General features: G+C 36.4%; 1 protein-coding gene across 1 annotated transcript; it reads left to right on the forward strand.

Moving 5' to 3' along the window:
• Window positions 1-6,678: 6,678 nt before the first annotated feature.
• LOC307102083 (solute carrier organic anion transporter family member 1B3-like) lies at window positions 6,679-53,434 on the forward strand (the record flags this gene model as incomplete). The annotated part of the gene is made up of 15 exons (XM_079775526.1): window positions 6,679-6,691; window positions 9,851-9,999; window positions 16,510-16,651; window positions 19,560-19,692; window positions 23,150-23,268; window positions 23,806-23,952; window positions 24,361-24,459; window positions 26,899-27,141; window positions 35,092-35,256; window positions 36,561-36,756; window positions 40,202-40,367; window positions 44,483-44,667; window positions 48,261-48,325; window positions 50,081-50,198; window positions 53,221-53,434. Exons 2-15 carry the CDS (start codon window positions 9,916-9,918, stop codon window positions 53,432-53,434), a joined length of 2,076 nt encoding a protein of 691 aa, XP_079631652.1. The 5' UTR covers window positions 6,679-6,691; window positions 9,851-9,915.
• Between the last annotated feature and the right edge of the window lie 3,219 nt (window positions 53,435-56,653).

The following is a 56,653-nucleotide window of genomic DNA, read 5'->3' on the forward strand; positions in this document are numbered from 1 at the left end:
AAATTTTGTGACACTCTTGGGAAAAAAACGTTCTTCTTCTACTCCATCTCAACCATGGTACATACTTATATCCTGAAGTAATGCTGTCTAATAAAGGTAGACACTAGCTACATGTGGCTACTTAACAATAAATTAAATTAAATAAAAATTTTAATTCTGTGGTAATCTTAGCCACATTTGAAGTACTCAATAGCCACATGTAACTAGTTGCTACCACATTTGAGAATGCACTTATAGAACATTTGCACATTACCTGAAGACGCAACAGAGACAGCCTTGAGTAGAATTTCTATGCCTTGTTGAGCAGCAGAAAAAATGTTCTCATCCTTTCTATTTTAGTCACTCCATTCTTTAGTCACCTTTTTTTTGTATTTGTCATTACCTAGAACAACTCCATAATAATAAGTTTATCTTTACACTTTTTTTCTTCATCTCCTTACTCCCAGTATCCCCTTCCTCCTAACTCATTGAATTTTTGATTTATTGACCCCTTTATTTTCTCCCTATTCATTAATATATTGATTTCCAATAAAAATAAAGTGTAGGGATTATGTAGGTGTTCTGGCAGATACTCTTTATTACCTTAAGGAATTTCCAGTCATAGTTTGCTAAGTGATTTAATGATAAGTAAATGAAGAAATTTATCAAGTGCCTTGTCTGCATCTTTTGAAATGATTATATAAGTTTAAGATTTTTTTTTCTTTTTTATGCTACTGATGGGGTGAATTACTTCATTGACTTTTGAATCTTAAGTCATTCATTAATGATAAGAAATACTCACAGAAAACTAGAAGTAGGAGGGAACTTCTTTAACTGACACCTACAAAAAACCTACAGCTAGCATCATACATAACTGTGAAAGACTGAACACTTTCTCCTCTATAATTGAGAACAAGGAAGGGATGGATGCCTGCTTTCAACCACTTCTATTTTGGGATATGATAGTCTAGAAAGGACACTATTGGTTCTAGTGCAACAAGGCATGGGTGAAGGGAAAAACATTCAAATTGCAAAGGAAGAAGGGCAACTGTCTTTATTTGCATACAAAATGGTATTATACACATTACCTTACATTAAAGCACTAAAAATCCTAAGAAATGTATTTTTTTTAAATCCACTAAAACTACTAAGTGAACTTAGTAAGGTTGCAAGATACAAATTCAATAAAGAAAATTTTGTTTTATTTCTACATACCCAGCATTAAGCAGAAATTAAAATAATATAATTTACAATAGTATAAAAATATGAAATGCATTAAGGATGGTTTCCTACAATGTATTTCCTCTCAAGGAAGGAATAATCAGCTCTGAAAAATACTGTGAGTAGTTCAAGTCAGATGATGACCATTATATGTAGCATTTAGGTAACATGATGCAGGCAAGAGTAGTTTGAGTGGAGATTGGGGGCAAAAACTTGATTGAAGTGTACTCTGGAAAGAATGTGAAGAAAGTAATGGAAAACAATGACAATATATAAGCTTTTTGAGAAGGTTTTGTTTCTTCTGTAAAAATAACACAAGAAATAGCGCAATACCTACAAGGGGAATTAAATCAAAAGAAAGATTTTTGAAAACAGGAAAGCGATAGCATGTTTCTGCGCTAATGGAAACATTTCTTTAGAAAATGAAAATGGATATCCTTGGGAGCACAAGGAGAGGAGGCAATATGGTGTACAAGTGGAGGTTGGCCTTGGCCAGAGCATGGACAGGTCATGAAGGCACACATGTGGCACTGATTCACTAAATAGATAGATGTAGGTGAAAGGAGCTCTTGGAAGTTTTATTCTTTGTTTTCATCAGTGAAATAGTCATAGCTGAAGGTGGGGATAGGAAGGATGACTGAGAGTTTTGAGGAAAGACATGAAGCAAAGAAAATAGTTACTCAGAAAGCAAGATAACTATGATAAGGAAAATGGAACTTGATTTCTAGCTGGCAAAACAAAGGGCCATTTCAACTTCATGATCATAAGTTTTAAGTCAAGATGGTAGAAGGTTTTTCTTCAATTACGTTCATCAGCATGGATAGACAGAAGTGTCTAAGAATTGGATGTAATCAAGGCTGTAGCTTTATCAAACAATTATAATGATTCAAGGGTCACAAATGATTTGAAAAGTGTATCAAAGAAAGTGATTACCATGACAATTAAATTTAATCCAGGTGTGGAGGAAAATGAGGACATAAAATAAAGAACAGTGAAATCCCTGGAATAATCTATCAGTGGATTATAGATCCTGGTCAGTGGAAGCATTGTTGCATCTGTGGTACTACAGAGTATGAGCTGGAAGACAGTGATAATCCAATCCATGAAACTGCTATTATGGAGAACTTATACTTTTGGGGGTGACAGGTCTAGAATATGTCCATTGGAGTGAACAGAAGCGATATCTTTGGAAAAGAAAAGGTTGAAAAACTAAGAAGCCCCAGAGTGATAAGGATTCTCTTCATGGTGGTTGAAATCACCAACAATTATCATAGCAGTACTACTTTGAGAGACTGGCTTTGAGCCAAGAACTAAAACTGTCATGGAATAAGTGACTTAAGGATTGGTAGATAATTCCAACAGAAGGATAAGTGATAGTCTGTTGATATGAATTGCTGGGGTTCTTGTCCCAGCATTACGAAGGGTTCAGCAATCTGGAGAAAGGCTGTGCATAGATTCAATAAGGAGTCCAAAGACGAAAGATAGTTTTGAAAGGCATTGGTGGTCAGAGGAGCTTCAGCTAAAGGAGCTAAAGACTCTCCTTGTCTCAGGACTCCGTGCTTTTTATTAACACAATTTGTCCTAAGGCAAGGTGGAGATAATACACTTCAAAGGGTAGGGTTTCAAAGGGTAGGGTTTATAGAAGCATTGTCAGATTGGGGAATAGCCTACAGCTGTTCAGGTGTTTGGCCAACAGGAGGCAATAACATGTAGATTAAGATGCCTTGAGCTGTCTGGCAGCAAATGATTATCCTATTTAGGTTTGGGAGAGATGTTTTTTAGCCATTCCAACAAATGATTACATATGTGGCTCAGCCCTTGTTGAGCCCCCAAGCTTCATCAACCTTTTGATGAAACTCTTGTAATTATGACATGCTGGAACTGGCTCCCGGCAATGCATGATGGGTTCTGAGGCAAGAGGGTGTGAAAGTGGAAATACAAACTGGAAACCAGTCCAACCGGTGTGGAGCAATGACACAGCATGGAGAATGGTGCAGCCCCATTGATCATGGTAGCAGGAGAGGCAGTGACTCCAGGGAAGGGCCAGGTTTAAGTTAGAGCAACAGGTAAAGCAAAATAAATTCAGATAACAGGCTGAAGGTAAAGGTAATTCTACTGGTGATTAAACATGACTTCCACAAAGATCAAGAGAAGGATCTCAGTCAGTTTAGGATTGATAGAGACAAGAGGGGATGGGCAGAAACACAGATGTGCGGAGTGATATGGGATTAGACAGGAACTGATGAGAGAGATCATGGAATCCCTAACTTCTTGGGTGGTGACTAGCATAAGGAGATGGTCAGAATAAGATGAATTATGATGATGGCGGGGCCTAGTGTCAATGAGTAGGGATATGTGGGTCCCTTCTAGAAGTATACAGTCTCCTGGGGCTTCCTCTTGACCATGCCCAGGGAGGTAAGGTGGGCAGGCAGTGACAGATTTGCTTGAACCTGAGGGCACCCACCTGAGAACCCGGAGTGAAAACTGTTGAAAAAGCACTGGGCACATGTCTTAGATTTTTACTTTGGTTTGATATAAATTAATCACTTTAAATATTCATAGCGCTGTACACAAATTTCATAGAATGACACTCATTAGATATTAGGAATTGAATCTATAATGTCTGTACACACATTATTTAATTCTACCCCAAGCATTGTCTTCCTAGATGAGAATATTGATGAGCAGAAAACTTAAGTAACCTACATAAGTCCATATAGTTAGCATGTATCAGAGACAAATTGGCATCAAAATTTATCAGATTTCAAAGAACATAGCATGTCATCAGAACTGTAATGATTATCTCTGAAGTAAATATTACTGGATTTTTAAAGCAAACTTTGCAATTCTCCTGACCCAGGGATGTTGGCATAATATTGACCTTGAAAGAACTGTTGCAACTCCTTTTCTCCAACCAACTATATTCTTTCACAAGTCGCACAGCACAGTCTCAACACTTACACAGTCACAGCAGAGAAAAGGTCACGAAAAGTGCTCTTTGACCTCTGGAAACACTCCAGAATTTCACCAGATAGCTTTAGTTTAGGGAGTATAAAGGTTCTCTATTAATTTGTCCTATTTACCTTATGGGATGTACCTTGAGGAATAAAAATTTGCAGAGAAAAGCATTAGCATGGGATCACCTAAACTGTATTCCTACTCTGAATGAAAGGAAAATCCACAAGAACAACTGAAAATATTCTCTATCTCTGCTACAGTGGTTCTCAAAATTTGGCCTTGCATAAAAATTAACTGAAGTCTTATTTTTTTAAAAATGAATAAAAAGTATAATCTTTGTTCAACTGAATCAGAATGCCCTGGGTGTGAGCTGGGACCGCCATATAGATTCTGATTCAGCAGAGGACTATTGGGAGCTGGGACCTAATCTCCCAGTTTCCCTTAATTGAGAAATTAAGAATTTCCCAAACTGCCTAGACGGTGTTGCTCAGTGGTTGAGCATCAACCTATGAACCAGGAGGTCACAGTTCGATTCCCGATCAAGGGCACATGCCCAGGTTGCGGGCTCAATCCCCAGGGTAGGGCATGCAGGAGGCAGCCGATCAATGATTCTCTCTCATCATTGATGTTTCTGTATCTCACTCCCTCTCCTTCCCTCTCTAAAATCAATAAAAATATATTTAATTAAAAATAATAATTTCCAAAACCCCTCTCCCTCTCCACACTCTCTGATTCTTCACATGATTCCAAACTTTCAAGAATAAACCAGGATACCACTAATCTATCAAATAACCGATATATAGAACTTATACGTATATTGCTGAGGTTGTTTCAAAAATTGTCCTTCAGAAGTGATAAGGGATAACAATGTGTTCATATAGATACATCCTCACATTGCTACATATTTATGTCTGTGTATATGTGTGTGTATTGTTCTTTATAATAGTCATATATATAATAGCTATTAATGTATTCTCTATATAATAGCTATATGTAATAGTTACGCATATAATATAACAAATATACATATTTTTTCATGTGAGATTTAAATCAGTATATCTCCAGAACAGAACCCAATGTCTGAGGTATCAGAGGGAGTCAAAATTGTCTGACTTAGTGATTAAATGAATGAGGGATGAAACTTAAACCCTCTAAAAGAAAATTTTCAATTGGTTCAAGCTCCCCTCTTCTCTAAAGCCAAGTCAATAGAAGAAATCTATGTAACCTTTCTTTCTTAAGGCTTTGATGTAATCTATCATGAAGTGAAGTTTTGACTTTTATCATTTTTTAAAATTTTGTCACTTGGAAAACCTATCTATACTAATAAAAGGGTAATATGCTAATTAGACCGGGAGACCTTCTGGACAAAGCCATAGTGGCGGGGCTGAGCAGAGGTGGTAAGGGGCGATCAGGCCAGGAGGGGAGGGCAGTTGAAGGTGATCAGGCTGGCGGGGGGGGGGGGCAGTTGGGGCAAGCAGGCCAGCAGGGGGGCAGTTGGGGGCGAGAAGGCTGGCAGAGGGGCAGTTGGGGGTGAGCAGGCTGGCAGGCGGAGTAGTTAGGGGCAATCAGGCAGGCAGACAGGTGATGGTTAGGAGCCAGCAGTCCCGGATTGCGAGAGGGATGTCCGACTGCCAGTTTAGGCCCAATACCTGTGGGATCGGGCCTAAACCAGCAGTTGGACATCCCCTGAGGAGTTCCAGATTGGAGAGGGTGCAGGCCGGGCTGAGGGACACCCTTCCACACACACCCTGTGCATGAATTTCGTGTACCAGGCCAGTAGACTTTTAATAAATTGGTTATTTACTATTTCATATGAGACATCCAGTTTCCATCCACATCATATTAGAAGTTCCCCACAAATATCAAGCAAAAACAGTTTATCCTAACCCTGGCCAGTGGCTGAATTGGTTGGAGCATCATTCCATATACCAAAAGGTTGCTGCTTTGATTCCCAGACAGGGCACATACATAGGTTGTGGGTTTGATCCTCAATCAGGGCACATGTGTGAGGCAATAGATTGATGTTTCTCCCTCTCTCTCTCTCCCTTCCAAAAAAAAGGGTGTGTTTTATCTTTTGAATGCTAAAGTAACCTGTTGACTTTTTTTAAAGGCCTTGAACTGTTTTCTATTTGGAAGGGTTTTATCATCTCTTTCATTTGTATATTTAAAGAAAAAAATCTGCCTAACCAGTGGTCACGGACAACAGGGGGGTGCGGGCATGCGTGGGGAGGGGTTTGGGTTGGGAATGGGGGGATGAGGACAAATATGTGATACCTTAATCAATAAAGAAATTTTAAAAAGAAAGAAACCAGTTTAATTAACTAAACAAAGTTATTCTCAGAAATAAAAAAGAGTCTGGAACAGACTCTTAGAATAGCTAGTTAATTTTCTTCTATCTGCCTAGGACAATGACCTGATGGTTAATCATCATTGCACTGATAAAAAAGAAAAGCCAACTAACTATTTAAAAACAGACTTTAACAACAGTTAAAGGGATGGACTTCTTGCTGCTGCTGTAGGATTCTGAGTTCAGGTAAGAGCCTTTGAGTTTCTCTAATTTCAAAATTTTTTACTATGAGAGAAAATTCCACAAATTTCAAGGACAACATATAGGGTGTCCCAAAAAATGTATACACACACTTCAAATTATAAAGGAAGTGTTTATTAAAATACATTTTATTTTCAAAATTGAGCTATCAGCTGTTAAAGTATGTATACATTTTGGGGAGGACATCCTATATTTTGATGGACATGATAAATATTACACACTTTATTCCTGTGACTGCTACACACTTATGTTCAAAACCCTTAAAACCTATTAAATATCCCATCTGGAAATAGATGAGCCTCTGGTTCTTATACTCTTAAGAATAAAATACCGAAAATCAGATATTCATAATTTAAATATAAAGTTTGAAACTCTGTTCCCATTACTTTCTAGAGGACTGGAATTTCAAGTGTGAAAATGGGACTCAGGTTACCTTCTCAAAATATGTTACAAGTTAATTATTCTGACTAACTCTATGCAATTATGAGACCTAACCCCTATTTCTTTGATTCAATCTTAACTGTATATAATGTAGGGTGGAGAGTGAGTTGACAAACATCAAGAAATGGAAGGTGTCCCAAAGTCACATGCCGACATCTTGTTTCCTCTTTTCTACTCAAGTTTAACTCAAGGTGAAGGAAAAAGAAAGGTTTTCCAGATAATTCTATCTCTTATTAAAAGGGGGAAAAATGTTCAGCACAGTCCCTGATATAAACTAAGGACTCAATAAATGTTAGGTCCTTCTCTGATTCAGGAAGGTGGATACCTAATAAGATGATTGTTATTGTCAAAGTAAGGTAGAGGATGGGGGAAGTCCCTCGTAAAAGGGCTGAGAAGTTAGTCAATGCGGTTTCCCATTTTTTTCTCCTTACTTTCACAGGTACAATGTAGAAGTTGGGCCACTTGCTTGCACGGATTTTCTATGATCCCTCAGATAGTAAAAGCTTTACAGAGATGAGCAGAGGCTGGTGAGAGTCTGCCCTCTGCTCCACCCCAATCAAATTAGGCAGAACTGGGCTGTTCCACTCAGGGAGGAAAGAGTTGCAATGCTATATCTGAATGTCTGTGCTCCTATCTTTTAAACATGCAATTTATTTATATATCATTGTTTGCAACTCTCAGGGGGAAAAAAATATATGTCCACAGAAAAGTACGTTTTTCAGGTTTAAGCCAAGCCCATATTGATTGGCCAAATTTCTAATTGCTCTGTAGTTACTTATTACAACTTAATCAGTCTAAGAAATGAGGGTAAAGTTGCCTGAATTTCCAACTTTTTTTCTGGATATTTTCCCCAATATCTAGGAGAGAAGTATGGACTGAAATGCAGGAAGAGTAATGACTGCTTTACAGGGTATATGCTCCAGGGAGCAACAGTATGGGAGAAGTTATTTCAATGGGGAGGAAGTGGGAACATATCTAAGAGAGGAAACTTGGGCCAGAATTACAATCAAGAGATGAGGAACCCTGAACCTTACAGGTTCAGAGGAAACATATAAAGGGCTGAGAGTTTTTGTTCTAGGGACAGTGGTTTCATGTGGCTGAAGATGCTTGTGGTGGGGTATTTGGAAAATAAGACTAAAAGTAAGGACTAGGTTTAGTTTGTGAAGTATCTCAAATAGAAAGCATAAATTTTATCTTGTATGGTACAAGGATCCTCTGAAAGATTTTGATGACACATATGACATTCATAGGGTATTAAAAAGGCCAAGAGACAGGATAATCATAATTTAATCAATTGCAAAAAGCAAGGCTGAAAGTGGTGAGATAATAGTTTACAAGAATATTGGTTCAGTAACCAAAAATCAACATAGAAACCTAAAGCTAAAGGGTGACTACCCATTTTTCAAATCATTCATAGAGATTTGCAATGATAGAATTAAGCAATGAAACTTTATTCTAATATTTATATCCTGAAAGAAGATACAGGAAGAGGTGTTGATGAAAAAAAAGACATGAAATTTATCAAAAGGCTGCTTATGACTTTGGGGCCACCCAACTATTGATTTTTATCCTCATTCCACTCCACTCAGTAATTGCACAGGAGCACATGGAAAAAGTGGAATAATAACAGATTAACATAGATGTACAGAGGTGTGAGTTTCTGCAGTCATGCCTGTGTTATTCACATATACAAAAGTGAAAATATTTTCACCCTGCCGGTGTGTCTCAGTGTGTGAGCATCCATCCACTTATGAACCAGGAGGTTACTGTCCCAGTCAGGGCACATGCTTGGGTTGTTGGTTTGATCCCCAGTAGGGGGCGTGCAGAAGGCAACTGATCAATGATTCTCATCATTGATGTTTCTATCTCTCTCTCCCTCTCCCTTCCTCTCTAAAATCAAATACATATATTTTTAAGTGGTAATATTTTCAGATAGTGATCATTTCTATATTTATACATTATTCAATAAATATACATTATATATTCATGATGTTTATATATTTATAATGTAGGGAATCAATAATCCTTGTTGAATAAATTAATAAAATATATAGGTGATCCTCATTATTTGTAGATTCTGGGTTTGCAAATTGGCTTACTTACTAAAATTTATTTGTAACCCCCAAATCAATACTGCACAGAGTAACAAAAAAATTGAGTTGTCCAACACATGTGTCCCCAGTTGAGGGGAAAAAAAAAACATATGGTTCTTCCTTCTTGTTTCAGCTCTCATACTGTAATCAGGTATCCTTTTCATAGTCTATTAGTGCCATATTTCTCCACTTTCTGTTGGTGATTCTGCTGTTAGATCAGCTCCCAAGCATAATGCTGAAGTGCTGTTTAGTGTTCCAAATGCAAGAAGGCTCTGATGTGCCTGATGTATGTATGTTACATAAGCTTCATGTGTTTTAAAATGTTTGTTCATCTAACCTAGTATGTAATTCTATATTATCTTATATGTTCGTTGTTTTAATTTATTTCCATAAATTTATCTTTCAACTAAATTATAATCTCCCTAAAGCTAGGACTCTGTGTTTTGTATATGTGTGCCAACATTTACCTAGCCCAGTGCCCAGACATAATAGGCCCTGAATGAATCAGTAGTTTATGGATTGATTGATTGATGGTGACCTTGTAGCTTTTCTGATTTCTGAATTGTATATTGTTAAAGTCAAATAAGTTACACTCTTTCTTCCTGAATAGGTCATTGTTTTGAACAAAACATCGGGGACAATTGAAAATAGTCACATAATACCTGGAGTTCAACGATGGACCCAAATCAAGATTTAAATAAGACAGCAGAGGCACAACCATCAAGGAAAGAAAAAAGTAAATGCTGCGATGGATTCAAGGTGGAATGAGTTTCATGTTTTCAAACTAAAATAAGTGAAAGGGAGATTTTTTTCTTTAAATAAAAGGCTACCAGTCTTTTAAAAAGAGCATTATACTTCAAATTAGTTTTCAACTGAAGCATACATTGAAATATTAAAAGAGTAATCCATATCTTGATTTAAATCAGTTTTAAATCTGAAAAATATATTTTTGGTAATATTTCTGATGGCTAAGAGTTTATTAATGTTAAATATTTAAAGATAATTTGTTATGTTTTCTTTGGTTCTTGATGGGCCAAAAGATATTTGTAAATGTGATTAAAATAAAATTGTTGGATAATGGATATGTAAAAATAGTCTTACAATTGACCTATAACCAGAGAAGATTACTCAGTCTTGTGAATTACTTTGTAGTCTTGACCTTTTAGAGGCTAGCATATTTTATTTTAATAACTTACATATTGTTTAATGGAAAAGAGATCTGCAATAACAATCAAAAGACCTGGCCTAGTTGCTGACTTAGGAAAGCTATTGAATGTGTCCATGTGCAAGTTAGTAAAAGTAATAATCTTGCTTTTGCCACAAAACTGTGAGACACTAAATAATATAGACCATATTAGGGGTTTTCATAGACATGAAAATGTACTCCTTGAAGGTACCAAGACTCGGAGACATTGAAGATTTGCCTCATGTCATCTAACTAGTAAATTGAAAACCCTTGAACCCAAGTCAAAGCCTTTAAACCCCATTAGGGAAGTTGTGAGGAAATAAAAAATCACAGCTGACTTTTTACTCCTAGTTTAATTTTCCTCAGTCAAATTTGTTGTCTTATCAAGCTGAGATGGAGGTGGGCAAAGGAAGGCTGGGGGAAATGGGGAAGAAAAGAGGTGTTGCTTGGGGTGATGGGCACACAATGCAGTGTGAAGATGTTTTGTTGAGTGTACACTTGAGACCTATATGGTTTTATAGACCAAGATCACCCCAATAAATGCAATTTTTTAAAAAGACCACAGAGATCATTCTCAATTCCAGTAATGTTATATAAGGTCTATTTTAACTTTGTCCAGGGAACATGACTTTTGTTTGTTTTTAGAGATTGCTGGTAAAGTCTGTTCTGATGAAATATTTGAATAATATTTAAGCAGAATGGCAGTCACAAGGAAAAAGTATTGGTTAATGCAATTGCATTACATTCTTCTGTCTGGGGGTAATATGCTATGCTAGATTATTTCTGTTTTTAAATATTGAGGGTTACAGTGATTTTATTTGCATATGCATAGCAAGGCAACAACAAACTGGCTGAAGCAAATAAACAGAGTGGTCCCTTGTAGTATTTGGAGAAAAGTTAGCAAGTTAGCTCTAGCCGGTTTGCACAGTGGATAGAGTGTCAGCCTGCTGACTGAAGGGTCCTAGGTTCAATTCCAGTCAAGGGCACATGCCTTGGATGAAGGCTTCCGGCCCTGTTCAGGGTGCATGTGGAAGGCAATCAATTGATGTGTCTCTCTCACATCAATGTTTCTCTCTCTCTGTGTCTCTCCCTTTCCCTTCCACTCTCTCGAAAAATCAACAGAAAGGTATCCTCAGGTGAGGATTTTTTATTTTTAAAGTTAGCAGTGTGTATAAAGTTAATTGCAGGCCAATAATGAAGATCAGAGAAGTAATAGTAACAATAATAGCTAAAATTTATGGAACACTTACTATATGCCAGGCACTATTCTAGTGTTTTACTTAAATTTATTTACTTCTATTTACTTCTTGGATTTCTACCATAATTTCTTACCCCAATTCTGTCAGCCAGATGCTATTATCTCCCTATTACAGATGAAATATATATACAATTTGCTTATTAAATTATTTAGTCACATAGAAGTGATCTGTACATTTTAATGCTATATATAATGTTACTATATGAAGATATCATAATTTATTTCTCTATGGGCATTTAGATTGTTTTCAGGGATTTTATATTATAAATAATGTACATATGAATATTCTCATGCATATCTCCTGGTATACCCATAGTTTTTCTTGCCATTACCTTTGACTGAAATTGCTAGAATATAGAATATGTAAATATTCAATTTTACAAGATAATGCTAAATTGCTATTTAAGTGGTCACAATAATTTACATGTTCATAAGGAATTTATAAGAGAAAATCAGGATACATGTTCTCTCCAGCACTTGGCATCATTAGACTTCTTGATATTTTTCCATGTAAATGATTATTTTCCTAATTTCTTTTCAGATAATTTTGTTGTTAGTGCATAGAAATTTGTATAGAAATGCAACTTTTTCAGTGTTGATTTTGTATTCTACATCTTTACTGAATTCATTTATTAGTTCTTATTTGTGGAGTCTTTAGAGTTTTCTACATATAGCAAACAGGGACAATTTTACTTCTTCACTTATGAACTGTCTACATTTTATTTATTTTTCTTGCCAGAGTTACTCTGGGTAGAACTTCCAGCATTAACCCTGTTGAATAGAAGAGGACAGAATTGGCATACCTGCCTTTTCAGTGTTTTACCATTGAGTATGATGTTAACTATGTGCTTTTCATATATGGTTTATATTATGTGAAGGTACTTTCTTCTGTTCTTAATTTGTTGAATGTTTTTATCACAAAAGGGTGTTGAATTCTGTCCATTGCTTTTCTGCATCTGTTAATATAATCACATGGTTTTGTCTTTCATTTTGTTAATGTGATACACTGATTGATTTTCATATGTTGAACCAAATGTGCATTCCAGGTATAAATTCCACTTGGTCAAAGTGTAGGATCTTCTTAATGTATTATTAGATTCTGTTTGCTAGTATTTTGTTGAAGATTTTTGCATCAATATTCATCTGGGATATTGATCTGTAGGTTTCTTTTTGATCTGTTGATGTCTTTGTCTGGTTTTGATGTGACATGATGGAATGAATTTGGAAGTGTTCCCTCCTCTTTGATTCTTTGGAAGAGTTTGAGAAGGATTAGCATTAATATTCCTTTACATGTTTGATAGAATCTCCAGTAAAGCCATCTAGTCATGGGCTTTCTTTGTTGGAAGTTTCCTTTTTATTACTGCTTCAATCTCCTCACTAGATTTAGATATATTTAGGCTTTTTGTTTCTTCACTAGAGGCACAATGCACGAAATTCATGCAAGGGGCTTGACCCTCGCAGCCTTGACGGCTTGCCTCGGCCCTTGCAGCCCCAGCTTCGTCCAGAATGACATCCGAAAGGTCATTCCGCTCTCTGGTCTAATTAGCATATTATGCTTTTATTATTATTATAGATGATTCAATCTTGGTAAGTTGTATATTTCTAGTAACTTATTCATTTCTTAAGATTAGCCAATTTGTTAGCATGTAATTGCTCATAGTAGTTTCATAATTTATTTTATTTCTGTGACATCATTTGTAATGTTTCCTCTTTCATTTGTAATGTTAGCTATTTGAATCTTCTCTCTTTTTCTTAATCTTGCTTAGGGTTTGTCAATTTTGTTGATCTCTTAAAAAATCTAAGTCTTAGTTTCATTAATTGCTTTATATTCCATTTTTTATTTACCTCTAATCTTTATTATTTCCTTCCTTTTGATAACTTTGGATTTAGTTTATTCTTCTTTTTGAGGTGTAAGGTTAAGTTGTTGATTTGAGATATTTACTTTTAATGTAATCATTTATCACTTTAAACTTTCCCCTTAGTCCTGCTTTTACTATATCCCAGATGGTTTAATATGTTGTATTTTCATTTGTTTTTCAAGTATTTCCTAAATTCCTTTGTGATTTATTCTTTGATCCACAGGTTGTTTAAGAGTATGTTGTTAATTTCCACATATTTGTGGATTTTCCCAACTTCCTCCTGCTATTTTTTTTAATATATTTTATTGATTTTTTACAGAGAGGAAGAGAGAGGGATAGAGAGTTACAAACATCGATCAGCTGCCTCTTGCACACCCCCTACTGGGGATGTGCCCGCAACCAAGGTACATGCCCTTGACCGGAATCGAACCTGGGACCCTTGAGTCCACAGGCCGACACTCTATCCACTGAGCCAAACCGGTTTTGGCTTCCTCCTGCTATTGATTTCTAGTTTTATTCCATTGTGATCAGAAAAGATACATTATATTATTTCAATCCTATTAAATTTTTAAGATGTTTTGTGGTCTAATATGTGGTCTCTCATAGAGAATGTTTCATTTGCACTTGAGAAAAATGTATATTCTGGTGCTTCTTGGTGGAGTGTTCTGTATATACCTAAGACCAATTAGGTCCAATGGCTTATGGTGTTGTTCAAGTCCAATGTTTCCTTATGATTTTTTGTCTGGTTGTTCATATTGAAAGTGAGGTATGAATCTCTTACTCTTATTGTGTTTTCATTTCTACCTTTAGCTCTGTCAATGTTTGCTTCATACATTTGGGTGTTCTGATGTTAGGTGTATGTATATTTATAATTGTTATAACTTCCTAATAAATTAACCCTTTATCATTATATAATGTTCTTCTTTTTCTCTTGTGATGATCTTTGTCTTAAAATATATTTTGTTTGATATAACTACTGCTACCCCTATTCTCTTTAGGTTCTTATTTACATGGAATATATTTTCCCACATGTTCAGGCAGCTCTAACAAAAATACAGTGGCTCAAGCAACAAACACTGATTTCTTATAGTTCTGGAGGCTGAGAAATATATGATCAATGTGTTGGCAATCGTCCACTTTTTTTTCTTTGTTGATTAAGATATTACATATGTGTTCTTATCCCCCCATTGCTCCCCAACCCCCACTCATGCCCTCACCCCCCTGTTGTCTGTGTCCGTTGGTTAGGCTTATATGCATGCATACAAATCCTTTGGTTGATCTCTCCCCCTTACCCCCTCCCTCCCCTACTTTCCCTCTGAGGTTTGACGGTCTGATCGATGTTTCTCTGTCTCTGGATCTGTTTTTGTTCATCAGTTTATGTTGTTCATTATATTCCACAAATGAGTGAGATCATGTGATATTTATCTTTCTCTGACTGGCTTATTTCACTTAGCATAATGCTCTCTAGTTCCATCCATGCTGTTGCAAATGGTAAGAATTCCTTCTTTTTACAGCAGCATAGTATTCCATTGTGTAGATGGTACATTTACACAATGGTCCACTCCTTGATTCATAGATAGGTGTCTTCTCATTGTGTCTTTATATGTTGGAAAAAAGGCATGAAAGCTCTCTACATCTTCTCTCTCTCTCTCTCTCTCTCTATCTATCTATCTATCTATCTCTCTCATTCTCACCTGAGGATATGTTTTTATTAATTTTAGAGAGAGAGGAAGGGAAAGAGAGAGAAACAGAGCATAAGATTAGAAAGGTAAAAAGGAGTATTCGTGGGGAAGGGATATCCAGTGGGAGAGGCCAAGTTATTTAGGGTGCTATAGGCCATTGGAAAGACTAGAAATTACTGTGACTGGGATGGGAGGAAAGGAAATGTTGGCATGATCTAATATTCAGTTAGGAAGACTTTTTCTAGATACTGTGTTGAGAAAAGACTGCAGATAAGAACAGATGCAGAAAGATCTATTAGGAGGCTAATGCAATAATCCATGCTAGTCAGGGTGGTAGCTACCACTGGTAGTGTAGGAGGTAATGAGAAGGGCTTGTCTAAGTCAGCGTGACCTGCTCTAACAGAATACTGTAGACTCAGTGGCTTAAACAACTTAAATTGACTTCTCACAGTTCTAGGGATTGGAACCCAACATGGCTGGGTTCTGGTGAGAACCCACTTTCTGATTTTCAGATGGTTATCTTTTTTTTGGGGGGGGGGGTCTTTGCATGGCAAGGAAAGAGAGAAGCAAACTCTAATAAGGACAATAATCTTATTATGAGGGTTCCACATGATAAAGAGATTATGGTTTCAACATATGAACTGAGTGGGGTATAGAAACATGTAAATCCATAACAAGATTAGATTTTCATACTAGAAGCAAAAGGAACTTATGAGTATGAATATGGACTGTAAGAAGGATGAATCAATAAATTTTGTTAACATGAAATTGAAAATAAAACATCTACAACCTCTGAGATTAAAAATAGCTTTTAGAACATTAAATGTACTGCTTTGTTTTCTTCATTTTAATTTGGATTTCTCCAATAGTAGTGGTGTTTAATAAATGAAAACTTTCCATTGTTTTCACCTGGCTTTCCTGGTAGTGCTATGTTTGAGAACATGTAGCCTTTATCCTCAAAGTTAGCCTATACTATTCATTTTGGGAATAATAGCTTATCATCATAGCCACCTCAGACAACTATCTAGTTTCTTATCAATTAGTTCCTGACATTAATTTAAAAATCTGATGTTGTAATCATGTTAGAAAATGATGCTTTATTAGTATAGTGATGCTAACATTATACTGAAAAAGGTCTAAGAAGTACCAGTCAGTACAGAGGAAAGCTATGTTTTTTATGATAAAATAATGTTTTTAAGTAAAGAGGAAAGGCTATTTTAATTAACATATAAACATGTAGTTCTGTGAGTAAGCATTTTTCCTTTCCCTTCTGCTTTTTCTTAGATGTTCTTGGCAGCCCTCTCATTCACCTTTATTTCTAGGGCACTAAGTGGAGCCATTATGAAAAGTTCCATCACCCAAATAGAAAGGAGATTTGACTTAACATCTTCTGTTGCTGGCTTAATTGATGGAAGCTTTGAAATTGGTAAGTTTTATTTCTCTTTTGATTATTACTTAGTAACCAGATTTGCATATATGCTCTTCACCACTGGTTCTCAATAATGGATAAATTTGCCTCCATTTGGCAACATCTGAAGACATTTTGTGTTGTCATAACTGAGGGGGGAGGGGTTGCTAATGGCATCTTGTAGTAAAAGTCAGGAATGTACTGAACATCCTACAGAGCACAGAGCAGCCCCAACATTGACATCCATCCCAGAATGTCAATAGTACAGAGGTTGAAAAACCCTGATTTATACAATCTCATTACTTACAAACAAATACTTTTCAGGCTTTACCTTCCCTCTCTCAAGATTCCCTAATGCAAAAAAAAAAAAAAAAAAGTTTTTTTCTAATTGGAGAGAGAATTATTATTTTGATTATTTGAGGAGGGAAGAACAGCTTTAGAAGAACCTCTGTTAAGTTTCTACTGTTTAACTGGGTGTAAAATTTGGGGTTAAAAGTCTTTTTTTAGTCCCTTGCTTTGTTGTTTTCATTTTGATTTAGATTTCTCTCATAGTAATGAGGGTTTTATATGATTATTGAACATTATTTTATCTTATTTTATAAATTAGAGCTCATTGCCTCTGCCCCTTTTTCCTTTTTTTCTCACTGTTTAATAACTTAAAAGGACTTTAAAATTATGTCTGTTGTATAGATTACAAATATTTTCTACAATTTGTTGTTTATCTTTTAACTTTAAAATGTCTATAATAATAAAAGCATAATATGCTAATTAGACCGGATGTCCTTCTGGACATCTTTCCAGACGACCTTCAGGATGAAGCCAGAGCTGCAAGGGCCGTGGTGGCTGCCTCAGTGGCGGGGACTGAGGCAGAGCCCCCACCACCCCCACCCCCCAACACACACACACTGGCCGCTGCGGCGGGCAAGGGCTGAGGTAGAGGCGGCCACCGTGGCGGCAGGTGGGGGCCGAGACAGCCACTGCGGTGGCGAGGGCCGAGCCTCTTGAACGAATTTCATGCAACGGGCCTCTAGTATTTAGATACTGAGTAAAAAATAATTGTATGAAGGAAGACACATCTATGTTTTTGTTATGAATTCTGACTTTTCATGATCCAAAGGATATTACACCCTAAATAAATATCCTTCACTCTTTTACCTCCCTGGTTTAGTGATACCATCTAGGATGTTAGTATTAGTCTGTTAATCTATTTAATTAAATAATCTAATTTATTATATGTCTCTTTAAATTCTAATTTACTGTATGTCTCTTTTTATTGCAAAACTGATTCTTAATATTTTTGTTAAACCTTGTAGCTGTTTGACAGCACTTATTTTGACTTGGATATGAGTTTTACTGGTTTCTTTGCTTACCACTGTTTCTTGACTCTTACGACTTCAAATCTCATGTTTATTTTTTTTCTGAAGATTATTTTCATGCAGTTATTTTTTCCAGAAATATTTGAAAACATGACGTTTTCTGACCCCTTGCTTGTTGTAAAATGTATTTATTTTACTATCATAGTCAAGTGATAATTTGTCTGAGTATATAAATAAAAGTTCAAAATCTATTTTTCCTCAGAACATTTAAAAACATTTATCTACTGTTTTATGTACCTAATGTTGTATGATAAATCATTACCAGTATCGTTGTCATGCACCGACAGGTACCTCCTCTTTATTCCTGAATTTCAGAAATTTTACCAGCATACACCCAGGATTATGGCTTTTACATTACTTATGGTGGAGAAATTTTCATCTGAAGGCTTGAGACTTCGTTTACTTCACTGAATTTGTTTTACAATTTTACATTTATTTCTTCCCCTCCATTTTCTTCTGAAGCATATATATGATGAATATTAAATTTTCTGGCTAGTTTTTCTTTACGTTTTTCTTTCTAAAATTCTACCTTTTTATTTTTATGTTCCAACAATATTATTTGATGCTGTCTCTCATCTTATCCTATCAGGCTTCAACAAGTGCATTTTAATGATATTTTACATTTATAATACTTTAGTATTCTCTTATTAATTTTAGCCTTTCAGTTCTTTTATGGATATCCACGTAACTCTAAAATACTAAATACACTTCTTTCAGTTTCTCCTCTTTTTAGTTTTTTTTATTTAACTATTTCCTCACAGGTTACTTTATCTGCCAGTTCATTTTGGTGGCTCTTATTTCCTGCTATTTTTTTTTTTTCATCAAATGTTCAGTAATTCTTGGTTGTTGTCTGTTTGTTATTATACTTGTAGCTCAGATGGATCAGAATTGGTTGTGACTCCCTCCACTTGGAATGCTCTTTTTCCCCTTTTTAATGTAAATAATTTATACTCAGTATTCAATCTCCTGACCCCTCCTCCAGGAAACTTTTCTGAAATGCTTAATTAATATAAGCTTCCCCTTTCTGTGGTCTAACAGCACATCTGTCTATTTGTATGTTTTCATCACTGGTATGTAAGCATCTTGAGGACAGACAGATATCATGGTTCATTTTTATGTATTTCTGGATCCCAACCATGGCAAGTATTTAATTGGATTTTAAAGAATGCTAGAGTGAACAAATAAATGCATGAATAAATACCTTTCCCTCAGGTCAGAAAGCTTTTCTCCATTTTCTCCATTCCAGTGCAATCCAGTTAACTCCAAATTCTGCAATAAAATATTGCTTCACTAATATTGCAAGTAAGTCAAGAGCTTTTTTTTGTATTGAAACCTATTCTACTTATAATTGATACCATAAAACTTTACAGTGAGTGGTTTATTATAAGTGTGTTTCATCTTCTCAATTCAATTGCATGGTCTTTGAGGGATGATACCATGTTCTATGCTCTATGTGTGTTCATTCTGGGGCCTTCCATTCTACTGAGCACAAAATTAGACTCGGTTTTTGCTATAGTGAACATATAAAAATAATGTTGTCCTCTTTCTAGGAAATTTGTTTGTGATTGTATTTGTGAGTTACTTTGGATCCAAACTACACAGACCAAAAATAATTGGAATTGGTTGCTTCATTATGGGCATTGGAAGTATTTTGACTGCTTTACCACATTTCTTCATGGGATAGTAAGTGTTAAACAGCTCTGTGTCATTAATTACCATTTACTTTTAAATTAATGGTAGAATTAATTATTTTTCTTTTAGATAAGCAGTCACCTTTTGAGAGCAATACCCAGTAAATATGTGTAGAAATGGAGTTTATTTTGTATGTAATAGTTAACTCATTGCATTAGATACCCTGGCTTTCACTGAATTTGAAATGTAAATAGCATTGAATAAAGTGTACAGTTTTATCAGAAATAAGTAAGATCTCTATGACTTTTTAGTGTAACATATATGTATGTTCACGCCTTCGCCTACAAGATTTTATATATTCAATAAATTTCACCACTCAACCTACTGCAATATGGGTTTCCCCGGTACCATAGCCATTGAGAGTGTTCTTCCTAAGATGACTGTGTAGTTAAGATTAGAGTCAGGCCTGGCCAGCGTGGCTCAGTGGTTGAGCATCAACCTATGAACCAGGAGATCACGGTTCAATTCTCAGTCAGGGCACATGCCTGGGTTGTGGGCTCAATCCTCAATAAGGGGCATGCAGAAGCAGCTGGCCAATGATTCTCTCTCATCATTGATGTTTCTATCTCTCTCTCCCTCTCTGAAATAAATAAATAAATAATAAAAACCTAGAGTCAGATACTAACGGCAGCAAACCTAAAACAGGGGTGGTTTAAATAAGATAGAGGTTTATTTTTCACACACAAAGTTAATGTAGCTGTCCCAGGGATGGTAACTCCATGCCTCTTTTTATCAGATTGCTCTGCAATGGTCCAAATTGTGGCCAGGCAACAGGACAGAGGAAGGGGAAGAACAAGAAGAAACAGAGTGTACACAGCCTGGGGGTTAGGGAATATTTTCGGAAGCACAGCACTTCCACTGACTTCACATTGGCCAAAACTTATTTACGTTTCACATCCAGATATGAAGACATTAGAAAAAATAGACTTTATTCCAAGTTGGCATGCTACTAGCTAAAAATCCCACCCATCCCAATGGAAAGAGAGAAGAATGGATATTGAGAGACAACGAGCAGTTTCTGCTAAAAACATTAATTACCTACTCATTGCCAAAGCCAACAATCATGCCTTTGGTTCCATATTAATTCCTCCACCACCCCCATATTTGACTTTCGTAAGCACCTTCTTCTTCCTGGTACTTCTCCTTCTGATTTTCACTGTATTATTTTCTCTTGATTTATTTCCTATCTTTGTGGTTTCTTCATCATGCTCACCCTTTTCTTCAGCTGCTGACACCAAACTATCAGTTATCCCCTAAATTCCCTCTTCAATCTCCTTCACTTTTCATTCTAGATGATTCATATGGATTGTACGCATTAAATGCAGCTATCACCTATGCGTGGTGACTTTTCCTTACACTCAAGATCTAAATAATCACCCACCTCATGAGCATCTCCAATTTAACATCCTACAAGCATTTCCCATCCATATATTAAAAACTGAATTCATCCCTGTACCAAAATCAGCTCGGATTTTTCACATTCACTCTTTCCATGATTCATATCTACCAACAAAGAAACTCAAACCAAAGTCAAGGGCTTCATTCATCCTAGACTTTTTCTTTATTTCAACACAAATGACCAGTGGTCATGAAATCTTGCTTATTCTGTCTATCTGGCAAAGTTGTACTATCCTTTCATCCCATTGTCCCAAACCTGCTTGAGGCTTCCCTCCTTTCTGGCCTGGACTTTTTGCTGCCAGTCTATCCTCCATTCTAACTCATATTCTATATTAGAGTATTCATTTTAAAATGCAAATTTAATTATTTTATCCCTGCTTAAAACTCCCAATTTCTACAGAAGTGTTTTTTAAACTTCAGATTCTGAACTACTAGTGGACCAAAAAATTGATTCGGTTAATTATTGAAACCAACAATAGGATAGGATCGAATTGAATAAAATAGAAGAACATACAATGTGAATAGAAACAAATATTGTTGATTGAAACTTTTGGTTGTTAGTGTGTAATGTGCGTGCATATGTACGTATTGTGATCGTGATACAAAATGCATTTCTTACTGTTGGTCACAGTCAAAAATATTGAATACTGCTTCCCTGTGGATTAATATCTATACTCATTTACATATACAGGTTGTTCATTGATTTAGTCCTTATCTATCTTCCTAACTTCATTTTACACTGCTCTCCATGATCCAGTATCACACCCCAGGCCTGCAGTTTCCCGAATAAGCCCTAATAAGTCATACCTCTGCACCTGGTGTTTCTTACTATCTTGAATACTTTATCTAGCTATGAAACTCCTATCTATCTTCAAGATTCATCTCACATGCCATCCTCACTGAGAAGTCTTCTCTAATCCAATCCCCTTGACCTCAAGTAAAGTGTATCATCCCTTTTTTCTTGTGACAGCTCAGGATCCAGTGTATTAAATTTATCATTTGTATCATATATGCTCATATTAGAGAGTGTCAAATTCCCTAAGTATAAAAACTATGATTTATCTCTAGGTTTTTTGTTTGTTTGTTTCTTTGTTTTTTGGAGCTGAGTATTAATACCTGGCATATAGTAGGCTGTCCTTGGAGCTCATGAGGTGCCTCACTGTTTTTGGATATCAGCATGTGTCCCCATTCTAGCTCTATCAACTGTTATTCTTAAGTTCTTCCACGTCAAATGAAAATCAATTAGAACTTTTTAAACTAAGATTGAAGAGTCAGGATTATGATAGTGTGTGTGTGTGTGTGTGTGTGTGTGTGTGTGTGTGTGTGTGTGTTCATGAAAGAAAATATAACAAATTATTGATAGAAAATGTAGGTGAGTTAGTATGTCTTACAGATTGATTTGGAAAAGAACTGTTCCAAAGTTTATTAAATGTTATAAAGTTTACCAGATAGTTTAAATTGTTACTATCTTTGAAGATGATTCAAATGGGATGGAAGATTCAGTAAGAAGGTTGTTGTTTTTTAAGAAAAAGGCATAAAACCAAGATATTTCACACCTTGACCAGTTTATAAACACTCCTGGGATGATAGTAACAGGATAATCCTTGCCTGAGGAGTAGTAAATGCTATTGCTTAGAGAACACCCCCATTTCACTTTCATTCATCACCTAAAATAGAAGTTGGGAAGTTGACAAAAAGAATTCATATTATTTGGAGAAGAGAGTGGTGCAAATAAAGAGGAAATTTTCTCTGTATTTCTGGGAAAAGTAAAAATATTCAGTAGCTAAACAAAAATTTAAATCTAGGCCCTGCCTTGGTAGCTCAATTCGTTGGAGCTTTCTCCTAATATGTCAATGTTTCAGTTTCAATCCCTAGTCAGGGCATATATAAGAGTCAATCAATAAATGCATAGATGCATAGGTGGCTGCAATAGTGAATTGATGTTTCTCTCTCTTTCTCTCTCTCTCTCTGTCTCTCTGTGTGTGTGTCTTCCTCTCTCTCTAAAATCAATAAACATTTTTAAAAGTTAAATCTAGTGATGTTATTACAGTTACAGGTATTCTAAAGAAGCCTATATTAATCCACAAGAGAACTCAACATCAAGCTTAGCAACCTGTTCAATTAATCAAAATGTGTTACTCAAAACATCACCCGAGAAAGAGGGAAAAGGTAAGAATTTAATTGACACTAGTGAATATTAGCATCACTAATAAATACTCTAAAATTTATCAACTTAATTATATCTGTAAAAATGATTAGCAAAATTGATTTAAAACAAATAGGAAAAAACACTTGCATTTTACAATAGTCTTAATATATAATATATAAAAAGCTTTTAGAAAAATAAAAAAGAGTAATATTTTGGTAGGAAATAGGAAAAAATATGTGCATTTAAAATAAAGAGGGAAGTGAATACATATATTAAAATGTAACTTTACTTTTTGTGAAACAAATGGGAAATTATTACACCAAGATTTTTTTACCTATTAAAACACAAATCATAATATATAATTACAAATTATAACACCCATTAAAGGTTTTTCTACCTAATATGAAGAGATTAAAAATAAAAATAAATGAGGTAGAGGAAAAGATACATTTATGTTTTCCTGGGAATGTATAACTCTTTAGAGGTTAATTTTCAATATAGTAAAGAACAAAAATATGAACACCTGATTAAAATAGAACACTCTCTTGCCTACATAGGTTGGGAAAAGGAATCTGACTCATATACATGGGTATATGTCCTAATGGGCAATTTGCTTCGTGGAATTGGGGAAAGCCCCATACAACCCTTGGGGATTTCTTACCTGGATGATTTTGCTAAAGAAGGAGAGACTTCTTTTTACATGGGTAATGTACAGAACAATATTCAATTTTATGATTACTTTCCCTGGGTCTGCCATTGAAATAATAGGGTTTCTTAATTTATTCTTTTTTCACTTTTTAGTAAATGTATTGGGGTGACAGTGCTTAACAAAATTATACAGGTTTCAGGTGCACAATTATATAATGCATCGTCTGTATGTTGTATTGTGTGCTCATCACCCCAAGTCAAGTCTCCTTCTATCACCATTTATCCCCTCAAACTCTCCTCCACCTCTCCTCACCCCCATCCCCTGGCAATCACCATCAACCATTCTTTTATTTATTAAAAGTTTTATTTGGAAAAATGTATTGTATAATATTACTTTTAAAAACATATTGAATAAGAACCATGTATTTCTGGCATCTGATAAAATAGTTTTGTAATATTTTCAGGTACTTTGCTTGCAATAGCAATGATTGGTCCAATCCTTGGCTTTACAGTGGGATCTCTGTTTTCTAAAATGTATGTGGATATCGGATATGTAGATCTGAGTAAGTATAATCAGAACAAGGTAACATGATAATGCTTTCCAAGTACAGGATATCATTCCCAAATAATTTAATTAATTCTTTCAATAGTTCTTTGCTGACAATCAAAAGTTACAGATAGGAAATAAATGTACTAATAACCAGAATAGCCCTAGCTGGTTTGGCTCAGTGGATAGAACGTTGGCCTGCAGACCAAAGGGTCCCGGGTTCGATTCCAGTCAAAGGCACATACCTCAGTTGCAGGCTCCTCCCCGGCCTAGGCCCTGGTTAGGGCTCATTCAGGAGGCAACCAATCAATGTGTTTCTCTCACATCCCTATTTCTCTCTGCCTTCTCCTCTCTCTTCCATTCTCTCTAAAAATCAATGGAAAAATATCCTTGGGTGAGGATAAACAAAAATAAAAATAAAATACCCATTCCTTAAAATAAAAATAACCAGAATAAAAATAAAATTCATCCCCTGTCTACACCTGGCTTTTACCACTAAGTATATAATAAAAATTGTTTTTAACAAACTTGCTTAAGATTAGTTCATCCAAAATAATTGCATTTGCAGATTTCTCAAATATGCCCTTTAATATCACTTCCCTGCATTTATCCTTGGAAAACCTTCTCTCAATTTTCTGTTTGCATAGTTCTTAAAATCTTTTCCAAAATGTGGCTCCTGTTCAGAGAAAACTTACTACACCCTCTTCAGAGAAACCATATGGCCCAAAGTTCAGTGCCCCTAGTAGTCACCAAGAGCATGCCTTGATTGTAGCCTTTATACAATTAGCCACAAACATTAGTGCACTTACCTGTCATCTCTTTTAGAACATATCAGGATGGTCTCTGACTTCACATATAATAGGTAATTAGTGTGTGTGAATAAACAAATCTTATTTTCTATCTCACCAGGACTTGAACAGATCTCCAAGGTGATCAAAGGATTTATTTCCATAATGCAGTAGACATCACAGTAGGCCAACAATAACCACAAACTTGAAAGTGTTTTATAATATAAAGCTAAAGCTAGTATCTGTTGAAATGTTGTACATTTATTTTGGAAATGTAATTAGAGTTTAGGTTCACATTCTGTACATTTCTACTCATATACCTCCACGTACATCATTGTTTTTATCACTAGGAATACAGAAATAAATTGTTAAAGTCTTTAGGATAATCATTTTGTAACCTCTTTTCTATAATCAGAAATCGCTACTCACAATATTTTAGAATTCCTGGTGATTCCATTTCTACCGATGAATGCTTAGATCTTATTACATCTTCTCTTATTCAGCCATGACTATGATGTAAATATATGATAAAGTAGATAGTCAGCCTCAAGCTATTCTTTCATGCAGAAATTTGGATCCAGCCTTAACAAGATATTCTGATTAGTTTTTAAAAAATCCAGATTTTTCTGTAGAATTTTTTAATTTTTAAGACAGTGTGTGAGCTAAAGAAAATACTTTAATAGGTCATGTTTAGTTATATTATGACTTCTTGTTGCTGTATGTAGACCAGTGATAGAACAAAAAAAAATGCTATCAAAATGACATTTCTGACAGATGAATAATTAGCATATAGATGGAGTCACTGCTTTTACCAATTGTTTCCTAAAATCTGTCTGAGTTGCTGATTATGAAACAATATTATCATGAAAATAAATTCTAAACCCAGATCTGTGCATATTTGAAAGGTACTTCATGAAATAGAATGGATAATTTATTTCTATACAGTTTTAAATCAAGTCAATATTTTCTCATGTCACTAAGTTTTCTAATAGATCCAAGTGTAGTGCTAATATTATTGTGCTTCAAACTTCTATGGTGTGTGTGTGCATGTGTCTGGGTATGTGTTGTGCTTTATTACTACTTAGAATGTTTACTTTATGCTTGCTGAAATAGCTCATTTATATTTGTTTAGATATAGTGGTACATATTACTCATGAATGCTGTGCTGTCAAAGAGTTGGAAATGCAGGTTTCTGGAGGAGGAGAGAGGAGGGAGGAAACGCCATGATTGGCTCTGAGAAATTCTTGCAAAGTTCTGTAAATATCATTGCTGGTGCTTTCTTAACCTCAGCAGATGGTGCCAATGGTTTTCAGACAATAACAAGGATTTATATGCCTTTCATAACTGATACTTCAATGGTTTGCAGGCTTAAAAGTTCAATGATGGCAATTGTCCAGTCATGTCACCAGAAAAGCTACCAAGTTCACACCAGCTCAGGCAATGACATGACTGATTCCTAGACAACAGCAATCATATGATGCCATTAAACTGGGGGCTTATCCTAATTTAAGAGATGACAAAGTATGAAAAAATAATATAGAGTCACAGAACTGATAAAATGTAGTTTATTTGTTTATCAAAGGAGCAGAGCAATCATTACCACTATTGCCCAGAATTTACTGTATTGCAAAATAATTTTATTGTCCTATTCTAATTCTTTATTATAGGAAATATCAGAATCACTCCTAAGGACTCTCGTTGGGTTGGTGCTTGGTGGCTTAGTTTCCTTTTTGCTGGACTGTTATCCATTATGTCTTCCATACCATTTTTTTTCCTGCCCAAAAATCTGGATAAACCACAGAAAGAAAGGAAAGTTTCAGTATCTTTGCATGTGTCCAAAACAAATGAGGAAAGGAGTCAAATGACTATTCCAATAGACCCTGGACAAAAGGTGACTGAAAACATAACTGGTAAGTATTTCATATGTATTGTCATTGGGAATTGTTAATCCCCAGTGAAATGAGGAGTGAGTATTCCAAAATAGTATATCATACTCAAATCATCTAGAGTTGGCTTTGTTCTGCACTAAATTGAACTGAATTATTGTTCTAAGACCCTACTAAGGTTAGTAAATGTTTTCTGAATACTGATATACTACTCTCTGAAGAGAAAAGAATTAGGTTTGTGGTGTTTAGCAGGGAGAAACCAACCAAAGACTAAAAGTATCTGTTGCTTCTAAAACTAGAGAGTATATATTCATTTCAAAATAATATGCTGTAAACTATGAGGGTTAAAAGGACTGTTGTATGTCATTCATTCATTCATTCACTTATTCACAAATGGTACCAGGCACCGAACTATGCCTTGAAGATAGAATATTGCCTCGGTTTTCCAAGAATTTACAATCTAGTGGGTTGTACCAAGACGTATATAGACACTTGCAATACAATCTTTAAGTACTATGGTAAAGTTAAATGTGAGAAATTATAAACCCGGCCAGTGTTGCTCAGTGGTTGAGCATCAGCCTATTAACCAGGAAGTCATGGTTTGATTCTCAGTCAGGACACATGCCCAGGTTTCAGGCTCAATCTGCAGTAGGGGGTGTGCAGGAGGTGGCCGATCAATGATTGTCTTTCATCATTGATGTTTTTATCTCTCTCCCTCTCCCTTCCTCTCTGAAATAAATAAAAATATATTATTTTTAAAAAGAAATTATGAGTGCCTATAAATTGGGCAAGTTTACTATTGTTACATGGAGAGATGGAGTAAGGAGAAGGAAGACAGAGGTTTCCCTCTAGATAATTAGAGTAAGACTTTTTTTCTTGGTAATCATATAGCAGAAGTTTGCTTATGTAAATATTTAAAAATGGAGCAGAGCCCTAACTGGTTTGGCTCAGTGGATAGAGTGTCAGCCTGCGGACTGAAAGGTCCCAGGTTGGATTCAGGTCAAGGGCATGTACCTTGGTTGCGGGCACATCCCCAGTAGGAGGTGTGCAGGAGGCAGCTGATTGATGTTTCTCTCTCATGGATGTTTCTGACTCTTTGTCCCTCTCTCTTCCTCTCTCTAAAAAAAATCAATAAAATATATATTTTTTTAAATGGAGCAGAAGCAATAGTAGTAGTTAAGATTATCCAAGTCAGTCAAGTGAATAATGATCCTCCACCATGTGATAGTGCTGGTCCTTTCAAACGTAAGCCCTGAGGGCTAATGGAAAACAAGTTGGGAGCAATAGTCTGGACAATGACGAACAGCATTCAGAGCAAGGTGGTTGACACCTGGAGGTTCTAGTGCAGTTTTCACATTGCACAGAAATGGTGGAACATAAAAACCAAAGCAAGGGCAATGCCTAAACCCTTGCAACCTTTTCAAGTTAAAGTTGAAGTGAATTAAATATTCTCAGGTGTACCCAAGCACTCCCTCTCACCAGTTCTTACACTCACTCACTTGATTGTTATTTTATCCTCCCCATCATTCTAATCCAACAGCAATGGTGTGATGGAGCCAGTTTGTATTGGCTTGTGAGAGAGGACTGTTCATTTTTCAGCTACACTGGAAGCTTGAAATTGGATATTGTGGGAGAATTTACCATTTATTATTTTGGAAATTTGGAAATACTACAAATCAGGCCTTGTTTTCCCAAGTCTCAGTTGCTAAACATTTACCAGCACATCACTGAGTTAGATAGAAGTTTCTGAAATGTAACATACACACTAAAAATAGAATACCAAGAAAACTTCACTTGGTCTAGGCTGTTTCCACTGTACCAAATCAAAGCCATGAAAAGTAGTGGATTGGCTAAACCTATAATGAACTTGGTTGACTGTGAGCCAAAACAAAATGGAGAGGATGATGGATATGCAAAAATAGAATAGTTGTAAACATCATCTATATTATCAATTGTGTTTATAAGATAGTGATCAGAAAAGTAAAGAGGTCCTTAATTATGTGCTGCTAGGAATAGATGAAATAACTAAGAACACTTAGAAAAAACAATATTGGCTTTGTTATATATATTGTTTAGAAAGATTAGTTGTTTAGAAAGAAATAAAGAAATATTTCAGTTAATTACAAAAACAATTGTAACAAAAATAATCATAAACAATAAGAATTAGCCAAAAATGGAGCAAATTTCTTTCTGAGGTTGTTAGCTTAATGTCACTTGTATTGATCTAACTATTGAAGATATATAGTGAATCATGATTGTGTGGAAGTTCAGATTAGACAACACCCAAGTTCCTACCCACCTCAAAAATTCAATGATTTGGTGAACTCATCTGCTTCAATTATTTTGACCCAATGTCACAACTCATTTAATTTATTTATTGTCTAAAGTTTTACATATGTCTCCTTTTTTCCCCCCCACTTGACCCGCCGCCTCCCCCTCCCCCCCCCCGCAAGCCCCCACCGCCCAGGTGTCTGTGTCCATTGGTTTACACTAATATGCATGCATACAAATCCTTTGGTTGATCTCTAACCTCCCCAACCCCCCATCCCCTTTCATTTGTTTCTGGATCTATTCTTGTTCATCAAATTATGTTGATCATTATATCCTATATATATATGAATAAGATCATATGATATTTCTCTTTCTCCGACTAGCTTATTTCACTTAGCATAATGCTCTCCAATTCCATCCATGCTGTTGCAAATGGTAAAAGTTCTTTTTTTATAGCAGCATAGTATTCCATTGTGTAGATGTAGCACAGTTTTTTAATCCACTCATCTGCTGATGGGCACTTAGGCTGTTTCCAAATCTTGGCTATTGTAAATTTTGTTGCTATGAACATAGGGGTGCATATATCCTTTCTGATTGGTGTTTCTGGTTTCTTGGGATATAGTCCTAGAAGTGGAATTACTAGGTTAAATGGGAGTTCCATTTTTAACTTTTTGAGGAAACTCCATACTGTCTTCTACAGTGGCTGCACCAGTCTGCATTCCCACCAGCAGTGCACGAGGGTTCCTTTTTCTCCACATCCTCACCAGCACTTGTCCTTTGTTGATTTGTTAATGATAGCCATTCTGACAGGTGTGAGATGGTACCTCGTTGTTGTTTTGATTTGCATCTCTCAGATGATTAGTGACTTTGAGCATGTTTTCATATGTCTCTCAGCCTTCTGTACTAGTAAGTCCTCTTTCGAAAAGTGTCTATTTAGGTCCTTTGCCCATTTTTTGATTGGATCATTTATCTTCCTTTTGTTAAGTTGTATGAGTGCTATGTAAATTTTGGAGATTAAACCCTTATCTGAAATATTGTTGGCAAATATGTTCTTCCATGTATTGGGCTTTCTTGTTGTTTTGTTGATGGTTTCTTTTGCTGTGCAGAAGCTGTTTATTTTATGTAGTCCCATTTGTTTATTTTCTCTTTAGTTTCCATTGCCCTAGGAGCTGTATCTGTAAAGATATTGCTATGACATATGTCTACTATTTTGCTGCCTATGGAGTTTTGTAGGATTTTTATGGTTTCCTGTCTTACATTTAAGTCCTTTAGCCATTTTGAGTTTGCTTTTGTGTATGGTGTAAGTTGGTGACCTAGTTTCTTTCTTTTTTTTTCTTTCTTTCTTTTTTTTTTTTTTTTTGATTTGCATGTATCTGACCAAATTTCCCAGCACCATTTATTAAAGAAACTGTTTTGACTCCATTGTATGCTCTTGCCTCCTTTGTCAAATATTAATAGAGTATAATGGCTTGGGTCAATTTCTGGGTCCTCTATACTGTTCCATTGGTCTATATGTCTGTTCTTGTGCCAGTACCAGGCTGTTTTGAGTACTGTGGCTTGGTACTTTAGCTTGATATCTGGTATTGTGGTCCCTTCAACTTTGTTCTTCTTTCTCAGGACAGCTGTGGCTATTCGGGGTCCTTTTTTATTCCAGATGAATTTTTGGAGAGTTTGTTCTAGATCTTTGAAGTATGCCTTTGGTATTTTAATGGGGATTGCATTGAATCTGTAGATTGCTTTGGGTAGTATGGACATTTTAATGATGTTGATTCTACCAATCCATGAACATGGTATGTTCTTCCATTTGTTTATGTCTTCCTCTATCTCTTTTTTCAATGTCCTGTAGATTTCCAAGTACAGGTCTTTTACCTCCTTAGTTAAGTTTATTCCTAAGTATCTTAATTTTATTTTGGTACAATGGTAAATGGGATTGTTTTTTTCATTTCTCTTTCTGTGAGTTCATTATTGGTGTATAAAAAGGCTATATCTGGTTCTGACTTTTTAGACTCTGATACCTTTTCCTATTTTTCTAAGTAGCTCCTTTCACTTTAGCTCCCAATATAGCTGATTGGCCTATTAATCACAGATCCAGGTCACATAATTCTTGCCATGGAGAGAAGTTATGAATTTGTTATGCATCTATTTGTAGGCACAGGTGGCTTACTGTTATTGTCATAAATGTCACCTGAGACACATCATTATTCTTTGCCTTTCCTTGCACCTTCATAAAGGTAATATATAATAATTATAATAATGCCAGCTTTACTGAGGCAGTATTTTGTCGTGGAAAAACTTTATACCAGGAAACAAGAGGCCTGTGTCCTGGTACTAAATTGATCTTTATTATTTTTGAACCTTAGTCTTCTTATTTCTGTGATTATACTATTTTTAAGGTAAATTTCTACTTAACAATTATATTGTTAATACTAGAGGCCTGGTGCAAAAAATCCGTGCACTGGGATGGGGGCGTCCCTCAGCCTGGCCTGCATCCTCTTGCAGTCTGGAACCCCTCGGGGTATGTCCACCTGCCAACTTAGGCCCAGTCCCCCCCAGATTAGGCCCAGCAGGCGGACATCCCTCTCGCAATCTGGGGTCTCTCACTCCTTACTGCTCGTCTGCTTGCTCCTTACCACTCAGCTCACTGCTCCTTAGTATTGCCGCAGAGGCAGGACAGGCTCCCGCCACCTCCACTGCGCTTGCCAGCCATGAGCCCAGCTTCTGGCTGAACATCACTCACTCTGTGGGAGCGCACTGACCACCAGGGGGCAGTTCCTGCATTGAGCATCTGCCCCCTGGTGGTCAGTGCGCATCAAAGCAACCGGTCATTCTGGTCATTCCGCCATAATGGTCGCTTAGGCTTTTATTATATAGAAAGTAATTATATTATTAAGTGCTAATAAATAAGAGACATTGCAAGTCTTCTTCACTTTTGTTTCTTGAGCACCTAGCATATTGCCTGACCCAGTTAAAAACCAAATATTTGTTGAATGAATGAATTAATTAATTAATCATGTATGTAGTTGTATGGTAGAGTGACAAAACTAACCAAATGCAAAGTGAACAAAGCAAGTTGCAAACAACATGTATATGTGATCCCATCTAGGTAAAATGAACTAAATAAATATAAATGCATATATGGAAAAAATGGAAAGAATATATAATAAACTGTTTTTTGTTTTTTTAATTTAATAAATCTTTATTTTTCAGATTATTACAATTGTTCCTCTTTTTCCCCCCATAGCTCCCCTCCACCAGGTTCCTACCCCACCCTCTGCCCTTACCCCTTCCCCCCACTGTCCTCATCCATAGGTGTACGATTTTTTTCAGTCTCTTCCCGCACCCCCACTCCCCTTTTCCCCTGAGAATTGTCAGTCCACTCCCTTTCAATGCCCCTGATTCTATTATATTCACCAGTTAATACTGTTCATCAGATTTTTTATTCCCTTGGTTTTTAGATTCACTTGTTGATAGTTACGTATTTGTTGTTCATAATTTTTATCTTTATCTTCTTCTTCCTCTTCTTAAAGAATACCTTTCAACATTTCATATAATTCTAGTTTGGCGGTGATGAACTCCTTTAGCTTTTTCTTGTCTGTGAAGCTCTTTATCTGACCTTCAATTCTGAATGATAGCTTTGCTGGGTAGAGTAATCTTGGTTGTAGGTTCTTGCTATTCACCACTTTGAATATTTCTTGCCATTCCCGTCTGGCCTGCATAGTTTCTGTTGAGAAATCAGCTGACAATCATATGGGTGCTCCCTTGTAGGTAACTAACTGTTTTTCTCTTGCTGCTTTTAATATTCTCTCTTTGTCTTTTGCTCTTGGCATTTTAATTATGATGTGTCTTGGTGTGGTCCTCTTTGGATTCCTTTTGTTTGGGGTTCTCTGTGTTTCCTGGACTTATAAGTCTATTTCTTTCACCAGGTGGGGGAAGTTTTCTGTCACTATTTCTTCAAATAGGTTTTCAGTATCTTGCTCTCTCTCTTCTTCTGGGACCCCCATAATTCTTATGTTGGTATGCTTGAAGTTGTCCCAGAGGCTTCTTACACTATCTTCAACTTTTTGTATTCTTTTTGCTTTTTGCTTTTCCAGAGGAGTGTTTTTTGCTTCTTGGTATTCCAAATCTTTGACTTGATTCTTGCGATCCTCTAGTCTGCTTTTAGGTCTCTGTATAATATTTTTTATTTCAGTCAGTGTATGCTTAATTTCTAGTTGATCCCTTTTCATATCTTCGAGGGTCTCGTTTAATTTATCAGCCTTTTCTAGGAAATTCTTGAAAAACCTTATAACCGTGTTTGAACTCTATATCCAGTCTTTTGCTTTCCTCCATTTCCTTCAATTGTGGCCTGCCTCTTTGTCTCTGCATTTTAGCTGCTTCCCTGAGTTGATGGAGTTGCTTTGTGTGTTACGTGTCCTGGCAGGGTCCAGTAGCTCAGCCTCCCCAGTTACCTGTGGTGGACCCTCTTGGTGCACCCCTTTGAGGGCTGTGTGCACAGTCTTGTTGTAGTTAAGCCTTGACTGGTGTTGGTATCACTAGGGGGAGGTGATTTCCAAGCCAATTGGCTGTGAGAATCAGCAGTGTCTCCGCTGGGAGGGCTTTTGTGCTCAGCTTGGATGGGGCAGAGTCTCAGGGTGGAGTCTCAGGGTGAAGCAGTCAAGCTTTGGTTTCCCGTCAGCCCCGCCCTAAGAGGGCCCTATTCTCCGTGTCCCGCAACAATGGCTGCGCACCTCTGAGAGAAGGCTGCTCTTGAGCTTCGCCCGCTGCCAGACAGTCCAGTTTCTCCCTGACTGGAGCTGGATATCAGTGTAGTCCAGAGGTTTTGTTTTCCTCCTGAATGAGAAAGCTAGCCATGCGTTTGCTATCCACCCTCTCCGCGCGCTGCGAGTAAGCCAGCCACGTATACAGCCGCCAGCCCTTTCTGCACTCACGGATCTCCACACCTCCACAGCTCCTGAGGCTCAGCGTCCTTTTCTCTTTTTCTCTAGTTGTAGAACTTCCACTCAGCCAGCTTTCTGGTGGTACTGGGTGATGTCCGCTCTGTTTTCAAGTTGTAGTTTTAAAATTGTTGTGGTAGGCAACAATTAGGTGTTTATCTTATGCCGCCATCTTGGTTTGTCTCTATAATAAACTGTTGATAGGATTAGCAGGTATTCTGTCTTTCTGTGTTATCTATTTATATAATACTAGTGGCCCAGTGCACAAAATTCGTGCACATTTAAAGGGAATTAATTAGAGGAAATATTTTAATTTTGCTATTTGCCCTTTCTCTATAATAGAAGTATCAGAGATGAAAGAAAATTAGTAAAATGTATATGAAAATCTCCCTTCTGTCAGAGTCTGAGGCATGCCATGGGACCCAGAGTCAAGTCCCCACCTGCCCATGCCCACTTCAAAATCATGCCAGACCACGACCTGGCCAGTCCCATCCCCATTGGGTGAGACCCAGACCTGGCCAGCCCCACCCCCATCAAGCCCCGCCAGGTGGAGAGTGTGACCTCAGGTCCCCCCCCCCCCACCCCAGCCCAGCGCCACACAGTCTCAGGTCCCTGCTGATCAGTTGTTATGGCATCACTGTGTGATGACCATTTGCATATTAGCCTTTTATTATGATAATTAAATGTTATATAACATATTTATAAAATTAAGATATTGATATATATTTAAGTTAATTATTGAATTTTCTTTATACTTCTGTTTTTACAGGTTTTTTCCAGTCCTTAAAAAGCATCCTTACCAATCCCTTATATGTTTTATTTTTGTTTTTGACATTGATACAATCCAGTGCCTATATTGGTATTATTACTTTTATCTTCAAATACATAGAACAGCAATATGGTCAGTCAGCATCTGCGACCAACATAGTGCTTGGTAAGACACATTGTTTCTGTTTGCTTGATAAGCAATATACTACAGAGTAACTGAGTCCTAAGTGACATTTTGTTGTGATGGCAACTTCATATTTTAGTAAATATAATTTCAATTTATTCTTTTGCAAATATTATCAAATTTTTCCATTTTGTGATGTCATCTTTGTTCTGTATTTGAAGTGACATCTCATATTATTTTTGAATAGATAAATTCCTGAAGAAAAAAAAATGCATGTAAATGGAACATTTAGACATGGTATCTGCATAATTGGATCTTAAAATTTAGTGCTGAAATTCAGAGACAAATCCTTTTGTAATGTAATCATTATATTTTCATAATTCATGAACTTTGAATCAGGATCCAGCTACTTACAAAAAATAGAGCATTGATGTTTCCCAAAGAAAAACAATTTAAACAAACCATTGATGTCTACATAATTCAAAACAAATACCATATAGCAGAGAGGGGTCTTTTGCTACAATATCTATATCTTATGACATAGTGAAACTTGCTTGTGAAGGAATGGCTTTCTTACATCATTCTTCATTTATACCTGGTAGAGTAGAAACTTAATAAATATTTCATAAATTAAATTGAATTTATCAAGTGGCATGTGAGCAGGTCATAAATAAACAATAAAATATTAATTATGTATGATGCTCAAATTGAACTTAAGAGTCTGAACTGTAAGAGTTAATTTTGTTCCCAGTAATGTTCCCAGCCTGAATTTTTTTGTTAGAGTGGTCTTCATATTTAATAACTCTTGCAGGACAATGAAAGGGAAAACTTATAAGAGGGACCAACCATGTTTAATACTGATAATAGGCCTTTTTATCATTTCAGAGTATATGTGTGTTTGAATGAATAAAAAAGAGATAGTAATTCAAGTATTCAATTCTAAAGTACTGAGCAAATTTGGAATGCACTTTTAAGAACTGGAACTCTTCAATTTGAGGAAATGTGAAGGATTTTAGATGGTAGGATGGAAGTCTCATAGGCAGGAAAATGATGTTTTGTTGTTTTCCGGGGGGGAAGCATCTCATAGAAACTATCTGTTGAAACATACAAATATTCTCAGTCACTGACTTGTGCTATTGGGGAAACAAAACCCTCAGCATTGGCAAGAAGAAATCATTTTTATCCCTCCCATATGGTACACTGGTACCCTTCCTCCATCCAGGCCTGCCAGTCTTAAGAAATAATAAGATTATAATGAACTTGGTTGATATACATGGTGTTTCATATGTAAAGACATTCCAGAATAACTGTATGTATATAATTACTATTTTTTCTTTTATCTCTAGGATTCATAACCATACCAACTATTGCATCTGGAATGTTTACAGGAGGATATATCATTAAAAAATTCAAATTTACCTTGCTTGGAATTGCCAAATATTTACTTTGTATCAACATATTGACCCTCCTACTTTACCTATTAAATTTTGCACTAATCTGTGAAAACAAATCGGTTGCTGGCCTAACCTTGACCTATGATGGGTTTGTATATATCAATATATCATTTGTACAATGTATAAACTACTCAATGTAAAAGACTTTAAAGAAACCAGGGTAGATGACAATTTTAACTAAACTTTCTTTTGAGAGAAATTTCTAACTTACAAATTCCTAAAAAGTACATTTTTTTTTAAGATTAAAAAAAATCTTTTTTATTCTTTGCTTTAAAAAAGTGACATAGTTTGTAATAATAGTTACCATGTATGGGGTGCTTACAATGAGTGATGGACACTTTTATTTCCATTTTATAGTTAGGAAAAGCAAGGTTTAGAGGATACACAGATAATATGGCTAGCAATGTTAAGATTTGACTTAAATTTAGGGTTTTTTACTCCAAAATTCTTAATCTTAACCATTATAATCTTGGATGGATCATGAGATGAATACAAATGACATTTTCTATAAGCAACTGAACTATCTGTATCTGCAGTTAATTTTTATGTTTAACAACTACTTTTATAAGAAAACATTGTACTATTGATTTCTCCATTTCTGCAAACTAATACTGCTTCTTCTTGTAATGTCTACTTTGACAGAATTGATAAGCATCCTATATATAATTGCATATAACATCCTAGAAAACTTTTCATTTTTATTATTATTATCAAACTAGAGGCCCGTGCACGAATTCGTGCACCAGCGGGGTCACTCGGCCTGGGTGCGGGATCAGGCTGAAACTGGTTCTCTGACATCCCCTAAGGGGTCCCTGATTGCAAGAGGGCACAGACCAGGCTAAGGGACCCCACTGGTGCAGGATGGGGCCAGAGAGGGACACAGGAGGTTGACCAGTGGGGGAGGGACCATGGGAGGGCTCCAGGGTATGTTTGGCCCATCTTGCTCAGTCCTGATCGGCTGGACCCCAGCAGCAAGCTAACCTACCAGTTGGAGCGTCTACCCCCTAGTGATCAATGCATGTCATAGCGAGCTGTTGAGCGGCCTTAGCATATCATTAGCATATTATGCTTTGATTGGTTGAACAGACAACTGGATGACCAGACACTTAGCATATTAGGCTTTTATTATATAGTATATTGTTAAGTATTCCTTGTACTATGGTCTCTACCTCAAATCAAGGGCAAGATTCCTGTGCAGATTTCTTATCATCTCCTAAATACAGCCGACAACTTGAGTTTAGGAAAGTTTACATTCAAGCTTAGGAAGGTTCACATTCAAGCAACAAGCAAGGATCCCTGGATCATAGTTTAGTAACCATGCTCCTTAGTGACCCTTATTGTTGGCTCAAAGCTTTTACACTCTGGATCTTATGAAGCATCAATTTTAACTTGTCAAATATTCCCACATTTCCTTACCTAAGTATCATCCTATTTTTGTTGGCTTGACAACCTAGCCTTGCATTATCTCCTCGATTCCTCCTAATCCTGACTGTTGTTGATTATTTCTATACAGCATCACCCACTCTAGTAAGTCAAACTACAGAGCAGCTAGAACATTGAACTTTAGCAGTAAAAGAGTCATAGTGATCATGCAGCCCAACCCTCTTATAATCTCTTTTTTTTTATTAGTTGAGACTCAGATAAACTACGACTTGTCTGCAGCCCTACAAGGCCTCCAGACCGGCACCACATCACATCATTGGTTCAAGGGCTCCCTGGTTGCCAGAGCAGGCTTTTGCTTTTAGCCAGTTCCCTGAAAACAAGTACAGTAACTGTGCCATAATTCAAAAGAAGGCAGCTACAGTCCTCTGGGATGTTTTTCAGTCAGTAAATTTTGCTGAGTGCTTCCTTAAAGGTCAAGAAGATGCCCTCATGGAATTCATAGCCTAATGATATTAAACAACTGAATCAATGTATTCAGCATTTATGAAATGCTAGTCACTGGGGAAAGTTTTAAATGTATGAATTAGTGCAGAGGTTCTCAGAATGTGGTCTGAGGATCTATAGAGGTCCCTGAAAGCTTATTAGAGTGTCAACAAATTTTTAAGTATTTTTAAAATGATACCAAGACAGTATTTGCCTTTTCCATTCTCATGTTCTCATGAATGTATAGTGATATTTTCTAAGCCTACAAGACATGCAATGATAACACCAGTCTGATGGCTAATGATATGTGTGCTTGTGTATTCTCATACATTAAAGTTTTCTTAGCATTGATTTCTAATAGAGTATATATCAACAGATATACCCACTTGAACAAAAAACTTGGAGAGCCCCAAAACTTTTGAGTGTGAAGAGCTACTAAGAACAAAATGTTTGTGAACTGCCAAATTAATATTTTTCAAAAAAAAATCCCATGAGATTGATGCTATTATATATGACTTACAAATGGCAAAATTGATTTTAGAAAGAATTGTTACATTGCTAACATGGCAGAGTTAATGTGAACACAGGAGTTTCTGATTGCAATATCTGGACTGGGTCATTAATCATTAAATTTAACCACTTCCAGTTGTATGTCCCCAAACAGAATTGGATATAAGATGCTTTTTAGTAAAATTATTGATAATAGCATTTTGGAATTTCAGAATCTACTTTTTTCTTCTTTTATGTAAATTATATTCTCATTCAAAGATAGTTTATCAATCCTCAATTATTATCAAGATTTTTACCAAAAGCCAAAATATAGTTTTAAAAATCTATAAGTAGAAAAGTAATTATACAGAGTTCTATTTTGTCATTTCAGCAATGTTTTAAGATTATATTTTATCAATATATCCATGTTTTACAGTTAGTCAATATAAAGTATGTGTAGTTTCATTTAAAAATTATATGGAGTGTTTCTAGTCTTTCTCAATGGATTTTTTTTTCTTGATTTTTAAAAAATTGATCCTTAGGGATTCTGCTTTAACCATGTTAAATTATTTTCCTATGTAGTGAAAATATAACATTTAAAATTCAAATTAGTTAAATAACATTCACAGATTTTGGGGACTTTACAATGAGCTGGGAGGAACCTTCATCTAATGCCATTACCTTGCTGAAGAGAAACTGAGTAACAGAAAAATGAAGTGACTTATTTAATGAGTAATTTCTTGATAGAGTCACAAAATCTCTTGTCTATGTTTCACCTATCCTCTTTGCTTTCTTTTTATTGTTTTACCTTATCTTTATCATAAATTATGTCTGTGTAAAGATGGAGGGTAAAAGTTAATAAGTCCTATAAAACTTTGCTATTTTGGCTTCATTGCTCATCAAATTTCTCTATTGAATTAAAGGACAATGCTTTCCCTTATTTCCCCTTTCTTCCTTCCTCCTATCTCCTCTCCCCTTTCTATTCCCCTCCTCTCACCTTCCTTTCCCTTCCTTTTTCTTCTTTTTACTTCCTCTCTCTCCTCACTCTCCTCCTCCTTCTCCTCCCCCCTCCTCCTCCCTCTCCTCCTCCTCCCCCTCCTCCTCCTCCTCCTCTTCTACTCCTTCTTCTCTTCTTCCTCCTCATCTGTTTTTGATATATGTCTATCATATCTTTCCAGAAATAATCCAGTGTCATCTCACATAAATGTACCGCTTTCTTATTGCAACTCAGACTGCAATTGTGATGAAAGTGAATGGGAACCAGTCTGTGGGGACAATGGAATAACTTACATATCACCTTGTCTAGCAGGATGTAAATCTTCAAGTGGCAATAAAAAATCTATGGTGAGTATTAGGTTTTTTCTCTTCTCCCCTAATCAGAATCACAGATTTGATTTTAAAATTATTTGTCAGATTTCTTTTTCAACTTTACTTTGATTGTTAACACTATTACATATGTCCCAATTTCCCTCCCTTTGCCAACCTCCACCCAGCAGCCAACCACCCTTCATCTGGCCACCACCACACTGTTGTCTGTGTCTGTAGATTTTGCAAGTATTGTCTTTGGCTAATCACTTCAACTTCTTTGACCCAGTTCCCCCTCCCCACTGACAACTGTCAATCTATTTCATGTATCCCTGCCTCTGTTTCTATTTTGTCCATCAGTCTATTTTATTCATTAGATTCCACAGATAAGTGAGATCATATGGTATTTGTCTTTCTTGACTGGCTTATTTCACTTAGGATAGTAATATCCAGGTCCATTCATGCTGTCGCAAAAGGTAAGAATTCTTTTTTTTAATGGCTATGCAGTATGCCATGGTGTAAATGTACCATAGTATTTTGTCTATTCATTTACTGATGGGCACTTGGGATATTTCCAGATCTTGGCTATTATAAATAACACTGCTATGAACATAGGAGTGCATATATTTTTTATAGTTGGTGTTAAAGGTATCTTAGGATATATTCCCAGAAAAAGGATCACTGGGTCAAAAGGCAGTTGCACTTTTAATTTTTTTATGAACCTCCATACTGTTTCCCACAGTGGCTGCACCAGTCTGTATTCCCACCAACAGTGCACTAGGATTCCCTTTCTCCACATCCTCGCCAGCACTCTTCATTTGTTGATTTATTGATGCTAGCCATTCTGACAGGCATGAGCTGATACTTTATTATGGTTTTAATTTGCATCTCTCTGGTGATTAGTGATGTTGTCATTTTTCTCTATATCTATGTTCCTCTCTATTTCTTATTAAAATAGCCCCTTTAACATTTATTCCAATACTTGTTTGGTGGTAATAAACTCCTTTAGTTTTTTTTTGTGTGTTTTTTTTTTTTTGTCTGGGAAGCTCTTTTTCCCCTTTAATTTTAAATGATACCTTGCTGGATCAAGCAGTCTTGTTTGCAGATCCTTGCTTTTCATCACTTTGAATACTTCATGCCAGTCCCTCTGGCCTGAAGTGTTTCTGTTGAGAAACCAGCTGACAGCCTTATGATAACTCCCTTGCAGGTAAGTAACTGTCTCTCTTCTCTTGCTACCTTTAACCCTTTGCACTCGCTTGCTTTTTTCTCGATTCCTTTATTCTATTTAATTTTTTAAATACCCCAGATTTTACAAAGCGTGGCAGTAGAATAAAAAACTGGAGTTTCTTTTTATACAAACTTATTTATTTGGATTTTTTTATATTTCAAATTATTGATACATTCAAAGAGTAATTTTAATCTCGACATCCGAGTGCAAAAGGTTAAGATTCTCTCTTTATCTTTAATATTTGCCATTTTAATTATGATGTGTCTTGGTGTGGGTCTTTTTGGGTTCATCTTGATTGGAATTCTCTGTGCTTCCTGAATCTGTGTGCCTTTTCCCTTCACCAGGTTAGGGAAGTTTTCTGTCATTATTCCTTTAAATAGGTTCTCTCTCCCTTGCTCTCTCCTCTTCTTCTTCTGGTTCCCCTATTATGTGGATGTTGTTACATTTGCTGTAGTCCCAGAGGTTTTTTAGACTTTCTTCACTTATTTTAATTCCCTTTTCTTTCTGTTGCTCTGCTTGGGTGCTTACTGTTATCTTGTCCTCTGATTCACAGATTCAATCCTCTGCTTCATCTAACCTGCTGTTGATTCCTTGTAATGTTTTCTTCATTTCAGGTATAGTATTCTTCATTTCTGACTGGTTTCTTTTTATGGTCTCTGTGTTCTTTTTAATGTTTAATCTCTTTGCTTAAGTTCTCACTGAGATTATTCATTTTACCCTAAGGTCTTTGAGCATCCTTATAACCATTATTTTAAACTCTGCATCTGGTATTTTGGTTGCTTCTATTTTATACATTTCATTTAATTCTTTTTCTGGGTATTTCTCTTATTCTTTTGTTTGGGGAATTTGTCTTTGTCTCCCCATTTTTTCTCCATGTATTAGGTATATTTGCTATGATTCCTAAATTGTTATAATGGCTTTATGATGGAGGTGTCTTGTTGGGCTCAGTGGCACAATCTTCCAAATCACCTGAGCTCTGTGCTCCAGAAATGTTGTTGTTGTTGTTGTTGTTTTGTGTGTATGGGTTATGTGCACACCCTGTTGTAGTTGAGTCTTGAATGTTGAAAGGTGTTTGCCCTTTTGTGTGTGGAGTTGACCCTTCAGGCTGGGTGACTATAATGGTAAACTTCATTCACCATGTATGAGATGCTGTGTAGGGGCTATCCTCTCCCCCTGCCCCATGAGGTGGAGTTGTTCCTAGCAGGGTCTGTTGCCTGCTGGAATCCCACTATGGGTGTGTCACTTGGGTGGCTAGTTGGATCAGTCTCTGGTGTGGTGTGAAGCCCACCACAGGTTGTGTTGGTTCTGAGTCTACTTCAGTGAGTTTCAGGTACAGGTCACTATCAATATTGTGTGTAACCAACCTTGGGCTGCCTATCTGTAGCTACCATGCTGTTCACATTTGTGTCTGTGTCTGCTGGACCTCGGTGTGCATGGGAGGGGCAAATCTGTGTAAAAGTGTCGGCTTCCTCCAGGTTAGAGCTGGGGAGGGGGGCGCAGATCTGTAAAAAGACTGAGGCTCCCTCAGGTCCGCCTCCACCTGCCGGCTATGCTGCCTCCCCTGAGATTACTTCATCTTCCTCCAGAGCCCTCCAAAGAAAGACTGTAGTGTGAGCCCAAGCTAGCCTCTTCTCCTGGTTGTAAGCTCAGTAGAGTGGGGCAACTGGGTTCAGGAGGATAGAGCTAGTGAGTCCCCTACTTGGGGATCATGCAGTCAGGCATTCAATGAGAGGAAAGTGGCCCCTACTTCAAAGCCAAACCCCTCAGTCTCTGCCATAGTCTCCAACTCTAGTTCCCTCTAGGAGGGCTCACTGCAGGTTCAGGTTTGGTACAGTCAGCCTGCAGGAGAGACTCAGCCACCCTGGGCTCAGGAGGATAGATCAAAAGTCTCTCATTTGGGGATAATGCCAGTCCAGCCCACAAGAGGTGGGGAGGGAGGGGAGCTAAGCACTTGGTCCCAGGCCCAGACAATAGCCTCACACTTTGAATATTTCTGCTCTGAGCCACTCTTTCTTCTCCCCCCACCCCCAACCCCCCAGATCTACACCCAGTGAAGGTACCTGGGACTTGGTAGGGCTAATCCGAATAGCCTCCCATTGGGAATGGTGCCCACTAGCTTGTAGGAGGAGAGTGAGCACTTCCTCTTCCTAGGGTAGTGCTAGCTGAACTCACAAGAGTGATTAGATTTGCCTCCCCACAATGTAGCCATACAGCCCAGCACTCACCCTTCTGGCTCCTGAACAGAAGCCAAATTAAATCTCAAAAATCATTTGTTCCTAAGTTTTCTCCTTCTGTGTTCTATTAGGGTATTCTGTTGGATTTAACCTCTCTGGTAACAAGATCATCTATTCTATAATCTGTCATTATGTTCTTGAATGTAGTGTTTACTGCCAAGGTAGAATTCCAGCACCCCTGACTGGCCGCTTTTCCCCTGGACTCTGCCTTATTCCAATGGGTAGCTCTAGTTCCAGGTTTTGGCCCCTTCTAAACTACTATATTTTCTAAATTCCTTGGGAAATCCCTCCTCAAGAAATGTCCTAGATACTTAGTACAAATTGTTAAAGAGAGTAATTAGGTGTGTTATACATGGCAATCATGAGTAGAAGAGAAATAGTAAAAGAATTTATGTTAATGAGAATATTACATACAGAGTTTCAGACATTAATTTCTTCTATTCTTTCCTAATTTTTAAATCAGAGATGAATTAAATGTTAATGATGATTTACTTTTTTTTTTCTAGAAGGGAATCCAGGAAACTATTTTACATTTCAACTATGAAACAACTGTATTTTTAGACTATTTTATTTAAAATCTGTAATTATTTTAGCTTGAATAAATGAGACTTCCTTAACTATAATAGACTGTATTTATAGACCAATCATATTGTGCAGATATATTCTGTAATATTTCAAAAACTATTTTTTAGGTGTTTCATAACTGTAGTTGTGTAGAAGCAACTGGTTTCCAGAACAAAAGTAACTCAGTGATTTTGGGTGCATGCCCAAGAGATGATCAGTGTATAAAAAAATTTTATATGTATATAGTAGTGCAAATCCTGAATTCTTTTACCTCTTCATTGGGAACGGTCTCAACTATCATGCTGGTTTTTAAGTGAGTATAACTTTTTAAAACGTTTTTATGTATATTAGGATATAAACACACATAATAATATACATATTTTTCCATAATATATTTGGAACCCAAATTCATACTTTGTTATGCTTTAATGTTCTAAGAATGCATTTTCTTAGGGTTATTGTGATACTTCAATGTCATAATTAATCATAATTTAGCTCTGATTCTTACATTATAAAAATATAGATTCAATACTTGCTCCTCTTGCTAAGAATATTAAAACACAGACTGATTGATAATTGCTTCAATCCTTAAAAAATTTCTGTTACGATTCTAAATGAACTTTTAATTTTGAAACACCTTATATCCTAATGAATATAGGATGAATTACTTATTGATTTTATTTGAAGAAAACATTTGGGAACCAGACTGTATAATATAAGGTCTATAATATTCCAAAGCTTTTATCCACTCATAGAATGGTTTTTGACCTAGTCTCTCAAATACCTTCACAGACAAAAGAAAAATATATGAACAGAATTCATTCCTTTCTTCATTCATTAAACCAATATTTAGAACGGTGCTTGATAAAAATATATATATACCATGCTGAATAAAACAGATAAAGTACCTATTCCTATACAGTTTAGAGTCTGACAGGGAAGATTGACATAAAATAAATAAGCTTAAAAATAAACACATAATTACAAATTATCATTAATACTCAAAAAGAAAGAGTTCTATTGAGAGAATTAAAAGGGAAACCTAATTTAGGATTGAGGTGAGGAGCTATAAGGAAGAAGACGCAAAGAGCACTTTTCAAAAAAAAAATGACATTTAATCTAAAAGTCGAGAGAATAAGTTAAAGTTAGCCAAATGAAAAACTACATAGGTCTAAGTGCCAATGCTCAAGGCAGGAAAGAACTGGTGTGTTTGAGGAATTCAAAGAAGCCTGTTGGTTGAAATATAGTTAATGAGAGAGAAATGGCACAAGATAAAATTGCAGGGTTACGAAGGTATCAGATAAGACAAGCCCTATCGAAGAAAGTAATTTTTCAATCACCTAAAATTGAAAACATAAAGACTTGAACGTAGGTCTTAAGAACATATATGTATAAATATGGTCACCTGGGTAAGCATCTAATTATACTTATAAGACCTAGGTAGTTGACCACAAGTAACTGTCAGTCAACAGCGTGACATGGAAGGGGAAAAACAAACAAACAAATGTATTGACTTTTGTAAAAATGAATATAGACTTGTAAACTGAGTCTTCGTTTGTTTAAATTCTACTCTGACCCCAATTATTGTGAAATTTTTATACTAATTTATTTCACAGATACTACTCCACCTTAATATAAAATGTTGTCTACTCAAAAGAAGAAGTGTTCCATATTTGCCAAATTACAGATTTTAACTTACAGAAAACCATCTCAGAACTTCATATTAGTTTGCATCTCAACCAGTCTTAGCTTCTTAATTTAAAATCTCTCATGAAAAAAACTGGGGTTTGAGAGATTTTTGTTCCATCATTGATGGCATTTATATCTATAACTAGAGGCCTGGTGCACGAAATTCGTGCATGGGAGTGTATGTCCCTCAGCCCACCCTGCACCCTCTCCAATCTGGGACCCCTCGAGGGATATCTGACTGCCCTTTTAGGCCCGATCCCAAATGGGCAGTCGGACATCCCTCTCACAATCCAGGACTGCTGGCTCCCAACTGCTCACCTGCCTGCCTTCCTGATTGCCCCTAACTGCTTCTGCCTGCCAGCCTGATCACCCCATAACCACTCCCCTGCCAGCCTGATTGATGCCTAACTGCTCCCCTGCCAGCCTGATTGCCCCTAACGGCCCTCCCCTGCCAGCCTGGTCACCCCTAACTTCCCTCCCCTGTAGGCCTGGGTCTCCCCCAACTGCCCTTCCCTGCAGGCCCGGTTGCCCCCAACTTCCCTCCTCTGCTGACCTGGTCACCCCTAACTGCCCTCCCCTGCAGGTTTGATTGCCCCCAACTGCCCTCCCTTGCAGGCCTGGTCCCTCCCAACTGCCCTCCCCTGCTGGCCATATTGTGGTGGCCATCTTGTGTCCACATGGGGGCAGCCATCTTTGACCACATGGGGGCAGCCATCTTGTGCATTGGAGTGACATTCAATTTGCATATTATTCTTTTATTAGATAGGATAGGGGCCCGGTCCACAGGTGGGGCCTGGCTGGTTTGCCCTGAAGGATGTCCTGGGTCAGGATGGGGGTTCCCTTGGGGTGTGGGGCGGCCTTGGTGAGGGGCCCGTGGTGGCTTGCAGGTTGGCCACGCCCCCTGGCAACCCAAGCAGAGGCCCTGGTATCTGGGATTTATTTATCTTCTATAACTGAAACTTTGTAGCCTTGAGCAGAGGCCAAGGCAGGCCAGAGCTGCAGGAAACTTGGCTTCCTCCATCACCAGGGGCAACCCAAGCCTCCTGCTCTCTCTACAGTTCCGCGGCTGCTGCCATTTTTGTTGGGATTTATTTATATTCTATAATTGAAACTTTGTAGCCTTGAGCAGAGGCCAGGGCTGGCCAGAGCAGGAAGGAAGCTTGGCTTCCTCCATCGCCGGAGAAACCCAAGCCTCCTGCTCACTCCATGGCCACAGCCATCTTGGTTGGGTTAATTTGCATAGTCACTCCTGATTGGTTGGTGGGCGTGGCTTATCGGCATAGCAGAGGTATGGTCAATTTGTATGTTTCTCTTTTATTAGTGTAGATAATAAAATCGTAATATGCTAATTAGACTGGACATCTGAACAACCTTCCGGGCGTCCTTCTGGATGAAATCGTCGCGGCGGGGGCCGAAGCAGAGGTGGTTAGGGGCAATCAGGCAGGCAGGCAGAGGGGTTAGGGGCAATGAGGCAGGCATGTAGGTGAGTGGTTAGGAGCCAGCAGTCCAGACTGCAAGAGGTTACAGGCTGGGCTGAGCGACCCCCCCCCATGCATTAATTTCATGCACCGGGCCTCTAGTTTTATCATATTGAGCAAGTGGTTAAGATTAACATTACCATTTGTCAAAAATAGGCATTGATCTCTCACCAGCCTTTGATTTTATCAAAAGAAAACTTTTGGGAAGCAGACTCTAAAATAAAAAATTATTAAAATTAGACACTAAACTACAGATATTTTTGACCCCCACCCCCATGGTTGTATTATGTAGTTCCTGAATCATATTAGTCAACTTTTCTGTTAACAGCAATGACGGAAATAAGATGGTAGAAAGAGCTGTGCTGTGACCTAGACCTAAAGTGTGTGCTCATGGCCGGTGTCAACTAAATAGACCACACAGACTCAATTTCTTCATAGACATAATAAAGTCTGTTCTGAGCACTATCTCATAGGATTTCATAAGGAGCCAATGTGAAAATGTTTGTTAAATTGTCCTGAAATCATACTGCATTAAATAAATACGGGAAAATAATTATTATTATCATTCAGACATTTTCCTTTTAAGACAACTGAAAATATAATTTTAAATAAAGTCAGCTATTTACTTAAGGGTTTTTATTCAACCATGAAGAACAATGGCACAGAAATGCTTTAATATTGAACTCAGTTTGGCATTTTAAAGATGTTTAATGAAGTTTTTGCCTTTATTTCATTTCAGAAATGTTCAACCTGAACTGAAATCACTTGCAATGGGTTTCCATACACTCACTATCCGAGCACTAGGTATGATAAATAGATTATAAACTCAAGATATAAATTTTCACATCAAAGCTCAAAGACAGAGTATAATTAATTTCAAATTGTAAGAAAGTATAAAACAAAGTATGAATACATTTTATTTCTATTTTTGTGATAAGTGACAAATAATATGCGACAGAGGAAAACTGGGTGAATTAAAAGAGAAATTGTTAATTCTAGTTCAAGTCCATCTTTAACTAGAAAAAGGAATCATATTTGTTTTACACTTTTTCCAGCACAAAAAAAGATGGTCTGCAAAATTTGTTTTGTTTTGTTTTACTTTCTGACTTAAGAATATTTCTTCCCATAGGCAGAGTAGAGGAACTTCCTTTTACACTGAGGGGGTTAGTACCCCAAACAGCTCAGGACGGGCCTGGGACTCCAGTCAGACGGAGACTACAAAACAACAGAAGTGGACTTCACTTCCCACTGCCTCGTTCTCTAGGCTGGGGCAGCTAATTTTTTATCAGAAGTTTAAAGTGCAAGAGGAAATGAGAACTAAAAGAAATGAGCATGTTAGAATAAGGGAGTGTTTTGAATGAAAGCTAGGGAAATTTCAGGGTTTGTTGTTTCCTGTCTCCAGATCCAATGGAGAGGCCTTACTCCGTAATCTAGAGCACAGAAGCTAGCAGATGAACATAGAATTTAGGGAGCCAGGTATGCTGAAATGAGACAGAATAAAGGAAGTTCCTCTAGTGACATAAAATAGAACAAAAAAAGGAATTTTGTCATCCTAGTTTGTGAGCATCCTATTTCGATATGTCCAAAATATGACACTATGGAACCTACCTGCTTCTCTGGGAAAAATACCTACTGACCACCAATTCAAAAACAATTGGGGAGGAAGTCTTGGTGTTGGCTCTTACCTTTTAATTTTTAAAAAAATAGAGTTGAAAATCTCCTGCTTTGGCAGCAGTTAAGCTGAGAGCTTTTTCACTTCTCTGTGAAGCTATGTCTATTTCCACTCTTCCAGCTCTCTTTGCCAAAAAAAAAGGGGGGAAGGGGCTAGCCAACTTGGCTCAGTGGATAGAGCATTGGCCTGCAGACTGAAGGGTCTTGGGTTCGATTCCCATCAAGGGCACATGCCTGGGTTGTGGACTCAATCCCCAGTCCCAGGTGAGGCAGCCGATCAATGATTCTCTCTCATCATTGATGTTTCTATCTCTCTATCCCTCTTCTCTCTGAAATCAATAAAATTTTTTTAAAAATTTTTAAAAAGGTGGGGATATGAACCAATATAACATTCATATTTTACAAACAACATTCTTCTTTTCACCAATCAGGCTTAAATTAATTGGCACTATAAGAAGAACAGAGTATACGGGCATATAATGTTCCTGTGTGTGGTGGTGGGGTGAGGGTTGATAAAAGATATCTGTGCTATTATATATGGTTCCAGTTTTTGAAAATTTTTAAAAAATTTTTTTCTTATTAAATTTATTGTGGTGATATTGGTTAATAAGATTATATGTTTCAAGGATACGTATTTATGATATATGATCTCTATATTGCATTGTGTGTCCACCACCCAAAGTCAAATCATTCTGTCAACCATATATTTGACCCCTTTTACCCTTTGAGATTCCCAATAATCTTGATTCTTGAGTAGAGTTAGGCTAAAACAATGGAAGAGTTCTGCAAAGTTTTTAACTTTTTATTTAATCCCAAATGTATCCATGTGGATCACACCATTACATTTGAACGGTGTTTCTTGGATTGACATTTCACCTCATGTTGCAGGAGGAATTCTAGCTCCTATATATTTTGGGGCTCTGATTGATAGATCATGTATGAAGTGGTCCATCAGTAGCTCTGGGAAGCAAGGTTCTTGTAGGATCTATAATTCCACATTTTATGGGTAAGTTGTCATTAACATATTTTATTAATTTGTTTTTCTTTGATTATATTAATTAAAGAATAATATATTATTGACAGTATAATAATAGTATTAATAATTATAGCCATCATTTAATGAACTATATCCAGTGTTGTATCATCAATCTGATATCTCATTTTAATACTCATAGAGACTGTAGAATATGATTATTTTTCTCCTTTTCTTTAAATGTGAAAAAACTAAATTTTAAAGAGAATAAATAATGTTCAAATATCACACAGCTAATGACAAAAAGATCTTGGATTTCTACTCAAATCTCTTTTGTTTCCAAAAATTCCCCTCATAATAAACAACAGCTATATTCAATGGTCTCTGACTTCTCTTTGAAGATACAAAATAATCATCTGGAGCTCTAGTCATAGGCCAATGGGAAACAAAGAGGAAATAATCCTTTCTATACTATTCTATTCATAAGGAAACAACTAGGTAGACATCTAAAAAAATGGTGGAAATAATACGTTAACTGCAAATAAAAATTAATTGCAGATTAATCAAACATATAAATTTAAAAATACAAGTATTAGAAGAAATTATGATAGAAGTTCTTTTAATTATCTAGGAAGCAGGAATGTGTTTCTAAGTGTGATCCAAACCCTAAAAACCATAGTAGAAAAAAATGATAAAATATTTTTAAAACACTATATCACAAAACTTATCTTAAGCAAAGTTCAAAGACAATAGATAAACTGGAAAAAGAATTTGTAACTCATAACATAGACACAAGAAAAATGTCCTAAACATATAAAAATTGAGAATAAACAATGCCATATGCTGGCAATGATGTGGAACAACCGGAACTCTTATTGATGGTGGGAAGGCAAAATGGTTTAAAAAGTTTAAAAAGTCTGACAGTTTCTTACAAAGCTAAACAGGTTTATTGTATAATCAAGTAACTGTGCTCCTAATTATTTACTCAAATGAGCTGGAAATATATATCCACATAAAAGCCTACACTTTTATATTTATAGCAGCTTTATTCATAATTGCCAAAATATGGAAGCAACCAATATGTCCCTCAGTAGGTAAGTAGGTAAACAAACTGTGGTACATTTATACAACAAAATTTTATTCAATAATAAAAAGAAATGAGCTACCACGCTAAAGGAAAAGAAAAGGAAGTAACTTAAATGCACATTGCTAAGTGAAAGAAGGCAGTCTGAAAAAGCTACATACTTTATGATTCAAACTACATGATCTTTCCCAAAATTTTCACCTCTTCAGCCAGCTGGAAATAGGTATCCCTCTTTATAAGTCTATGCACTTTGGAGCTCACTCACAGGCCTTATCACTTTTTCTTTGGTCAATTGTGTTCATTGCCTACAATACTACATTGCAAAGTAATTGCATAAAGATGGCTTAATGTGCAACTTTTTAAAACAGCAGTGTGCTCACCAATGAATACTCTACAAAAAGTTAAATTGTCACCTAGTGATTTTTTGGATTATTTTGAGGTAACCATATAATTGTTCATTGATTTTATCTAGCATAGACAAAGAATATCAACAATTGCTAATTCAAAGAATAAAAATCTATTTTGATATTGATCCTAAATTTAAACACAACTCATTCAAATTTTCTCAATAACAATCACATAATAAGAAACCCATATTAATTTTTCTTGGTGGCAGTGGAAGTTTTGAAAAGCTTAACACTAGTATGTTACTACTTGACATACCCCAGCACGAAGCAAATATTTTTGTAGATTTTAAATATTTCTTTCATCATATTTGGTACACCACAAGACCCTACAGTAATTTTAATAAACTTAAGTTTAAACGGGTCAAAATTATATGATTAATGCCATTCATCTTCAAACAAAACTAATAATTGTTCAAAAAAAATTTTTTTTGCATAAAACTTGTCAACATTTAATTAACACTGTCATGAGGCCAGTGAGTGTTTCCTAACCTACTAGGTCAGTGGTCATCAATCTTTCCTGCTCATTACAATCACCTGAGAAGCTTTAAAAATATACGAATTTCTGTGTCACACCTTCAGAGATATTTTATTTAATTGGTCAAGGAATGTGGCCTAGACATGGGAGTTCTGAAATCTCTTCAGGTTATTTTAATGTGCAATCACAGTTGAGAATCCCAGGAATAAACTATATGTGCTACATCATTCTGTGTGGTTTTGTTAAATACTTCCAGGAGGCCACACTGCAGGGCATTTTGGACTGTGTTTAGCCTATAAACTAAACAGTGGCTCCTGGTTCAATCGAAATGGATTCAATTTTATTGTCTCAGTCAATTCATTTCCTTTATAATCTATTACATTCCACAAAAACCAATCTGTCTTTGAGAAAGTTAAAGCATTCCAAATATACCTCACTTTAATTTTTTTTATTAAATTGATTGGGGTGACATTGGTCAACATGAACATATTGGTTTCATGTGTGGATTTCTATGTTACAAGATCTGTATATTGCACCATGTGCCCACCACCCAAGTCAAATCTTTTCCTGTCACCTCATATTAGAACCCCCTTCTTTCCCCACCCCTTCCCTCTGGCAACCACTACTCTGCTGTTTGTGTTTGTAACTTAAAGTTTTATATCCCACATATAAGCAAAATCATATGGTTCTTAGCTTTTCTGTCTGACTTATTTCACTAGCATAATGTTCTCAAGATCCATTCATGTTGTTTTAAATGGCGCTATTTCATCCTTTCTTATAGCTGAGTAGTATTCCATTGTGTATATGTATAACATCTTCTTTATCCAGTCCTCATTTTATAGAAAGTACTGGGTAGATCATTAATCAGCCTTAGATTCTGTGGCTAAATATTCCATTTAAAATAATTAAAAATTCCTTGTGCTCCAATAAAAAGAATAACTAGAATTGCTGCCTTAATGTTTTCATGTATAATTTCAAACATCATTTGTTTGTTTTCTTCCTTTAAGGTCTTCTGAATACTGGAGAGAAGCATTGTAAAGTGTTTCACACATTTTAAAATAAAAATTGACTTTCTTTCTCTTTTCGCAGAAAGACCTTCTTGGGCTTGATTGAGAGCTTAAAATTCACAACAGTTATTTTGTTTATTGTATTTATTTATGCTATGAAAAAAGTATATCAAGGAAAAGATACCAAGGCATCAGCATATAGAAGAAAATCTGTGAATGAAGCAAATGTAGAATTCTTAAATAATGATGTTTATTTTGAACCTTCTGCCAAAGCCAACTGTGAAACAGATAAGTAAGGGTTGAAAAAAAAAAAAAAGTCTTTTCTTTCTGGGTTTCCAACCAACATTGTATTAATTCAATAGGATGTTATTTTTGTGTATTTTCTGGTCCTTTTACTAACTATTCCCATACTCTTTACATATGATGAGACAGTGAATTACCTATGAATTTATAATAATTAAACAAACTATAAATAAAAATGAATGTGAGTACTCATTGTTATATGACTGTGCATTTGTGGTTAAGATTAGAATATATGAACCATACAAATTTAAAGTGAGAGTAGTATGTAAGAGAAGAAAAAGTATTTGTGTAACTCAATAAAGCAAGTGACTAGAAAATAGGTGGAGGTAAAAAAATAAAAAATGAGGAGAGAAATTCATAGCCTAAATAAGAAGAAAAGCCTTAAACCTTTTTTAAAAAACAAAGCAGTGTGGATTGCCAGAAGCTAATTCCAGCATGTCATAAATGCAAGAAGTTTCAACAAAAGGTTGATGGAACCTTAGGGCTTATTCAGCAGGGCTGAATCATCTGGAATGGCTGAGGGCACTTCCCCAAACCTAAAAGGATGCAAAAATGATTGCTTGCTGCCAGACAGCTGAGGGCTTTTTAATCTACATGTTATTGCTTCCTGCTGGCCAAACACCTGAACAGCTGAAGGCAGTTCCCCCAAAAACAATGCCTACCATATACTAAACCTTGCCTTTGTTGTGTATATCTGCTTTGCCTTAGGACAATTTGCGTTAATAAAGAGCAAGGGGTCCTGAGACAGACAGAACTTGGTTCCTACAGCCAAGCTCCTCTGGCTACTCCATGGATTACAAATTTATATTATATTTCTAGTCTCTTGATTAATTAACAGCAGCCCCTTCTCCAGATATTTTGAATCCTAACAGCAGCAGAGAAAGACCAAGACTGCGATAATGGATCATGTTACTCAAGCCCAAAGTCTAGTATAATGGAGGATTTAGGCCATCATGCCATCTGTCACTCATGTATTAAGTCATATCTTTCACAGACCTTAATTGAATTTGTCTAGCAACCCCTAATACATCTTCTTCCAACTCCCATTAAAATACTGCTGAAGAAATAAACAAAAATTTGCAAGCTATGGTTGTCAGACAACATATTACAGAATGTGTTGTTTCTTTTGAGCTTGGGGAAATGAAGTACCGTATTTTCTGGTGTATAAGACGACTTTTTAACCCAGGAAAATCTTCTATACGCCCAGTCGTCTTATACCCCAGAAAATATGGTAAGAAAAACTGATGTTAAGTTGAAAAAGTAGATCCCATTTAACAGATGTGTCTTCACCTGTCTGCTCTCTGGAAGAAGTAGAGTCTGCACCAGATAATTTTTAAAAAAAATAAATATATTCTTATTGATTTTTAGAAAGAGAGGAAAAGAGAGGAATAGAAAGATAGAAACATCAATGAGAGAGAAATATCATCGATTGGCTCCCTCTTGCACACACCCTGGAAATCAAGCTTGCAACCCAGGCGTGTGCCCTGACTGGGAATCGAACCAGGGATCTCTTGGTTCATGGGTTGATGCTCAACCACTGAGCCACATCAGCCAGGCTGCCCCAGATAATCAATTGCATAGTTTTGTGTGTGTGTGTCTTTATTTGTTTGTTTTTGGTGCACAAAGAGACTTCTTTCACCTCCCTACAAATAGGACAAGAAGTAGACTGAAAGAGAACAAATATTTAAATATTGCATTTGCTAGTGACATCAGCATTATTACAGTGAATGCTAGAAATTATAGTGTTTATGCCAATAGGTTAAAAGAAATATTTTTTGCTACCAGAATCACCTGTGAAACTTAAAAAAAAAATAATAATAACTCTATCTTACACCCACCCTAGAGATTCTGATTCAAAGCATTTTTGTGATACAGCCTGGACTTCTTTAAAAACAAAATACAACAAAACTCCATATAGAGTTCTTGATAACTGAAAACCAAACTGCAGGATAGGAGGCTATTAGGGTGTATATTTATTCACCCTAATAAAAATGACACCAACTTGAATTCTACTTCAATTCTACAACCTACAGCTTAGTTACCACCTACCTCACACATACTAGTACACACCAACACACATATCCTATAGAACCAGGTCCAGAATTGAGAAAACAATTGTTCAACAAACACTGTTGGAGACGGTCAACAACTCTTATAATTGGAGGACTCCGTTTCATCCCTTTCTGTAAAATGCATTATCTTATTTCTTATTATTGTTTTTGCTGATGTGTTATTATTAATGAAATATTTTAAATCATGTTTTATATAGACAGGAAAAAATAAGAGTACAAAAAACTGAAATGAAAGATAAATGTATCTTTCTTTGCTTCTCATGATAATCATGTCACAGGGGCAACCACTTTTTTTTCTGCTATTGTACTTTTTCTTCAATTACAGTTTACATTTAATACTATTTTGTATTAGTTTTAGATGTACAGCATAATGGTTAGGCAATCATATACTTTACAAAGTGTTCTCTCTGATATTTCCAATACCCAACTGGCACCATAAATAGTAATTACAATATTATCCTATATAATAAAAATGTAATATGCAAATGGTTGTCATGCCCTGAAGCGTAACAACTGACTGTGTAAGGACCAGATCATGGATCGGCACGAGGGTGGGGCAGCGAGCTACAAGTGGGCGGTGGAGAGCTACAGGAGGGGGCAGGGCAGCAAGCTATGAAGGGGTGGGGGGGGAGGGGCGTCAGGGGGAGCTACAGGAGGGCCAGGAAGTGGGAGGAGAGCTACTGGAGGGCGGCAGCGAGCTACTGGCAAGCTACTGGTGCATAGATTTGTGCGCAGGGCTACTAGTTTACTATATTTTCTGTACTGTACTTTACACCCCCATGACTATTTTGTGACTACCAATCTGTACTTCTCAATCTTTTCACCTTTTTTACTCAATCCACAAATTCTCCTCCCCTATGGTAACCAACAGTTTGTTCTCTGTATCTATAAGTCTGTTTCAATTTTATTTTTTGTTTATTTTGTTCTTTAGATTCCACGTATAAGTGAAATCATATGGTATTTACCTTTCTCTGTCTGACTTATTTCACTGAGCATAATATCCTCTAGGTTCATCCATGCCATTGCAAATGGTAAGATTTTATTGTTGTTTTTAATGGCCAAATAATATTCCATTGTGTAAATGTATCACAACTTTTTTTATCTACTTGTCTATTGATGGGCACTTGGGTTGCTTCCACA

This window comes from Cnephaeus nilssonii (assembly GCF_951640355.1).
Source record: "Cnephaeus nilssonii genome assembly, chromosome: 6".
Taxonomy (NCBI): domain Eukaryota; kingdom Metazoa; phylum Chordata; class Mammalia; order Chiroptera; family Vespertilionidae; genus Cnephaeus; species Cnephaeus nilssonii.